The sequence below is a fragment of the Notolabrus celidotus genome, chromosome 6 (genome assembly GCF_009762535.1).
Source record: "Notolabrus celidotus isolate fNotCel1 chromosome 6, fNotCel1.pri, whole genome shotgun sequence".
NCBI lineage: Eukaryota > Metazoa > Chordata > Actinopteri > Labriformes > Labridae > Notolabrus > Notolabrus celidotus.
In genome coordinates this window covers 38,140,291-38,210,955 of record NC_048277.1, presented here as the reverse complement: position 1 = coordinate 38,210,955, position 70,665 = coordinate 38,140,291, and the positions used below count along the sequence as shown (strand labels likewise).

Below are 70,665 nucleotides of genomic sequence, written 5' to 3'. Positions count from 1 at the left end.
CGGACGTGCTGGACTCCAGTGGCAACAGCTTCTACGACTCGTCTCATCACTATCACCTCTCTCTCTTACTCCCCTCTATCTGTCTTTCCAGACCCAACTCAGTCGAGGCATGATGGCTGTCTAACATGAGTCTGGTCCTGCTGGAGGTTTCTGCCTGTTAAAAGGAAGTTTTTCCTCTCCACTGTAACTAGCTAAATACTGCGATGTGCAATGCTCATGATGGATTAAGGTGGGGTCAGACTGAGTCTTACCCTGTCTTGGTGTTGGGTCTCTGTTCATAATTTGACATAGAGTGGTCTAGACCTGCTCTGTTTGTAAAAGCGTCTTGAGATAACGTTTGTTGTGATTTGGCGCTATACAAATAAAGATTGATTGATTGATTGATGATCCTTAAAAGCATTAAAAGTTCTGTGAGAATCGACTAAAAGCCTCCCTGAATAAGTGGGTTTTTAATGTAGACTTAAAAACATCTGCAGATTCTGCAGAGCGCAGGGATATCGGCAGAGCGTTCCAGAGCCTGGGGGCCACAGCCTGGAGAGCTCTGTCACAGCGAGTGCTGAGGTGTGGACGTGGACAAGTTAAAATCACAACCAAAAGGGGGCCGGACATGCAGTTCCTCAAGCGTCCACTAGAGGCTGGCTGCAGAAACACCGGAAACCACATACACACCCATTCAAAGAAGACGATCTTTAAAATAAACATGTTTACAGCCTGGTTCAAAAAACAGTTTAGGTCTGAGGAGCTCATTTCTGTATCAGCACACACCGTACAAGGTGAATTTGAATAACTTAAGTCCGAAAAAAACGTACGAGTTTTGCCCATATAAGGGCGTGGCTGACTTGACTGACAGGCCCTCCTCTTTACCTCGCACTAGCTCCACAGACGTTAGGTTGAGTTCAGCGTTTCCAATATGGCACCCGCCGACAATCGGCTTCAGAAACAGACGGGTGATGTCACGGAGACTACGGCTGTTTCCGAAATCGCCTACTATACTAGCAGTACGTACTGATATGTCCAAAATTCAGTATGTAGTAAGTAGTATGTGAACAAGAGCAAAATCTGCAGTATGCCAAAACTCCCCGGATGTCTACTGATTCGGGAAAATATCTCAGTGTGCATCGGACCAGTCTGCCTCGCGTACTGTTCCCATAATGCACAGCGCTCGTTCTGCTTTTTCTTTTTCCTCATTTTTTGACGGGAGGAAATCCGTTTTTGGGTGCTGTGAAAGTTATCAAATTACATATAAACCACTTCCTAACTTTTTAAATCATAAATGGATGCTAAATAAGCTTTTTATTTATCGGCTTCGCCGTTGTTTACTTCCGCTTTCCGAAACCGGAAATCCAGCGAAGTCTGGCTCAGCATGCTGCATGACAGATCGGACAGAACAGTCATACTACATACTAAATTCAAATGCAGTATGTAGTAGGCAATACCTACTGCCTACTACATTAGTAAGTAGTATGTAGCAGGCCGTTTCGGAAACAGCCTACGTCCAATTTCTCACACAGGATTTAGAGACAACATGGGATTTAGGTGGTTACAGTGTACACCAGAACACAGTTCCTTTCTTATACTCTCTTTACTAAAAGCTGTTGTTATGCATATAAAACTCACATAAAAGCAGCATTAGAGGCATTTTGTATCCTGATATATCAGTATGTAGAATCTTTATCATGATACCATATTTATCATCAGTCATGTATTTTGTGTTGTGTCATATCATGAGTCACCTGCTGATTTCCAACCCCTATTGTGATTGCCAATATCGAAGCTGGGGTTGGTAGTCTGGGAAAACTAGCATGAATTTGAATGTAGCATCTCCTCATGACTCCGTCTAACCCCTCGGAGCTCCTCCAAAGCGACGCCCCCGCGACCATATGATGGTGACTGATTCAAAACCGGTCCTCACCAAAACATTCTCATAGTGAAAGTTAAAAACACAAACAAACATGGCTGCTGTTAGCACTCACAACTGTCATGCTAGCATTATCCAGTTGTCATGGTGACACGATATCAGGAGAAAAGTTATAACACATATATAACACTGTAACAGCTCTACTGTTTGTTAAACCTGTTCAGTGTAGATGTTCTTAATTCCTACAGTGTTGACGGTCAGTGAAGGCATCAGGAGAGGTGTAGAGTGTGTGAGCGGGAGAGAGGAGAGACAAGAGGAGAAGTTCTTCATTCATTCAAACATTGATTGTTGCTTTGTTGGACGGACGCTACAGTACATCTACATTTCTGTAGGACTTACTGAATGTCATTCATTCTTCTGCTTGTCAGAGCCCCCGTGGTGAGAGCATTTTAGACTCTGATCCGGACTACAGTCCTGAGCAAAGACCCTCATGGGGTCAGAGGGGACAGGTCCGAGGTGGAGCGAGAGGGGCGGTCAGTAGAGTCAGGGGAAGCAGAGGCAGGAGACGGGGAGTGAACGCCGGGGAAATGTACGCTCTGCAGGAGGCGGGCAGAACGGCAGGACGGGATCTGATTGGTTTAAAATTTTGGCACCCAAAAGCGGTGATTGGTTGGTGTTTTCCCAGGTTTACTCCGGCTGTAGATAGCAGCTTTTTTTACCTCTTCTTTAAGAACACATTATGTATTGATTACCATCAGGACATCAAGATCATTTTAACCAGGAGAACAAAAAGTGGATCTAAATCTGAACACCAACCCCAGATTTAACGGCTGCCCTTAAGGTCATTTTCTAATGATGGAGCCACCATTTCCAATATGGCGGCCACCATTGTTTGACTCCAAAGACCCTCTTCTGGGGACTTCACTGAGGCTTAGTCCATGCTTTATACAGTCTGTGGTTTCTTTGGTACCTTAAAACCAGCTTTGATATCATCCTGTGTGCTTTGTATTTGTTATTTAACAAACAGAATGAACTCCAGATCAAAATGTTAAACAGCTTTTTAAACGTGTCTGACATGTTTTCATGTAAACGCTTGGACTTGATGTGAAGCTGAATCTTGTCAACATTCATCAGAGTAATAAATCTCCTGGTTAACTCTTACCCAGAGATCACCTCGGACCAGCCGACCAGTCGGAGTGTCAATAAGCACTTAGCGGGTCGGACTATAGGCGTGAAGGCCGCGAGGTAAAGCTGGTGACAGATCTGTGTGAAGTGCAGACAGCGGAGAAGATGGACTCACGCGGGGAATGTGGCGCTGCAGGGTGATGCTGGGGGGTCAGATTCTGTCAGAGAGACGGGCAGTTGTTTTCTACCGAGACGCCCGGCGTTTAACTCGAGCCTCAGGAATGTCCTGAACGGCCGGACCGGGGTTTTGGAAATGCGAGAGAAGCGTGTGGCCTTTCCTCACTATGTGCAGGCATTCATAACTATATGTGTATGTTTACATGGAGTTTGATTCACGGTCTTAATGTAGCAGAAAGTTTGTTTAGATCCATCCACCATCTGGTCCCGGTTCAAGCGTGGACGTGGCAGGAATGCCGCCACCTGCAGAGACGTTCTGCTTTTAGATTTATAGCCTGTCACCAGGGATTATCAGATACAGATATATCAGGATAACGCACACTTGTTATAATGTTCAAAACATTATTTTTTTGTTTTATTCAGTCTGGCTTCTATGTAGGGTTTAACAATTTTATTACCTACTTTTTAATATTATATTGATTTAAATGTTTTATTATTTTATTAATTTTAACTGTTTATTATATTTGTATTTATTTATTAATTATTTTAATTTATCTACTCAGTTGTATTGCTATTTTTAGCCTTAATATTAATTTTAACTCTAATCCTTACCCATTGCAAATTTATTTATTTTAACTATCTATATTCTTAATATTAATTTGGGTGTGCACTAGTCTCTATTTTAAAATCCATCTTTGTTTTTTTAATACGTCTTTACATTATTTTATTTCTGCTTTATTCTTGTTTTCAGCCGCAGTGAAGCACTTTGGGTTGAATTTGACTTGTATGAAAGGTGCTCTATAAATAAAGCTTGTTTGATTGATTGATGAGCAGAGCACTTTGCAGCATTTAGCAAGTGGCAAGGACAAACTTCTTCTAACAGGCAGAAACCTCCAGCAGGACCAGACTCATGTTAGACACACATCTGCTGAGACCGTGTTGGAGAGAGGGATAGAGGGAGATGAAGAGAGAGAGAGAGAGATGATAGTGGGGAGACGGATAGTAGTAGTTGTAGCAGCTGGAGTCTGGACCACGTCCACAGCAGCAGAGATCCAGAGGAACCTACGAGACAAGGGAGCTCAGGGACTCCAGAAAGGTCTAAGAAAAGAGAGAAGAGAGGGAGACCAGAAGAAAGAAAGAGAGGAGAAGAAATGGGAAAAGAAAAGGAGACATAAAGGATGAAGAAACATGAAGAGAACAAAGAGAGAAAGAAAGGAAGGATGGAAGAAGAAAAGAGAGAAGTGAAGAAAGAAAGAAAGAAGGAGGAAAGGAAGGAATGAAGAAATAAAGAACGAAAGAAGGAAAGAAAGAAAGAAAGAAAAAGGAATTACAGAAGGAATTAAAGGAAAAAAGGAATGAAAGAAACAAACAAACAAAGAAGGAAAGAAGGAAAGACGGAATGAAAGAAAGCAGAAAGGAATGAAAGGAAAAAGAAAGACAGAAAGAAGTAAAGAAAGAAAGAAAGAAAGAAAGAAGGAAAAAAAGAAAGAAGGAATGAAAGAAGGAAGGAATGAAAGAAAGAAAGAAAGAAAGAAAGGATGAATGAATAACAGACCCCAAAAAGGAATCTACAGCAGAGATCCAGAGGAACCTACGAGACAAGGGAGCTCAGGGACTCCAGAAAGGTCTAAGAAAAGAGAGAAGAGAGGGAGACCAGAAGAAAGAAAAAGAGGAGAAGAAATGGGGAAGGAAAGGACAGAAGGAAAGGACGGGATAAGAAAAGGAGACATAAAGGATGAAGAAACATGGAAAGAACAAAGAGAGAAAGAAGGAAGGAAGGAAGGAAGGAAGAAAAAGGAAAGAAAGAAAGAAAGAAAGAAAGAAAGAAAGAAAGAAAGAAAGAAAGAGTGAAAGAATGAAAGAAAGAAAGAAAGAAAGAAAGAGAAAAAAAGAAAAAAAGAAGGAAAGAAAGACCCCAAAAAGGAATCTACAGCAGAGATCCAGAGGAACCTACGAGACAAGGGAGCTCAGGGACTCCAGAAAGGTCTATGGTTAGTAACTTTAATTGGATCATCATTGCCATGTTTGTTGGGGTCATGAACTTTTGACCCTCTCACGGATGTATTGCTTCCATTCCAACGCTAAGGACACATGGACGTATGAGGGCTGTGATGATTACACAGTTTTAAACGTATGTAAGGGGAGCATGAATGAGCCCTGAAGTCGTCCCTGTGAGACTCTTGGTTGGTGGATGGGATGAATTTTGGGAGGCAGGACATTACATTGAAAGTGTTCTGTGAAAGCCACAAGCTGCGTCCCAGTTCAAGGGTAGCATCCTACGAAACCAGCGTAGAGGACTTCTTGTTCGCACCAGTGTCTCGTTAGAACTTCTCTCTGAAATGTCTAACTCATCATGTAACAAAGAGTTAGTGGATAAAAAGGTGATGAAGTCTCAGTGTTATCTTTACCAGTGTCACTCAGGACACATCAAAGAGTATTTCTCACATTGATCGTAATTAAAATTGTAACCCAATAAGCAACTTAGCGCCTTAGCACCGCAGCCTGATGCAGCACCTGCTTTATTTATAAGGTGTTAAAGGGTGTGACATTGAGAGCAGCTGATATTACTGATTGACAACCTCTCGTTTTAAAAAGGACCAACCATAAAGATGATGTTTGAGCCTTTCACTGGAACGTAAGCCTGGCAGCACATCAGTCAGGACGTTATCTCTCTGAAGTCTGAGCCCGTCTGAACATCAGGAGAGGATTCACAAGGCCAACAGGAAAACAAACAAGGTTCTTTAAGACATTTTTAAATGTTTAACGGAAAGTATGCACTACTGATGCTACGTGAACCAACTGGCGAAAGGTGCTGCTCACAGTCACTAACCATAGACCTTTCTGGAGTCCCTGAGCTCCCTTGTCTCGTAGGTTCCTCTGGATCTCTGATGCAGATTCCTTTTTCCTTTCCTTCCTTTCTTCCTTTCTTCCTTCCTTCCTTCCTTCCTTCCTTCTTTCTTTCATTCTTTCCTTCTTTCTTTCATTCTTTCCTTCCTTCCTTCCTTCCTTCCTTCCTTCCTTCCTTCCTTCCTTCTTTCTTTCATTTTTTCTTTCCTTCCTTCTTTCCTCCCTTCCTAACTTCCTTCTTTCTCTTTCCTTCCTTCCTTCCTTCCTTCTTTCTTTCATTCTTTCCTTCCTTCCTTCTTTCCTCCCTTCCTAACTTCCTTCTTTCTCTCTTTCCTTCCTTCCTTCCTTCTTTCATTCATTTCCTTCTTTCTTTCCTTCCTTCCTTCCTTCCTTCTTTCATTCATTTCCTTCTTTCCTTCCTTCTTTCTTTCATTCTTTCCTTCCTTCCTTCTTTCCTCCCTTCCTAACTTCCTTCTTTCTCTTTCCTTCCTTCCTTCCTTCTTTCTTTCTTTCATTCCTTCCTTCCTTCCTTCTTTCTTTCATTCTTTCCTTCCTTCCTTCTTTCCTCCCTTCCTAACTTCCTTCTTTCTCTTTCCTTTCTTCCTTCCTTCTCTCTTTGTTCTCTCCATGTTTCTTCATCCTTTATGTCTCCTTTCCTCATCCCGTCCTTTCCTTCTGTAATTCCTTCCCCATTTCTTCTCCTCTTTTTCTTTCTTCTGGTCTCCCTCTCTTCTCTCTTTTCTTAGACCTTTCTGGAGTCCCTGAGCTCCCTTGTCTCGTAGGTTCCTCTGGATCTCTGCTGCTGTGGACGTGGTCCAGACTCCAGCTGCTACAACTACTACTATCCGTCTCCCCACTATCATCTCTCTCTCTCTCTTCATCTCCCTCTATCCCTCTCTCCAACACGGTCTCAGCAGATGTGTGTCTAACATGAGTCTGGTCCAGCTGTGAACAGTTTCTCACAGCTCATAGATGTGATCCAAATGTGTGCATCATATTAACAGCAGAGTTTGAAATGTAAACCTCTCCCATGTTGTCTCCATTTCCTCTCTCCATCATGTTCAATGTGTTCAAATCCTCTTACTGCTCTGAAGACAGTCAGCCAGCTCCTCCTGCTTCATTCTCCTCAGGAAGTGCAGAGTGATCTTCAGAAAGGCCTCTCTGCTCCTCCTCTGCTCTTCATCCTCATCCTCCCTCTGACTCTCTAAGCATTCTGGGTAATCTGGACTCAGAGCTCTCTGGACCCTCTTCAGCTCGGTCTTTACAAAACTGATGATGTTCTCCTGGAGCAGCTGGAACAAAATAGAACATCAGATCATCTGTGACAGACAGAGAGCCTGCTGGTCTGCAGAGTCCAGCATGGAGACTGGATCACAATGCTGCTTCAGGATTTTGTCTGTGGATCCTGCCCTATTACCCCTCTAGAACACTACGCTCCCAGCATGCAGGCCTGCTCATCGTACCTGAAGTCTCTAAAAGTAGTATGGGAGGTAGAGCCTTCAGTTATCAGGCCCCTCTCCTTTGGAATCATCTACCAGTCAGGGTCCGGGAGGCAGACACCCTCTCTACTTTTAAGAGTAGGCTTCAAACTTTCCTTTTTGATAAAGCTTATAGTTAGAGCTGGATCAGGCTTGGACCAGGTCTTAGTTATGCTGCTATAGGCCTAGACTGACACACTGGGATCCTGTCTTTCCCTCTCTCTCCTCTCTCTGCCTGTCTCTTACTTTAACTCTTCCTGTCCCATTAAAGTTACTAACCATAGACCTTTCTGGAGTCCCTGAGCTCCCTTGTCTCGTAGGTTCCTCTGGATCTCTGCTGCTGTGGACGTGCCAGACTCCAGCTGCTACAACTACTACTATCCGTCTCCCCACTATCATCTCTCTCTCTCTCTCTTCATCTCCCTCTATCCCTCTCTCCAACACGGTCTCAGCAGATGTGTGTCTAACATGAGTCTGGTCCTGCTGGAGGTTTCTGCCTGTTAAAGGAAGTTTGTCCTTGCCACTGTAACTTGCTAAATGCTGCAAAGTGCTCTGCTCATGGTGGATTAAGATGAGATCAGACTGAGTCCTGTCTGGAAGATGGGACTGGATCTGATCCGGTCTTGATGTTGGGTCTTTGTTAATAATAGAACATAGAGTACGGTCTAGACCTGCTCTGTTTGGAATGAGTCTTGTGTTTCTGTGGAAAAAAGCCCATTTGGTCATGTTTTTGTCGTAGAAAAAAATCCCTGATTATTAACAAGTAATGCTAATGTTTAGCTAACATTTCCAAAGATCGATCAGGAGTCTCACTCGGTCAGACTGAGGAGCCTATCCGGGTGGGGTATGTACTCACGGTGCTCATTAGTGACCTCTGCTGGTGATCAGGTGACACTACAGGGTGATGCGTAATGACATCAGAGTATGTGACGCAGCAGCGATGAGATCTTGTGGCGAGGATGGCAGACGTCGCTGTCTTCTGGTCTGGGAGGGAAAAGTACAGAGGGAAGAAGATTAAAGGTGACATATCACGCTTTTTTCATCAACATATATTGGTCTAAGAGGTCCCCAAAACATGTCTTTAAAGTTTATGCTCAAAAAAACACTTTGAAATCAGATTTTGGTCTGCCTGAAAAGCCCTCTTCTTCAGTCCTCCTCAGAACAGTCTGTTTTCCCTCTGACCACGCCCCCTCAGGAAGTGGATGTGGCCTCGGCTGTCCAGCACGTTGATCTAATGTTTACATGTTGGCTGAATATACACGGCTGCTCAGAGATCACGTTACTTCAACCCTCTGAATCTGATCCAGAATCTGATCCTGATGGAGAGGCACCTGTAGCAGGCCCTTTCTGAAGGATTGGTCACAGATTTAGTGTTTCTTGTTGTTTTATTTATCAGCATGTCGACGTGTGTCTTGGTACACAGCTACGAACATGTAGCTATGTGGCTATGCTAACTAGCGCTAGCACTTTTCCATGAAAACTAAAAATCATCCACTAGATCTTCAAATCTGCAGACGTGGGGAGTAAAACCGACCTCTGCCAGAAAGGCAGCGGGACCTTTTATGAAGGATTGGTCACAGATTTAGTGTTTCTTGTTGTTTATTTGTCAGTATGTCGACGTGTGTCTTGGTACACAGCTACAGCTAGGACATGTAGCTATGTAGCTATGCTAACTAGCGCTAGCACTTATCCATGATAAATAAAAATCATCCACTAGATCTTCAAATCTGCAGACGTGGGGAGTCAAAGCGACCTTTGTGTTTATTAAGACAGCCTACAACTAGCATGCCTCCCTCCTAAGCTCCTTGTTAGCACACATGTGTGCAGGGAATGAAAAACGGAGGAGGGGTTGAGTTGTATTTTATACAGTCTATGGGCTGAACAAGCTCCGAGCTCTGACTTCCTGTTACAGACCGGATGGCGTTGTGACGTATGAAAAACACTGAAAACTGAAACGGCTGGTTTCAGCACACATTTACAGAAAGGTGGAGAAATCAGAACAGGGGCAGAATGGATTTTTTTCATTCTCGGGGGGTTTGTAGACAGGGACACAGATTTCAGGTAAAGAACCATTAGAAAGTCAATTTTGCATGATATGTCACCTTTAAGTCACAGAGGAGAGATAAAACTGACGCCAGTGTGGACAGGAAAGACAACCTGTCAGGTGTCACGGTGGGTTGATCACAAGGATGTGGACGGTCACGCCAAAGAAGGCCACACCCTCTAAGTCAACCAGAACATTTTTAAGATGTTTATTGTATAAAACCTTCATTAACTATCTAAAAGGACCAAACAGAGACCGTAGGCAGGATCAGCCAGCGGTGTCTTCGTACATGCGTGATACATTAACAGTCTGGATGCTGAGGGGTGAACGCCTCCTGCTCTGAATGCAGCTAGGAGGGACTCACTGCAGCATCCACTGCTCCACACTTAGTAGACTAAGAATGACACATGCTTTCATGTCAGTCTCCAATTAACACCAGAAAGAGTCGCTTGATTTGTCGCTTGTTGCTTCTTTGAAAAAGAGCCACTAGAGGGGTCTGAAAACTCGCTAAATTTGAAGGAAACTTGCACTTCAAGAGATCTTCTTTTTCTCTCTTTAGAGTTAATAAGTCAAAGATTTCTTACTTGGGAGGGCGCTGGTGGCCTTGCGGTCTAAGTGCCCCATGTATAGAGGCTATAGTCCTTGTTGCAGGGGTCGCCGGTTCGACTCCCGGCCGGTCGACCATTTCCTGCATGTCTTCCCCGACTCTCTACTCCCCACATTTCCTGTCTCTCTTCAGCTGTCCTATCAATAAAGGCAAAAAAGCCCCAAAAATACAACTTAAAAAAAAAAGATTTCTTACTTGCATGTCCTGAGGAGTTTGTCTTTATGTTCAGTAAAGCAGATTGGAGATGTTCCTTTCAGATGCTTGCAGGTGTTTGTGTTTTTTTTTCACAGCTTATCACATAAAATGTAAACTTCTGCAGCTCTGCAGCTCATCCCTAAATCTGTCCGGAGTCTGAAGTGAAGAAGCAGCTGTTATCTGAGGATATGATCCGGCCGTCAGCAGAGGTCAAATATAACCTGCGGTAACTCGGAGGAATGAGATACCAAACACAAAACATTGTTGAGGCTGTGTGCGTGGACTCAGACTCAGATACGGTGCTGAAGTCAAAACTCAGCAGTGCATAACATTTGGAAGTTTCAACTACAGGATGCACCCGGACACCTGAGTCATGTCAAACTGAACTGAGTCCAGAGGAGAGGCCAATCAGATCAGGACAATCAAAGTTGCGTAATATTGTGTAGTTAAGGTCCCGAGGGGGCGTGAAACACAAGCCTGAAGGCCACATGTCTGACGGTCTTGTTTTATATTCGTTTGGCACTACAGTGCATGATACGTGAGCGCTGGCTCAGCAGATTACTGCACTACTCTCATTTATAGGAGTCAGAGCTGGTTCTGGTTCCAGCAGGTCAGAGAGTTTCTCACAAAGTCCATCACACAGACGAATCTTACTTCTGTCACAGACTGAGATTTTTACAGGACTTCCAGGTCAGCATGTTTAACCTTTGAAGGACTGCTTAGCTAGCAGTCCGCAGCTCGAGTACTGACTAAAACTAGGAAGAGGGAGTACATCTCTCCAGTGTTAGCTTCTCTTCACTGACTCCCAATAAAATGTAGAATAGAATTTAAAATCCTTCTTTTAACCTACAAAGCTCTTAAAAATCAGACACCCTCATATCTTAAAGAGCTCATAGTGCCCTGTTACCCCTCTAGAACTCTACGCTCCCAACATGCAGGCCTGCTCATCGTACCTAAAGTCTCTAAAAGTAGTATGGGAGGTAGAACCTTCAGTTATCAGGCCCCTCTCCTTTGGAATCATCTACCAGTCAGGGTCCGGGAGGCAGACACCCTCTCTACTTTTAAGAGTAGGCTTCAAACTTTCCTTTTTGATAAAGCTTATAGTTAGAGCTGGATCAGGCTTGGACCAGCTTTTGTCATGCTGCTATAGGCCTAGACTGCCGGGGGAACTGGCGCACTGACACACTGGGATCCTAGCTCACCCCCTTCCCCCCAACCCCCTCATCACTTACTTTAACTCTGCCTGTCCCATTAAGGTTACTAACCATAGACCTTTCTGGAGTCCCTGAGCTCCCTTGTCTCGTAGATTCCTCTGAGCTGCCGTAGACGTCCTCCTGCTGCGGACGATCTGGACTCCAGCTGATACGGACGTGCTGGACTCCAGCGGCAACAGCTTCTACGACTCGTCTCATCACTATCACCTCTCTCTCTTACTCCCCTCTATCTGTCTTTCCAGACCCAACTCGGTCGAGGCATGATGGCTGTCTAACATGAGTCTGGTCCTGCTGGAGGTTTCTGCCTGTTAAAGGAAGTTTGTCCTCTCCACTGTAACTAGCTAAATACTGCGATGTGCAATGCTCATGATGGATTAAGGTGGGGTAGTCTAGACCTGCTCTGTTTGTAAAAGAGTCTTGAGATAACGTTTGTTGTGATTTGGCGCGATACAAATAAAGATTGATTGATTGATGTGTGGTCCAACAAGGTCCTAAGTACTTCATTTTTTCATCTTAGAAACATTGCAAAAGTCAGACCTTTTTTAACGCAGAAAGATGCCGAAATTTTAATTCATGCTTTTATCACAAGCAGCATCGACTACTGCAACTCCCTTTTTACAGGCCTGCCCAAAAAGTCTCTCAAGAAACTCATTTATAGGAGTCAGAGCTGGTTCTGGTTCCAGCAGGTCAGAGAGTTTCTCACAAAGTCCAACTTTTCTTTCCACCCTTACTTATTTAATTAATTTAATTTAATTTGATTTATTTGTAAAGGGACCATGTACAATATTTAACATAAATGTCACCATTTGATGCATTGTACCAGAGTTAGCTTAAAGCTAATTTACATCTGCAGTCCCTTGGCAGGTCACAATTAAAACATCATATTGATAAAACGCTCGCTCGAACGCACACACACACACACACACACACACACACACACACACACACACACACACACACACACAATACTGTATATCAAGTTAAAAGTATCAAATCAGTGGTTACAGTGTTGAGTGTCCTTTAGCAGACTTTTCAGTTTGGTTTTGAAGCTGCTGAGAGATTCACATTATTAATTTTACTGTGTTGATTTTCTTTTATTTTTAAAGGCACTATGAGGAGTTTTTAACTGGCTGAGAAACAGACTGAACCTGATGCTGATGCCTCTTTATGACCCTCAAAAGCAAACAAGACCATCCACAACAACACCGATACCTTCTCTGTTGTCATTTGTAATGCCTGAAACTGTTCTGAGGGGGTCGGTGTCAGAACAGATGATTGATATCTCGCTCTAGGAACACTCTTTTTTGGCTGCTTTCATTGCAAATAATCACATTGTGTGATAAATCTGAATGTTATCAGACAACAGGATGAGGTTATTGTCTGAAGACACTAATTTTGCATTTACAGGACAAGAGATAAGAGGTATCACTTTGTCCACAAGGGGGCGCTAGAATCAACACAAACCAAAAGTTCCTTATAGGAGCTTTAAGTATTTTTTTTATAATCATGCCTTTTATAATTTTAACCATTGCTGTTGTTTTCTGTCTGTCTGTTATTCTGTGAAGCACTTTGGGCTTCATGTTTCTATGTATGAAAGGTGCTTTATAAATAAAGTTGAGTTGAGTTGAAGTATCTGACAGGAAATAAGTAACTAACGTAAAACAAGTCAAGGAGAAACCTATGTTGCCCCAGACTTCCAAGGAAATTGGATTGAGACCCCTTTCCAATTTAGCGACATGCATGGATAAGTTTTGTGACCCTTAGGCTAGCAGAGCAAAGGGGACAACAATGAATAACTAGAGGTTAAGATAAGTTTGGACTCTCTAGTAGGCTATGACATTGGCCCAAAGACCTATAAAAGGTGCTGGTCAACAGCATTCTGGGAGTCAGCAGATTTGCAGAGCTGTCTTCCAGGCATTCCGTGGTGCTTGTCCGATACTGGTATTGTTTTCTTGTAATAAATGCATTACTAAAAACAGAGCAAGCCAGTGTCATGAAGATTCCTTCTACATCTACACATCACGGGCGGTCAAGATACAACAGAGTCCAACATGTTATTGAACAAACTCACCTCTGCAGAAAACCCCAACAAGGTCCGGCTTCATGTGATCTCTGAGGGAAGTAAAAGAAACAATTAGATAAGTGATGTTTAGACACCTACATTTAAAATCAAAATAATAAAGCGCATTAACTCACCGTGTTTGGTTGAACTGGAACAAGGTTGTGAACTCCAACAGTAAACATTTATAACCACAAGAACTACAAAGAATGTGACAAACGTAGTTCTCCTGGGCTGAAAATCTACATGAAGGTAAAGGACGCTTTGAAACCAGGAAATCTGACCAGTTTTCAAGTATTTGCTCTGAAACAATCCCCCTTCTCTGACGCTAATGCTAACAAATACAGAAAATGTTTGCTAACTGTTAATTTCAGTCGATGGTTTCAGCTTTAATGTGTTACAAACCCATGAGACAAAACCCAAACCAGCATCAGTTTTCATGCTTCAATGAGGGGACTCGCACATCTCAAACACTAATGCTTAGATTGTGGCTGAGATTGAATTTACGTTAGCATGATTTTACGTTAGCCTAAAAGATGTAATGTTGGTGTTAGCAGCTGAAGTATGAGCTGTAAGGAATGAGAGATGCTGAAGTTTCTTTTAAAACAATTAGCAGGGTGTTATTGTCTCTCTTGTACGTCACCACTTAACAATTCTCTTCTGTTGTCTTCAAATCTTCTCTAATCTGAACAGAATTCATAAAATTTAATACAGATTGAAGCATTAAATGTGTCTGGATTAGTGTTAATAAAATCAACACTATGAAGAGGATGAACATGAAGCTCTGGTGTTTAATGTGACAGCAACATTAAAGATCATCACATGTTTGAACAGTTTAGAAAAGATGACATGATGTGGATTAGTACGGACTGAAGACTGATTTATACTTCTGCAAAAACAAAGCTGCATTATAAGTTTTGCATGCTTAAGCTTTCCAGGCTGTTTCGTTAGCTTGTGAGGCTAACGAAACATTTGCACTGTTCTGGTTTTTCTCCCTCTTTAAACTTAATATTTAATATGGAACATTTGAAACACATGGAGGCAGACAATCTGGATCAGAGGAGTGAGAATGGCACCAATTTATTTTTGAAGTGAATTTGAACGACAGTCAAACTTTGAAATCTAGTTCTGAAATCTGGTTAAAAGACCGTCATTATTTCCTTCATGTCAGTGCAGCTGCACACTTCTGATTGTTGTAACTCTGAGTCTGTATGTTCATGGAAAACTGGTTTAAATTGAATCCTTCAAAGCAGAGATGTTTTATAAAACATCCACTAAAGTTCGTGTACCTTTCTCTCCTGCTGTAAAGGTCAAGAGTGTAATATTCAAACTAAGATAAATCAAATATTAACTGTTTTTAATTAATTTTTACTTGTTTACTAAAGAGATGTGTAGTCTTTTTATATTTTAAGCTCAATAAATTAATTTATTATTATTTAATTTATTATTTATAAGCTGAATTTCATAAATAACCAAACTTGAAGTTTACCTGAGATTGAAACTTAATGAAACAAAATGGCCCCAAAAATAATTCAATTTTCAATTTTTCTTTTTGAATTACCAATTATGGTTAAAACTTATAAAATTGTTGGTTTTTAATGTAATTTTATTTTCCTATTTTTTAGAGATTTTAAGGTTAACATCTGCAAAAGTATAATTTGAATTAATCAAATAAAACAAAAATGGCCCCAAAAAATATATTTTAAAGAATTCTTTTTATATAACCAAACATGTTTAAAATTTCTAAAATTGTTGGTTTACATGTGTTTTTATGTAACTTTATTTTCTTATTTTTTAAAGATTTTAAGGTTAACATCTGCAAAAGTAAATTTTCAAAAAAAGTACAAACAGTATAATTTGAATTAATCAAATACACCAAAAATTGCCCCAAAAAATATTAAAATATTTCTTTTCATATTACCAAGGATGGTAAAAATGTATAAAATTGTTGGTTTTCATGTAATTTTATAGATTTTTTTTGGTAAACATCCACCAAAGTGAATTTTCAAAAAAGTACCAAATATACTTTGAATTAATCAAATAAAACCCATGTGAGTTTGTACTGCTTTAATGAATAAATGTACAGGCTTTCTGTTTTTAAGTGAAGCACATTAATCAACAGTGATAATTTTAACTGGAGCTGTTCAGTGAAATGATGATTCTCTCGGCCACATCGTGAGAAAAGCAATATTTTAAAGCAGAAGAACACGTCAGCCTCTGCAAACCCAAAGCACTCGTATACTAACATCACACGTTACAGTAACATCACAGAACATGGAGATAAAGCAGAAAGCAGATTATTTTAAACTGAGGAGTTTCATTCCAAATCAAGAAAACTGAAGAACTGTCCAAATCAGCTCGCACTCAAAACACATTCAACTGCTTCTACTTTCAAATTCCTGTGACAATAAAAACCATTAATCCCTTACTGTACCTTTAAATAAGCTCAACAACAAACAAGCGCCCGTCTTAAATTATGTGTAAGATATTCAGTATTTGAAGGGTTTGCAGTAATTTGGAATCAAGCTCTTCAGTTTCAAAGACATCAATCCTGAACTCTGTCCTGAAAACCAATCGGCAGACGGATCACATTTAACCATCGAACATCTTCTTCCTGTCAGACTTGTCTTCAATGTTCTTACGCCAGTCTCCCACGTCACGCAGCTGCTTGTCCTGTGAACACAGACGATATTCAACTCAGAGGACGAACATGTCAAATCAAAAACATTTACAAAGGACGACTGAAAGGGTGACGCTGATTTCAGTTCTTAACTGCAACATAAATCTTTCAGGATTCAACCTCAGTGAGAATTTTTCAGTCCACAGCAGGTTTTACTTCTCTGCGAGGACCTGCTGTGTCGGCGTCATGTGTGACGCAGCACGTCAACAAATTCGTGAAGATCATGACGGACATAGAGCCGTACAGAGTCCAGGGCTCTGGATGGACTGAACTATCTAAAGTATATTGGTCTAAGACGTCCCCAAAACATGTCTTTAAAGTTTAAGCTCATAAAAACACTTTGAAATCAGATTCTGGTCTGCCTGTAAACCCCTCTTTTTCAGCCCTGCTCAGAACAGGCTGCTTTCTGTGTCTGTGCCTTTAAATGAGAATAAGCTCTCTGACCACGCCCCCTCAGGAAGTGGGTGTGGCCTCGGCTCTCCGGCACGTTGATCTAATGTTTACATGTTGGCTGAATATACACGGCTGCTCACAGACCCGCGTTACTTCAACCCTCTGAATCTGATCCAGAATCTGATCCTGACGGAGAGGCGCCTGCAGCAGGACCTTTCTGAACCATTGGTCACAGATTTAGTGTTTCTTGTTGTTTTATTTGTCAGCATGTCGACGTGTGTCTTGGTACACAGCTACGAACATGTAGCTATGTGGCTATGCTAACTAGCGCTAGCACTTATCCATGAAAACTAAAAATCATCCACTAGATCTTCAAATCTGCAGACGTGGGGAGTCAAAGCGACCTTTGTGTTTATTAAGACAGCCTACAACTAGCATGCCTCCCTCCTAAGCTCCTTGTTAGCACACATGTGTGCAGGGAATGAAAAACGGAGGAGGGGTTGAGTTGTATTTTATACAGTCTATGGGCTGAACAAGCTCCGAGCTCTGACTTCCTGTTACAGACCGGATGGCGTTGTGACGTATGAAAAACACTGAAAACTGAAACGGCTGGTTTCAGCACACATTTACAGAAAGGTGGAGAAATCTGAACAGGGGCAGAATGGAGTCTTTGACTTTTCAGGGGGTTTGTAGACAGGGACACAGATTTCAGGGAGAGAACCATTAAAAAGAACATTCTGCATGATATGTCACCTTTAAGCGTCACTAAAGATGATGAAGACACAAGGGAGGAAGAGCGTGCGTTATGATCCGGTCTAACTTTGTGTTTCCTTACAGAGCTCACAGATTACAGCGTCATATTAAAGTTCCTTAAAGAGCAAGTTGGCCTTTATTTATAGGACAGCTGAAGAGAGACAGGAAGTGTGGGGAGTAGGGTATTCAAGGGATCTAAAATAATTTTTGGAACAACGGATTTTAGAGGGGCTGCACAGTGGTGCAGTGGGTAGTTGCCTCACAGCTAGAACGTTCCTGGTTCAAATCCCCGGTCGGGCAGGTACCTTTCTGTGTGGAGTTTGCATGTTCTCCCTGTGCATGCGTGGGTTCTCTCCGGGTACTCCAGCTTCCTCCCACAGTCCAAAAACATGCTCACCAGGTTAATTGGTCACTCTCAATTGCCCGTAGGTGTGAGTGTGTGCGTGAATGGTTGTCTGTCTCTCTGTGTTAGCCCTGTGATAGGTTGGCGACCTGTCCAGGGTGTACCCTGCCTTCCGCCCAAAGCCAGCTGGGATAGGCTCCAGCCCCCCGTGATCCCTGACGGGATAAGCGGTCAAGATAATGGATGGGATGGATGGATTTTAGAGGAGACGTGAAAATCACTCTTAGTAAGGTTGCGAATTTGAGACGAATCTTGTGACTGAAGCCGAAGACATGAAAATTAACGTAGGAAGCAGTTTGGCGATCTTCTATTAGACGTCTGTGTCGTGGAATTTTCATAGTCTTATATATATGTATGTAAGAATGTTTAACTATTGTATTCTTTCAGTCTAAATGTCATGTTCAGAGTAACTTGTTTCCTATGTCGTCTGTGACGGGCGAGATCGTGTCAGGGTAGTAGTCAAGGTCTCTCCCCCTGCTCCTGTCTTTATCTATGTGTTATGGCCGACTTACTGTCTCCAGACTAGAGCACAGGTCTTCTTCCCACTTGTTGTGTTCCTATTTTCCAAACATGGTTATCTAACTTTAGTGTCGTCTTCAGAGGGAATAAATACCATGCCAAGGGTTTTGTCTGTCAGAACTGACTTGGCATTGCACTGCACTCTCCTGCCTGTGTACTGTTATGTTATTTCTCCTTGATCAAGTTCTACATAAACTATTTCAACGTAAGCCGTCCGAGTCTCCTGAGTCTTCTGTATCCAGTGTCCAGTTTGTTGCTGAATTCCATCACAGTCTGTTAATCCTCTTCATCTTCCTTCCTTTCCTTTCAGCGTACGATAACCTTGCCCGTTAGCAGACCCACATCCAAAGATAATCATGGTGGAACACGTAGAGTCCACTCACCTCCTCTTTGACCTCCTTCTTGACCTGCTTCAGGTTGGCCCTCAGGTCCATGTTGACCGTGTGTTTGGAGCCCAGCAGAGCCTTCAGCATGGCGTCGGCGGACATACGCACCTTCTTCAGTCTCGGTCTCTTGAACTTTCCCCTCAGGTCCACGATCTTTATGTTGAGGTCTCGGACCTGCAGAGGGGTCAGGATGGAGGAAAAGTGGTGCATGCAGCATTTAGCTCCTTTATAAGAGAGGGGACGTTATTAAAAGAGGGTCCTTTCTACTTTAAACACAGAAGACTAAACATAAGGAGTTAAAGAAACAGAGTCAATGAATCCACAGCTCTGTGGCAATAAAAGACTTCCAGGCGAGACTTCTCTTTTAAACCATTTTGATGCAGAATCTGTGACCTGAAGAAGGGTCTCACCTCACTCAGGACCAAGTTCAGCTTGAACTCTATGCAGTATCTCTCCTCCTCACTGAGGTCGATCTGTTCGTGAAGTTTCATGCAGAGTTCCTGAAGAGAAAACAGAACGTAAGTGTTTAAGAGTTATTTTAATACGTAAAATAAAATAAAGTGACGGACAAATTCCACCAGATCCGTGTCCGAATCCGTCACAGCTCTGGATCTGATCGGTTTCTATTCTAATCAATCTGTTAACTTCCACTGGATCCAGCTCCGTTAGAGTCTCTGATCCAGCAGGTCAGAGTCCTCCGGATCAGATACTCAAGACTTCTATTTGTGCCGGATGCCGGAGCACGACGCATCAATCTCAACAGAGCAGATGGAGCGGGACAGGAAGTCAGGTTTCACCAAAACAAAATGAAAACATCCGGTTAATTTTCAGAATAAAACACTCTGTGTTATCACCAGATCGTATTTCACTTAACTACAACAACAAACCAAAGTCATGATGAGCGGAGCCAGGCCTGGAGTCAACAGGTCAGAGGTTTTCAGAGGACCAGAAAGACAACATGGATGAGGAGAGAAGGAGGAGGAGGGAAAACCTCGGTCACATGACTCCAGCTGTCCGGAGGTCCTTCGAGAGCACAGAGCTGGATCGTAGGTGTCTTACCTTTAGACCAGTCCTTTAAACAACATATGACTGGATGTTTAAACAACATGGAACTAAGTCGCTCTGGAGTGGAGTTTGGCGCCCCCTGTGGGTGACGTATCTTGCATGGCACTCCTTCAAGAACAAGGGTTCCAAAACTGGAAAGTCCATTTCCTGAGACTGTTCCTCAAAGCTTCATGCAAGAACGAACAGACCAATCCAAAAACCTGCATATTACTTTGTCAGAGGTTTTCAGAGGACCATGAAGACAGCATGGATGAAGAGAGGAGGAGGACTCCAGCTGTCCGGAGGTCTGCTCTGGTGGGTGTTGACGAACAAGAGAGCACGAAGCCAGACTGCAGCAGATCGGAGACAGACCGGCACTGGATCTGGTGGAAGTCCTGTGTTACTCTTTACAGTGAAGCTGAGACCCACCAGATTCAGGTGAAAGGGCACTCCTCAACCAACCTCCTAAAGATGTCATGTGACTGGATGTTTATACAACATGGAAATAAGTCGCTCTATGGTGGAGTCTGGCGCCCCCTGTGGGTGAAGTATCTTGCATGGAGCTCCTTCAAGAACAAGGGTTCCAAAACTGTTAAGTCCAGTTCCTGAGACTGTTCCTCAAAGCTTCATGCAAGAACGAACAGACCAATCCAAAAACCTTCATATTACTTTGTCAGAGGTTTTCAGAGGACCATGAAGACAACATGGATGAGGAGGACTCCAGCTGTCCGACGGTCCTGCTCTGGTGGGTGTTGACGAATGAGAGAGCACAGAGCCGGACTGCAGCGGATCGGAGACAGACCGGCACTGGATCTGGTGGAAGTCCTGTGTTACTCTTTACAGTGAAGCTGAGACCCACCAGATTCAGGTGAAAGGGCACTCCTCAACCAACCTCCACAAGATGTCATGTGACTGGATGTTTAAACAACATGGAACTAAGTCGCTCTGGAGTGGAGTGTGGCGCCCCCTGTGGGTGACGTATCTTGCATGGCACTCCTTCAAGAACAAGGGTTCCAAAACTGTTAAGTCCAGTTCCTGAGACTGTTCCTCAAAGCTTCATGCAAGAGCGAACAGGCCAATCCAAAAACCTGCATATTACTTTGTCAGAGGTTTTCAGAGGACCATGAAGACAACATGGATGAGGAGAGGAGGAGGAGGACTCCAGCTGTCCGGAGGTCTGCTCTGGTGGGTGTTGACGAACGAGAGAGCACGAAGCCAGACTGCTGTGGATCGGAGACAGACCGGCACTGGATCTGGTGGAAGTCCTGTGTTACTCTTTACAGTGAAGCTGAGACCCACCAGATTCAGGTGAAAGGGCACTCCTCAACCAACCTCCTAAAGATGTCATGTGACTGGATGTTTATACAACATGGAACTAAGTCGCTCTATGGTGGAGTCTGGCGCCCCCTGTGGGTGAAGTATCTTGCATGGCACTCCTTCAAGAACAAGGGTTCCAAAACTGTTAAGTCCATGGCCCCCAAAATAACAGTTCCTGAGACTGTTCCTCAAAGCTTCATGCAAGAGTGAACAGGCCAATCCAAAAACCTGCATATTACTTTGTCAGAGGTTTTCAGAGGACCATGAAGACAACATGGATGAGGAGAGGAGGAGGAGGACTCCAGCTGTCCGACGGTCCTGCTCTGGTGGGTGTTGACGAATGAGAGAGCACGAAGCCAGACTGCTGCGGATCGGAGACAGACCGGCACCGGATCTGGTGGAAGTCCTGTGTTACTCTTTACAGTGAAGCTGAGACCCACCAGATTCAGGTGAAAGGGCACTCCTCAACCAACCTCCACAAGATGTCATGTGACTGGATGTTTATCCAACATGGAACTAAGTCGCTCTATGGTGGAGTCTGGCGCCCCCTGTGGGTGATGTATCTTGCATGGCACTCCTTCAAGAACAAGGGTTCCAAAACTGTTAAGTCCAGTTCCTGAGACTGTTCCTCAAAGCTTCATGCAAGAGCGAACAGACCAATCCAAAAACCTGCATATTACTTTGTCAAAGGTTTTCAGAGGACCATGAAGACAACATGGATGAAGAGAGGAGGAGGAGGACTCCAGCTGTCTGACGGTCCTGCTCTGGTGGGTGTTGACGAACGAGAGAGCACAGAGCCGGGCCGCAGACGATCAGAGACGGACCGGACAATGTAAATGTAACTTATCCAAGACCAACCCGGGGACAGACTCACCTCCAGCTCGCCTTTGGAGTACGGCAGCTCCAGAGGAGGAATCTTGTCGGCCAGGAACTTCTCCCTCTCACCGGACTTCACGCCTGATTCTGCATCCAGCAGGTTGCCGGCCACCACCAGCATACAGCTCTGTGGATTTCACATATCATCAGTTTCAGCCGATTGGAAAGTGGACTAAGGACTTAAAGGCACCCGGTCCTTACCTTCAACTGGTGCTTACGCCTGGCTGACAGTCTCTTCCTGCAGACATGAACATAAAACATAGATCAGACTGAAAATCAACCACTGGAGCAGATTTAAGATACTGATTGATTTCAAGCTGTACTCACTCGTCAGCCATCTTGGCAGGAGGATCTTTATCTGATTATAAAAGAAAGAAAAGAACATTTGTACCACATTTAGGTTCACTCATGAAGATCATTTGGCACAGATTCTCTTCCTCATGGTCTCAAATGATGTTTCTCTCATTTGGAGCTTCGTAGTTTTACACAAATCACACATGATTCTTTCATGGAGAGCAAAAACAAGACTGAAAGATGACAAGGTACCTCCTCCAGTAACACTTCTGGTTTCCTGTATAATGGAAGGATGGGGAATAAGACATGTCCCAATCTTTCCATCCACAGCACTGTCAACAACCCTCCCCCCGTGCAGTACCACCTTTTTGTTTTCCCTGGTTTCTGCCTCATGTTTGAAGTCGGGTCTCCTCCCTCCAGCAGGAGAAACTCACCTGTCTCACGTTTCATATCTGGCGCACGTTAATTCTATCTTGAGACATCATGTTAATTCCAGGAAACTGAACTTTGTAACCGAGGCCGCGTTAATACCTTAAAGACCCAAACACTATTTTTAGCAGCCAACAGTGCTCCAACACTGTAGTGAAGTTTAATATCTCAACAGCTACCGGAGAGATCCACATGAAATCAGGTTTTACAACCCGCAGAGGAGATCCTTCAAACGGACTCTTATAATCCTGGTCTTCAAGCGCCACCTACTGGTCATTCATTAAACTTGTACAACTCTTCACTTGATTCCTCGTCCCCTTTCAATCTGAGGACTTCATCCTTTAACCCTCCTGTTATGTTGCGGGTCAAATTGACCCGTTTTAAAGTTAAAAAAACAAAGGGAATTTTTAAAGGTATTATTTCGCTACGAAACTTCATTAGCTTAATTAGCTTAAACAACATATACAATGAAAATGGCTCATTTCACACATTTACATTGCACATCTGTGAGAATTAAAGAACACCAATGCACTACATATTGATCTAAATGGTTATTAATGGAGTTTATAATGACATTAAAAGAATGTTTATTGGGAGTTTTTTGGGTTTGGACACTTCTGGATCACTAAATATGCCCCGGGTCAAGCTGATCCAGGAACATTATTACTGTCCCTAAGAAACCAGCATAACAGGAGGGTTAAACCATAGACTGTAAATAAAAATGGACAGTGTTGCTCCGCCTCTTCCCGTTGTACGGTTCTGAAGCCAAAAAATCCCTCTCCTGGGCGCCGCCATTGTGCAGCCAGAGCCTGTGAAGCCACTGTAATAAGCTCCGCCCTACAGCGTGACGTCACAAGACGCTGTGAATCCTTTGTAGTTTCCCTCTACGGCGGCTGTGAATCAAAGGAAACAGGAAGTAAAACCCCGTTTTTTAAACTCTAATAACTAACGAAAAAGAAACTGTTCAGAAAAAAGAGGCCTTGAACACAAAACAGTCAAATACTAACTACATATCACCACAGCATACGGATGGGAGAAACATTCGTCAAAGTTTGACTGCTCCCCCATTCAAATGAATGGAGGAGACAGATATTTTGACCTATACTGCAGCCAGCCACCAGGGGGCAGACACACTGCTGAAAGCCTCACCACCAGGGCCGTATCCGGCACGCTTGGGTTAAACCCTGAGCTGAACTTGGATTCTCATGCTAACATGCTACATTAGCATATCAACATGCTATTTGTTTATCAGATCACACATGCTAAATGTAGCATGGTTATACAATAAGACACATTTAAATGCGGGTTATGTGAGCAAATGTTAATATGTACGTTACATGCTAAACAATTAGCATTACAGCAAGCTAACTGCTAGAAATGTACTCAGATGCTAGTATGTAAGGGTGGCTATCAACAGGTCAAAATATGTAGCCGTCTTTACTTTGATCCTGATGCTAAATGTGGTGCTTGCCTAACATGCTAATGCTAAATGCAATGTTAATTAAGGGAAATTAGGGTTATGTGTTATATGCTAAAGCAGGGGTGTCAAACATACGGCCAGAGGTTCCAATCCGGCCCCCGAGATTACTTCACAAAGTGATACATTTGTAACTGCTATTTCAAATTTGTCCTCTAGGGGGCGAAAGAATACTTGCAGTTTACATTATCTGGTTGAATTTCAGAGACTTTTTAGAGCACTTCAAGATCCAATCAACACTAAAGTTTATACTGTATGTAGAAGCGGTGGATCCACTATTTTCGAAAGGAGACTCATATTGTTCATGTGCTTACCATGCATGTGGGTGCGTCATAGGTGTGCTCCCTCACTACTGGGAAACCTGTGTGTTTGGTGTGTTCGAAGCAGGTTTCAGTCCTCACAGGATATCATATTCGGCCCCACTATGAGACTCATCATGGTGAAAATACAACAGCTGTTTATGTAGAAAGATAGTTCATTTAATGTGAAAATCTTTAGAATGTACTTTTACTTTTTAGCGCTAAAACGAAGGAGAAAATTTGGAGTGTTCCTTATTTATAGGTTATTATGTTTTGATTTTACTGGTCCGGATCACTTGAAATCAACTTGGGCTGTATGTGGCCCCTGAACTGAAATGAGTTTGACGTCCCTGTGCTAAAGGATAACATTAGAGCCAGTGAAATGCATCACATATTCATAAGATTGTAGCAGTTTGGCTAACAAGACCTGGTTGGAGCTTGTTCCCCATCTGTATTAAAGGTGACATATCATGCAAAATTGACTTTTTAATGGTTCTCTACCTGAAATCTGTGTCCCTGTCTACAAACCCCCCGAGAATGAAAAGACTCCATTCTGCCCCTGTTCTGATTTCTCCACCTTTCTGTAAATGTGTGCTGAAACCAGCCGTTTCAGACTTCAGTGTTTTTGTTACGTAACAACAATATCCGGTCTGTAACAGGAAGTCAGAGCTCGGAGCTTGTTCAGCCCATAGACTGTATAAAATACAACTCAACCCCTCCTCCGTTTTTCATTCCCTGCACACATGTGTGCTAACAAGGAGCTTAGGAGGGAGGCATGCTAGTTGTAGGCTGTCTTAATAAACACAAAGGTCGGTTTGACTCCCCACGTCTGCAGATTTGAAGGTCTAGTGGATGATTTTGATTTATCATGGATAAGTGCTAGCGCTAGTTAGCATAGCCACACAGGTACATGTTCGTAGCTGTGTACCAAGACACACGTCGACATACTGATAAATAAAACAACAAGAAACACTAAATCTGTGACCAATGGTTCAGAAAGGTCCTGCTGCAGGCGCCTCTCCGTCAGGATCAGATTCAGAGGGTTGAAGTAACGTGATCTCTGAGCAGCCGTATATATTCAGCCAACATGTAAACATTAGATCAACGTGCTGGAGAGCTGAGGCTGAGGGGGCGTGGTCAGAGAGAAAACAGCCTGTTCTGAGGAGGAATGAAGAAGAGGGTTTTTCAGGCAGACCAAAATCTGATTTCAAAGTGTTTTTTTGAGCATAAACTTTAAAGACATGTTTTGGGGACCTCTTAGACCAATATATGTTGATGAAAAAAGCGTGATATGTCACCTTTAAGAGCAACTGTTAAATTAAGTTGATAACACCAGCAGGAAAACATGCTAATTATTGTTAACAGCTAGCTTAGCCAAGCTAGTTAGTTTCCATTACACAAGTATGAACATAAGATCTGACAATGAAGAACATTCATAAGTTTTCTGAGCTGCAATAGAAGAACAATGAACAACGAACAATGTATGAAAAATATATGTAAGAATTTCGTGTACGAATCCTCCAGTCTAAATAAAGCTAGCAATAGAAAATGTCTACAAATGTTACTTCTGTTGTCACAAATTCAAAGTCGCTTCCAATCAAAGACACTGGGATCCAAAGGGTTCATCTTCTTCAGACTATATTTAATATTTTATATGTATCTGAATATAATTAAAGGAGTCAGCAGCGACAACTATTTCTTTATAATAAGTCGCTTCACACAAGAATGAAGCTGCTTAATCAAGTAAAATACCACATTGTTCCTCAGTTCATCACTGAGTAACTATCTGTGTGATATCATCCCTCTGAACTCAGTAAAGAGACCCCTTTAGTTCCCTGCTGGGGCACTTTGAGGTTCCAGAGGTACTCAGGGGGGGGGCCAGACAGTCGCTGCTGCCCGAGCGGTGTGTCATGTTTAGGCTCTGTGACCAACAGTGGATTAAGACTCTATTCCTGGAGCCACAGCTGTTCCTAACGTCTTCATTATGGAGGGAAAGAATGACAGCGGGCTTGTCTTGAAAGAAAAGATGTCTAAACAGCTCCAGGAACAAATGGCCCGGCGTACGTAAACCAATAACACGCCGGCGGGGCGGGCTGAGGGGGGGCGTGGGGGATCTCTAAGGCTTGCGGTGTATTTTCGTACACGAGAAACCCTGAGGACATAACAACAGGTTGCTCTGGAGATGGGGGGTTAAATTTGGACCTGATTTCTGTCTCAAGTAAGGGTGTGTGTGTGTGTGTGTGTGTGTGAGCAGGGGATTGTCTCTGGGCTGGAAGGGAGGGGTTCGAAGTAATCCAACACCACAGAACATCCCTCGGACGAACAAGACGTGAGAGCATATTGTGAAAATAACTGACCTCAGATGCTCGTTGAGTTCATCTGCTTCACGGGGGAGAAATGTACAGAAAGGAAGGAACACGCCAATGAAAGTGAAGTGTGTGTAATTAAGAAAATTAAAGGCAAAGTTTGGGTTTTTTCGGACACCATAGAAATAGAAAACAAAGCCTTAAAAATCCCCCAAAAATCAGTTTTTTGTACTTCACATGAAAGATTCACAGGAGATTGAACTCCCAGACGAGCTCCTAGATTTAAAAAGTAAGGGTTAAAATAAGAGAGAACAAAGACTATAGTTCAACACAAAGACTGGACCTTTAATTTGAAACTCAAACTTGAGAAACCAATTTGTATATTTATGCGATCGACTGACGATGTTCACGAAAATGATGCTACGAATAAAAATTCAGAAACCTACATTTACAGAAATTAAAAGTAAAAGGAAGATGTTCCTCCTTTAGCATCTTTCTCTTTCCTCAAAGATGAAATGAAGTTCAGTTTTTGCACAAACATCTGAGTTCTTGAAAACAGTCTAAATTTGGTGGGCAGGGATTAAGACCACGTGTACCGTGATGACAGAGACCGGCGCTGGCAGCCGCTACAGATTAGACCAGGTTTTCCTCCGAACGCCCGGGGCGCTGACAGGAGGATCAACACAGGCGGATCAGTTTTCAAGTACAAGCCTTGTAGTGGTGTTGGCTTTCAGGGCGCCACATCGTCAGATCGTACATCATCGGTTTGCACACGTCAGATTAATTTAACGTTAGAAATACCGAGGAAAAGAAACAAAAACAAAATGTTAAATTGTACACTTCTGGATATTTCATTACTTTAAAGACATTACACTAAATGAATATCCAGTAAAATGTGCTGCACTTTCTAACTTTGACATTCCAATGAAACTTTGGACGCCAAAAGCAGCCAGCCTCACTCTGCAGCTCCTCCAAACATCAACACCAAACTTTAAACTTTAAACATGTTCCTTTTTAAAATCACATTATCAATATGTCTTATAACAAACAAAGTAATCTAACATTTTCACAAACAAGAAGAAGAAGCTTTCAGGCAAAGAGTTGTACAAACACAAGACAAAAGGTAAGCCATGCTGTGAGAGCTGAACAGAACAACAGGCAGAGATGGAGGTCTTACTTTACCAGAGCAGAAACTTCAGCTTCAGTCAGAGTCCCAGAGACGCAGACGGAGCCCCAGACGGACCCAGTGTTAAGAAGGTATATATATTGCAATCTCTGATAGCCCTCTAAATCCTCCACTTTCTCTTTATGGAAGTGGATTAGTGGTCAAACCAATGAGCTGGCAAGGTCATGAAATACAGTACAGTGTCATCTGCCCCCTTCCTCGGCTGGCCTCATTATAAATAACCCGCCCTTTAAGATTGTTATCTGTGTTATCAGGAGGCATCGAGCTTCAGGCGGACAGAATGCAGGGAAGTGATTAAACCACAGAGGCATTCTGCAATCAGGAGTTAATACAGGCTTTTTATAGACGGGAATAAAGGAGAGGGGAAGAGGGGGAAACTCTCTGACATGCTCTCTAGGAAGGGTTCTAAATTATTTCATTTTTTATAATACAATCCACTTTATTTATATAGAACATTTAAAAAACAATCAAGTTACATTATTTAATTTTTCATTTCTCCTTTACTTCTATGAACATGTATTCTTATACTTGTTTGTCTATGTGTGTTGTTGTTTGTATGTTTATTCTCTGGAGGGGACATGTTGGTTTATTTTAATTGTGTTATGTATTTCTGTCATAATGTCTGAATGTAATTATTCAGCTGGAAAAAGAAAAAAAAAAGCAATATTTTTCACTTTGTGCTGTTGATGAGAAAAATTAATTAAAGCTAAGTAAAAAAAAAAACAATCAAGTTTAGTAAAGTGCTGCACAGTGAGGTAAAATAAGTTGAAACACACAGAGCATAAAACGCTGTCAGAAAATACAATACAATAAAATCAAATAATCATAATAAAAACATGAAACACTTCTAAAAAATAGTTTTAAAAAACACAAAAAAGTTGAATAAATAATAAAAAGTGAATAAAAATAAAAATGAGTATATTTTTGAGAACATATGGAAGCCTTTCATTAACTATGTTAAGAATTTAGATTTAATAGATAATCAAGTGAATGACTAAACTAAGTAGACAATGCAGTTTCAAAGCATGTTGAATCTTTCTTTTTTTCACTAGGTGCTTTTCAAAGTCTGTATTTAATGTATTTATATACTCCAATTTGTATAGATTACCATATATTGTAACAGGAGAAGTGTTCTTGTATTATTATTATTATTATTATTACTAATTTGTTTTGTTTGTCTGTTTGTTTTTTCTTGGGGGGGGGTTGTTTTTTGTTTTTTGTTTTTGTTTTGTTTTTTTGTTTTTTTGTTATGTCTTGGGGTTTATTTTTTTTTACTTGTTGGTGATGTGTAAACGCAGCAGTTGTATGTCTTGAGTATAAAAAGCTGTAATTCATGCTGCTGAAAACTAAATAAAAACATTGTGGTGGAAAAAAAAAAAAGTAAATAAAATAAAAACTGTCAGAAAATAAAACAGAATAAAATAAAATAATCATAATAAAAACACAAAAAACTCTTTTAAAAAATAGTTTTAAAAAAACATAAAATAGTATAATAAATTATAAAAAGTAAATAAAATAAAAACTGTGTCAGAAAATAAAATAGAATAAAATAAATTAAAATAATCATAATAAAACACTTTAAAAAATAGCTTAAAAAACACACAAAAAAGTTAAATAAATTATAAAAAGTAAATAAAATAAAAACTGTCAGAAAATAAAATAGAATAAAATCAAATAATCATAATAAAAACACAAAAAACACCTTAAAAAATAGTTAAAAAACACAAAATAGTTAATTAAATTATAAAAAGTAAATCAAATAAAAACGCTGTAATAAAATAAAATAGAATAAAATAAAATAATCATAATAAAAACACAAAAAAGACTTTTAAAAATAGTTAAAAAACACAAAATACTTAAATAAAATCATAAAAAGTAAATAAAATAAAAACTGTCAGAAAATAAAATAGAATAAAATAAAATAATCATAATAAAAACACAAAAAAACACTTTTAAAAAATTGTTTTAAAAAACACAAAAAAGTTAAATAAATTATAAAAAGTAAATAAAACAAAAACTGTCAGAAAATAAAATAGAATAAAATAAAATAATCATAATAAAAACACAAAAAACACTTTTAAAAAATAGTTTAAAAAAAACGTAAAAAAGTATAATAAATTATAAAAAGTAAATAAAATAAAAACTTTTAGAAAATAAAATAGAATAAAATAAATTAAAATAATCATAATAAAACACTTTAAAAAATAGTTAAAAAAACACAAAAAAGTAAAATAAATAATAAAAAGTAAATAAAATAAAAACACTGTAAGAGAAAATAAAAATCCAATAAAAGAACAGACTGAGACCACACAACTCTGACGCTGGGTTAAAAGCCAAGGAGGAAAAATATGTTTTAAGGCGGGATTCAAAAGTCGGTTATATTGGTGACATTCTAATATTTGGGGGTAGCTCGTTCCAAAGTTTGGGGGTCACTGCCGAGAAGGCAAGGCCACCCCTGTTTTTTTCAGCCTGGTCTTAGGAACCACAAGATACTTCTACTTTTGGTTCTGGTTTTTATCCTTGCTTCTATATTGTGAATTTATTTTCATGAATAGTTGTTTTTCGTTTTTCTTAAGTTATGTTTTTATTTAGTCATAGCTCTTTGACTTTGGAAAAACCTCCCTAAGGAGATAAGGCTCACAGAGTCAGTGACATCTTTTAAATCTCTTCTTAAAACCCATTTTTACAGACTTCCTTTTATGTGACTTCAACCTTCTAACTGCTTTTACTTCTATTTTATTATTAATTTTAGTTTTTAACCAACTAATTCATTGTCTCAAATTTAATTTGATTATTTATTGTTTTAATTTATTATTATTATTTTTCCTTTATTATTTTAATGTTCCTAATTCATCCTTTTCACTTTTTCTAATTTTCCCGATTGGATTTTGTCCTTTTACTCTGAAAACCTCTTTTATTGTCCTTTTAATGCTTTTATTTACTTCTCCATTTTTATTCATTTTTATTTAATTATTTATTTTTTATCTATTTACCCTGAAAAACCTCTCGACCTCTGCTATTTGAACTACGCTTTGTTTGTCAAAGCACTTCGTAAACATTTGTTTTTAAAGGTGTTATATAAATAAAGTTATAATTATTATTATTATAATTATTATAAGAAGTTTCTGAGCAGTAGACCTCAAAGACCTAAAACTGTCTTTTTGTTCATTTTCAGACCATCAGAGTGAAATTATGAGGCGGTTAAAGTGTTGAAGACTAAACTACAAACACATCAAATCAAAGTCTAGATAAAACAAAAAAATTATAAGAAAATAATTCTTCAAATTCCAGTTTCTCTACACTGAGGGGGCGTGGCTTCATGTCAACATTAGTTAACAGTGAGCGTAAAGAAGTCAGCTGAGGTGAGCCTGTTGTTTCCTGAAGCTATGAAAGCCTCATCGTAAATCCTGCCTATTAATAACACAGTGTGAAAAGGATGAAGTAAAGTGAACAGGTGCTTACGCAAATTTGAACCCTTGACAGGGTGAGCAAGAACCTGAGACTCTCATTGACGAATATATAGAGCAACATTTTGCCGCCAATTTAGGATGCTAATCAGAACTCATTGTTTGCCACAGTGTCAACAGACAGTCCGCTGATTGGTTTGATATCAATCAAATCCCAACAAACGTTTTCCTCAGACTCTTTCCAAACAGAAACAAAGACTAACAAAGACCCAACATCAAGACCGGATCGGATCCAGTCCCCTCTCACAGACAGGACTCGGTCTGATCTCATCCTAATCCACCATGAGCAGAGCACTTTGCAGCATTTAGCAAGTTAAGTGGCAAGGACAAACTTCCTTTAACAGGCAGAAACCTCCAGCAGGACCAGACTCATGTTAGACACACATCTGCTGAGACTGGAATCCGTAGTTAAAGGGGACATATCACGCTTTTTTCATCAACATATATTGGTCTAAGAGGTCCCCAAAACATGTCTTTAAAGTTTATGCTCAAAAAAACACTTTGAAATCAGATTCTGGTCTGCCTGTAAAACCCTCTTCTTCAGTCCTCCTCAAAACACTCTGTTTTCCCTCTGACCACGCCCCCTCAGGAAGTGGGTGTGCCTCGGCTCTCCAGCACGTTGATCTAATGTTTACATGTTGTCTGAATATACACGGCTGCTCAGAGATCACGTTACTTCAACCCTCTGAATCTGATCCAGAATCTGATCCTGATGGAGAGGCGCCTGCAGCAGGACCTTTCTGAACCATTGGTCACAGATTTAGTGTTTCTTGTTGTTTTATTTGTCAGTATGTAGACGTGTGTCTTGGTACACAGCTACGAACATGTAGCTATGTGGCTATGCTAACTAGCGCTAGCACTTATCCATGGTAAATAAAAATCATCCACTAGATCTTCAAATCTGCAGACGTGGGGAGTCAAAGCGACCTTTGTGTTTATTAAGACAGCCTACAACTAGCATGCCTCCCTCCTAAGCTCCTTGTTAGCACACATGTGTGCAGGGAATGAAAAACGGAGGAGGGGTTGAGTTGTATTTTATACAGTCTATGGGCTGAACAAGCTCCGAGCTCTGACTTCCTGTTACAGACCGGATGGCGTTGTGACGTATGAAAAACACTGCAAACTGAAACGGCTGGTTTCAGCACACATTTACAGAAAGGTGGAGAAATCAGAACAGGGGCAGAATGGAGTCTTTTCATTCTCGGGGGGTTTGTAGACAGGGACACAGATTTCAGGTAAAGAACCATTAAAAAGTCCATTTTGCATGATATGTCACCTTTAAGTCTTTTAAAACCATTTAAAGCTCCTATAAGGAATTTTAGCCAGATATAAAACAGACTGCTTTTATAGTTCATTAAGAGGCATTAGGAAAAGTATCATTTAAGGTCATCAGCATATGAATATATATTTATTTTGAATGCCTTAAATTGCTTCTTTCTTTTTTTAATGCATTTTTTTGGCTTTTTTTTTAAAGCTAATGGTAGAGGCGTGGAGTTGAGCCCACGACCCGCTGAGAAGAGGACAGTCTCGGTATATGGGGCGTGCGCTTAGACCGCTAGGCCAGCGATGCCCCTGAAACTGGTACTAGGTGGTGTCAACAGCAGTTGACGATCTTTTTTCGGACTGTCCGGCACCAAAACATCAAGGAAAACCTGCATTAGTGCTATAAAAGTGAACTAAGAAGTCTTTACTTTATAATTGGATGAAACCACCTTACCTCAGTGACCTTAGAGGACGTGTTTCTGATGTTTCAAGGCTTCAAAAAGCACTTCATGGAAATGAAGAGGTCCTTCACCACAGGGGGTAAATCCACGGTCCTGGTTCTGTGAAAAAAACAAGAATTAAAAAGCCGGTTTGAGTTTAATACGAAGCTTTAGATGTCTGAGAAGTGGAAATCAAGTTTACAGTTATATTATGAAGTATGTTATAAAGACTGTACTCACCTCAGATGTGTCTCAAATGTTGTTTGAGCTAAAGACACTTCACAGAGTTAAACACCACAAATGCTAAATGATTGAGAGTCCTATTTCTCTTCCACTCACGTTAAAACGCCCTCCTGCTCTCCATCAACGATGTGTTTAAAGACAGCACCTCCTGCCTACAGTGTAAAGAGTCAGTCTGTTTGAAACCACGGGAGGCTTTACACATCATAAACCAGCAATAACTCAGAAACCAGAGTCTCTCTGTAGCTCAGCGCGGGATCATGTTCACTGCTTTTTAAAATTCCCTCGAGCTAAAGAGGCGCCGAGCGTTCCTTTCTGTCCCAACGATGTTAGATGTGATCAATTTTTTAAAAATCATGCAGATTAAAAAAAAGATTTTAAGGGTTTGAAAAGATTCTTGTTGGAAATAATGAATCAAAACAAATTAGAATAAAAGCAGAGTAATAAAACCATGTTTCAGCCACCAGAGGGCGCCAAAAAGAGGCTCCATGTTAACGTCTGATTTAATAAATATTCAGAAACTAAAAGAAGCAGGACGGACACAATCCTCTCTGAGCAGCTGTTTATTGGTTGGAGGATTCTACACTTTACACCATAATTCAAAATGTTTCCTGATTGAAGCGGTCAGTGAGAACAGGGACTGAGTCACTGCAACATGTTGAATCAGACTGATTTAAGCCTCGGCCTCAAACATCTTCTTCCTGCCGTCCATTCCCGATTTGTCTTCAATGTTTTTACGCCAGTCCCCGACGTCACGCAGCTCCTTATCCTGAAACAGGAGAGGGTCAGAATGTGAGACTGTCTCTGAAGGTCTTTATTCAGTCCGTCACAGTCTCCTAAAGCTTATAGTTAGAGCTGGATCAGGCTTGGACCAGGTCTTAGTTCTGCTGCTATAGGCTTAGACTGACACACTGGGATCCTGTCTTTCCCTCTCTCTCCTCTCTCTGCCTTTCTCTCACTTTAACTCTTCCTGTCCCATTAAAGTTACTAACCATAGACCTTTCTGGAGTCCCTGAGCTCCCTTGTCTCGTAGGTTCCTCTGGATCTCTGCTTTTTGGGTCTGTCATTCTTTCCTTCTTTCCTTCTTTCTTTCTTTCCTTCTTTCTTTCTTTTTTTCCTTTTTCCTTTCCTTCTTTCCTTCTTTCCTTCTTTCTTTCTTTTTTTCCTTCTTTCTCTCATTCCTTCTTTCCTTCCTTCCTTTCCTGCCTTCCTTCCTGCCTTCCTTTTTCTTTCTTTCCTTCTTTCTTTCTTTCTTTCTTTCTTTCTTTCTTTCCTTCTTTCTTTCTTTCCTTCTTTCTTTCCTTCTTCCTTTCTTTTACTCCCTTTTTCCTTTCCTTCCTTCTTTCTTTCCTTCTTTCTTTCTTTTACTCCCCGTTTCCTTTCCTTCCTTCCTTCTCTCTTTCCTTCTTTCTTTCTTTTACTCCCCGTTTCCTTTCCTTCCTTCCTTCTCTCTTTCCTTCTTTCTTTCTTTTACTCCCTTTTCCTTTCCTTCCTTTTTCTTTATTTCCTTCTTTCTTTCTTTTACTCCCCTTTTCCTTTCCTTCCTTCTTTCCTTCCTTCCTTCTTTCTTTCTTTCTTTCTTTCTTTAATTCCTTCTTTCTTTCTCTCCTTTCCTTTGCTTCTTTCTTTCTTTCTTTCTTTCTTTTACTCCCCTTTTCCTTTCCTTCCTTCTTTCCTTCCTTCCTTCTTTCTTTCTTTCTTTCTTTCTTTAATTCCTTCTTTCTTTCTCTCCTTTCCTTTGCTTCTTTCTTTCTTTGTTCTTTCCATGTTTCTTCATCCTTGATGTCTCCTTTTCTTATCCCCTCCTTTCCTTCTGTCATTCCTTCACCATTTCCTCTCCTCTTTTTCTTTCTTCTGGTCTCCCTCTCTTCCCTCTTTTCTTAGACCTTTCTGGAGTCCCTGAGCTCCCTTGTCTCGTAGGTTCCTCTGGATCTCTGCTGCTGTGGACGTGGTCCAGACTCCAGCTGCTACAACTACTACTATCCGTCTCCCCACTATCATCTCTCTCTCTCTCTTCATCTCCCTCTATCCCTCTCTCCAACACGGTCTCAGCAGATGTGTGTCTAACATGAGTCTGGTCCTGCTGGAGGTCTCTGCCTGTTAAAGGAAGTTTGTCCTTGCCACTGTAACTTGCTAAATGCTGCAAAGTGCTCTGCTCATGGTGGATTAAGATGAGATCAGACTGAGTCCTGTCTGGAAGATGGGACTGGATCTGATCCGGTCTTGATGTTGGGTCTTTGTTGATAATAGAACATAGAGGACGGTCTAGACCTGCTCTGTTTGGAAAGACTTTTTGGGACTTGGTGCTTCATAAATAAAGATTGATTGATCCTCACCTCCTCTTTGACCTCCTTCTTGACCTGCTTCAGGTTGGCCCTCAGGTCCAGGTTGACCGTGTGTTTGGAGCCCAGCAGAGCCTTCAGCATGGCGTCAGCTGACATACGTACTTTCCTCAAGACGGGCTTCTTGAACTTGCCCATCAGGTCCTGGACTTTGATCCTCAGGTCATCAATCTGGAAATGTGTCATGGTATAGAAATGTTAAACTGAGTCTGGATTTACTTTGAGCAGCTTCAGGACTAACTGAGGTCTGTCTGTTCCTGTCGTCTACCTCTTTGTTGGTTTTAGAGACTTTCATCTCCAGGTTGTACCGCTCCTCGTCGATCACGTCGATCTTGTGGTGGATCTCCCTCGCCAGCTCCTGAAGAACAGAAGATCCGTTCAGACATCAAACACAGAACAGAAGCATCAGTGGATGTTGTAGTGGTGTATTACAGTAACAGGTACCTGCAGCTCCTGCATGTTCCTGGGCATAGAAATGGCAGGACAGTTCTCGTCCATGTACCTCCTCCTCTCCTGCTCTTGCTCCCTCTCTTCATCCTCCAGGATACCTTTGGCGATGGAGAGCATCAAACTCTGCCAGGAAGAAATCAAACACTGATGTAAAATGAGAAGATTTGTTCCTACATCAGCAGCGACATCTAAATCTCTAATATTTGAATCAACATTGTACAAAATTAAAGATCTTTTACCTTCAGCTGATGCTTACGACTCGAGGAGATCTTTCTCCTGAGGAATCAGAGAAACACACATTTATTTACATTTCATCACCCGGCTTTCTCACTGATCGTCCAGTTGTGTAAGATGCTTGATTCTGATTGGTCAGAAGCCCTTGACAATGGTTATTAACTTTCGCTAACAAACTGATCACACGTCATGTCAAATCAGAAAACGAGAGAAAGTTTAACATTTAAGAAAGACATTTTGTTCTCACAGTTATTTCACTTAATTGCGCTTTATTGTGCGCTTTGATGTCAGCTGGGTCTTTATTTCATTTCAAAGGAAAGTGTCACTGTGTCCACTTTTTAATTTTTTTTATTATATGTCCTGAAGTTGTGACTGTCTCAGATGGGAACAAATATGGACAGGGAAAAACTGTTTTATGTTATTTTAAAAGAAGAAAAAGACCTCAAGTTCTGAAAAGTTGCTGTTAAGGAAGTTACTTTTTTATGCACTTTCAGATGTGACCAAAACAAAATATGGAGTTCCTAATCTGCACTATGTTTTTGTTTTTGCTCATATGCACCTTAACATGTGCTTAACATGTGCAATACAACCTGTCAAAATGTGTTGAAGTTATGTGTTTAAAATGTAAAATTTAAAGAGGCAGTATTTCAGCATAGGTTTAGTTTAAGTGCTGCTCTTTTATTGTGTTTCTGCCCTTTTGGCAATACATTAATGAACATCCAGTGTGTTTGTTATCTTATCTTTTTGTTTTTCTTTTTAAATGGTTAACTTTGCTCACTGTCTGCTAAAAATGTCCAGCCCAGCTCATGTCCTTAGTATGAAAATCCATCCTGACAAAATATTTAATTGAATAGCCCTGACCTAGACTGTAATGTGAGGTAAAAACTTTAGGTTAGCCATCTCTCCAAAGAAAGTTAAACCCTGAGCGGTGGTGATGATAGCAGCAGGATTAGTTTCTTTTTTAAAGGTGTGTGAACCGCAGAGCTCAGAGAAGAAGGAGAGCTGAATGAGGACAGGTTCATGTTCAATCCACCACAACAGGCAGAGAAGAATCCATCACCATGGAACGATCACTGACGTAGGATTAATAACCGTTTATATAAATCACTTTAAATCAATAAAATCATCTTTAATCAATATTTTTACCAACGTGTTTGTATCTTAAGTTAGTAGCCAGGTAATAAGTGGGATTATGTATGATTATCAGGTAGTAATGGGAAAGAGAACACCTTCAGGGTGAGACAATACTCCTCTGATAACTACCTGCTAACCATACATTCGGTCTCAGCAGATGGCTGTCTAACATGAGTCTGGTCCTGCTGGAGGTTTCTGACTGTTAAAGGAAGTTTGTCCTCTCCGCTTTGACTTGCTAAATACTGTGAGGTGCAATGCTCATGGTGGATTAAGGTGGGGTCAGACTGAGTCTTACCCTGTCTTGGTGTTGGGTCTCTGTTCATAATTTGACATAGAGTGGTCTAGACCTGCTCTGTTTGTAAAAGAGTCTTGAGATAATGTTTGTTGTGATTTGGCGCTATACAAATAAAGATTGATTGACTGACATTACCCCTCTGGATTAAAATGTGAACCTTTAATTCACAGATTCTACAATACGCTTACAAAAGAGTTGATTTTGGAAAAGTCTTTGAGGTAAAATGAAAAACTAAACATTTATTTTTACCAGGAAAAATCAACTTTGATTCCATTTTTTTATGCATATGAAAAACATGAGGGCAGAATGACTCACTCTGACATCTTGGCGGTGTTTGTTGAGCTTCACAGCCTGCAGAAAAAAAACATGATGTTCAGGTTATAACACACACATGGAGGTAATATCAGTAAGGAAAGTATCTCAGAAACAGATACAAGTGAAACTTAAAGCTGGGGTTGGTAGTCACGGAAAACTAGCATGAATTTGAATGTAGCATTTCCTCAGGACTCTGTTTTGCACTACGTCAACTCATGTCTCACTCAGCGGTGAGAAAACACCAAAACATTCTCATGGTGAATGTTAAAAACACAAAGAAACAGGAAATGTACGCTCTGCAGGAGGCGGGCAGAACGGGAGGACGGGGTCTGATTGGTTTAACATTTTGGGACCCAAAAACAGTGATTGGTTGGTGTTTTCCCAGGTTTACTCCGGCTGTAGATAGCAGCTTTTTTTACCTCTTTTTTAAGAACACATTATGAATTGATTACCATCAGGACATAAAGATCATTTTAACCAGGAGAACAAAAAGTGGATCTAAGTCTGACTAACAACCCCAGCTTTAAAGAAGGTGAATTTTGGGTCAGGTTGATGATGGAGGTCTGGGATGATGACTCCACTCAGACGAAACGTGACACCGTCAGCGAGCATCAACTGTTTGTCTGAAGGAAAACCTTCTGGTCTAAACTTGGACAAGAATCTTGGGTCCATTTGTCCCTGTGGGCTCCCTGTCATGAAAGCTCTGTCTTCTGGAAGATTATCAGGACACACTTGATACCGTCTCTGTTGGTACTTAACATGTCTGAAGTGACAGAGACATAGTTCATCCTCTCTGGAAATAGAGAGCGAGCAAAACAATCCACATCAACGATCAGTTCATCCAAACGAGGAACAGAGACCTAACGGCTGTCGGATCCCAAAACACCTGAAATATGTGAGCCATGATTTCCCCTCTGGGACAAAGGGATGGAAATAATTAAAGATGACATAGTTTGTCTTTTTAAATAAATTAAAAAACACCTTCTGAAAATTAGTATGGGAAAAAAAAAACTAAATCAATTAAAAAAAGTTAATATCACAACAAAAACTCTGGGAATTATGTATTTCTAATTATTTATAATGTCATTTATTGAAGCCAACTTAAAGGCACTATGAGGAGTTTTTCATCACCTGAGAAACAGACTGAAACCGACACTGATGCCTCTTTATGACCTTCAAAAGCAAACAAAACCATAAACAACAACACTGATACCTTCTCTGTTGTCAGTTTTAATGCCTTAAACCACTAAGAGGGGGGTAGGTGTCAGACCACATGATTGACATTTGGCTTTAGAAACAGCCTTCATGGCAAATAATCATTGAGTGATACATCTGGCTGTTAAAAGACAGCAGGGTGAGGTTTTTGTTGAAAACATTACTTTTGCATGTACAGAACAAGAGATAAGAGGTATCACTTTGTCCACAAGGGGGCGCCTAAATTATATAAATCAAAAGTTCCTCATAGCAGCTTTAAAATATTTTAAAAAATCAATTGGATGCTTTTAAATAAACTTAATTGTTGAAATGTGGGATTTGAGTATTTTTTTTTTGGCATTTTAAAAACATTTTAATGGTCTTACATGTTCACTTTAAGAAAAATAAATAATAAATATAGGTTTTTATGATTTTCATATTTATCCAAAAACCTGTAATTGTATAATTAATAGAAGGTTTATTTCTCTTCTGGTCCCATCAAGCTAAACAACCTCATTAAATCTATATTACCAAGTTAAATCACAGTATCATCAGCGTATAAAGGGATTGACGAGTTGTATAAAAAATCAATTGGATGCTTTTAAATAAACTTAATTGTTGAAATGTGGGATTAAAGTATTTTTTTGGGGCATTTTTTAATGGTCTTACATGTTTACTTTACTTGTTGTTTTATTTGTCAGTATGTAGACGTGTGTCTTGGTACACAGCTACGACATGTAGCTATGTAGCTATGCTAACTAGCGCTAGCACTTATCCATGATAAATAAAACTCATCCACTAGATCTTCAAATCTGCAGACGTGGGGAGTCAAAGCGACCTTTGTGTTTATTAAGACAGCCTACAACTAGCATGCCTCCCTCCTAAGCTCCTTGTTAGCACACATGTGTGCAGGGAATGAAAAACGGAGGAGGGGTTGAGTTGTATTTTATACAGTCTATGGGCTGAACAAGCTCCGAGCTCTGACTTCCTGTTACAGACCGGATGGCGTTGTGACGTATGAAAAACACTGAAAAGTGAAACGGCTGGTTTCAGCACACATTTACAGAAAGGTGGAGAAATCAGAACAGGGGCAGAATGGAGTCTTTTTCATTCTCAGGGGGTTTGTAGACAGGGACACAGATTTCAGGGAGAGAACCATTAAAAAGTCAATTTTGCATGATATGTCACCTTTAAGAAATATTGATAATAAAAATAGGTTTCTATCATTTTTATATTTATCCAAAAACCTGCAATTGTATAATTAATAGAAGGTTTATTCCTTTTCTGGTCCCATCAAGCTAAACAACCTCATTAAATCTATATTACCAAGTTAAATCACAACATCATCAGCGTATAAAGGGATTGACGAGTTGTATAAAATTGCAGGAATTGACAATAAAGGCTTTTTCCACAGTAAAGAGAGTTATTAGGCTGTTAAAAGAGTGCAGGGTGTGATTTCACACATGTACAGGACTAACTCAGTAAATAAGAGGTATCACTTTGTCCACAAGGGGAGCCAAAATCAACACGGACAGAGAGTTCCTCACAGGAGCTTTAAGTAACTTTAAAAAAGAAACTTAATTTGAAATAATAATAAATAAGATTATATGTTTTTTTTTATTTTTTAACATCACAATTGTTGGGTTGTCTTTCTGTTTGTTTGTTTTAGTCTGTAAAGTCAGTAAAGTTTTAGTCCTTTATGCTTTTTCAGGAAAAAAAAAGATAAATAAATAACTGTCTGTGTTAGCCTCTATACCTGTTGTTGAATTAAATGTATGACTCATATATATATTTTTAACTTTATCACATATATAAACATGTGTTCAAATGCATGGATAAAACACTTCATTGAACTACGTTTACATGTTAAAGCAGAGAATCATCAGCGTAAAGAAGTGATGCACAAGTTATAAAGAAGTTAAAATGAGGACACTGGCATTAAAATGATCGAAAATAGGATTTCAGAACTCTAAAAAAAAATGATAAATGAGTCAACATAATGTATCTTTGAATTCAAAAACATAAACAACTCATTAAATCTACGTGATAAGAAGAGAAAGCAGAGAACCATCAGCGTAAAGAAGTGATGTCAGTTGCAAGAAAACTTAGAAAGACTTAAACAACATTTTAATAAAATAAATAAATATATATTTCAGCCTGGCATTGAGCAGTTATTTGACTCTACAGGAGGAGATTCTGATGGAAACTAAACTAGAGAATAAAAAATCCTGAGATGATGAAACCCTGATGTTAATTTACTGTGAAATGATGGAACCTTTAACATTTATACATTTTAAGCTAGCACCTTGAACCACTGTGGAATTATGAAACAAAATCCAGACACCTGAATTAAAATAATCAAAGAGCTGACATGTACAACTTTTCAAAGATTACTCAGAAAAACTACTTTGTTGATTTGATTCTATGCTAATATTAAAAAATAGGGCTTAAATGCTAATTTGTGAGCTAACAAAGCCACGAACACGAGATGAAAAATCTGGTTAGAGCTCCTCAAACATCTTCAGCTCGGCTAAAATCAAACATCAACACTTCTTCGGTAGAAATTAAGTTATCAGTCGTGTGATTTTTCGTGACACGTGACTTTTGGTTTGAACACTGCGTTTAAGTTGCGTGTGTTTGACTGTTAGCTAGCAAGCTAATTCACATGTGTGGTCCCAGGGAAGGAAAATCCAACAACATGGAATAATCTATAAATCAGCAAACAATGCAAACACTTCACAAACAGTCCATCAGATAAAAACAACATCAATTAAAGGATGTTATATTCTCTTTAAGGCTTTCGTGCACGAAGGTTTCATCTGGAAGTCGAACTGAAAGCACAGATTGTTCGAGGTCACGTTTCCAGCAAACGTTAACGTACGAAACATTCTCTCAGACAGACTGGACTCTGAAAACTGAGAGGCTATCACTTTCACACTCAAGAGTCCATTTACACCAACGCATCTCATCACGCTTCACCCCAAAAACTGAACCATTTTAACATCCAGCAGCTCCTCAGTCATCAGCATCATCAGAACTCCCATCATCCTGCAGGAACACGCTCAGATACACCCGTCTGTTTCACCAGCGTGCAAACAGGATATCAAAACAATACGTCTTTATAAACGTGCAACCAAGAAGACAAAGTGATTGTCTTCTTTTGCAGATCATCAGCCGAGCAGACGAAGATTTCTTACCTTTAATTCGAAGACTCAAAGCGGACAGAGCGACAGTTTAAGGAAGCTGCTCAGTTTTGGTGTAATTACTTGGTTTATATTGCATTCCCCAAAGGAAGAGGAAACTCCATCTTCTCTTTATGGAAGTTGATTTTCTAACACACCAATGGGCTCACCAGCTCCTGAAACACAATCTCTGACCCCCCCTTCACCCCCAAAAAACCTCCTCCCTGCCTCCTCATTATTAATAACCTGCTTCCTCTGGATTGTTCTGCAGATTGCATTATTCCTCCACATCCTTCAAAACGAATCTTCTCGTGAAGCTGGAGATTAAATCACCACTAAAGAAAAGAAGCAAATCAGTAAGATGTAAAGATTCAGAGATTACTGTGTGGATAAAAAGCCGGGCTGTGGAGGGAAAGTGGGGATGTGATGAAAGTTGAGGGCGCAGCAGGTGGATGGGCAGAAGAAGCCCGAGTGGAGTTTCATGAAAGACATTTAAGACACACTCAGAGGATGATATGAAGCAGCTGGTAGGAGAAGCTGCTCAGAGAGAGGGGAACGCTCCCAACAAAGACCTCACAGGATCATAACTTTGATTACTAAAGAGTGAGAATGTGGAAGAAATCAGACACTGTCAGATATTTAAAGAGTACAGAACAGAACTGGGATGTTTACTTTTAAACGCCTTCATGAATATATGTTGGAGGATCTTTCCTCAATTCCTTTGTTTTCCTGCAGCTGCTTTTACGAGCACAATTTTCACTCTTTAAACACTTAAAAAAGTTCCTAAACATTTTAAATATAATATTTTTTGTGATTCCCTGAGATTACAACTCCAATTATTATTCTTCAGTAGTAAATGTCATGACAAATTTTCAAATTAACTCTTAATATGACAAAAAAAAAAGTACAAATAAATTCAAAAGATTCGTGCAAAACATTAAAAACATCCAAAATTAATACTAGTGTCCTGGTTTGGTTAGGGTTAGAAAAAAAAATATATATATATATATATATAAATGTCCATTCTTTATTAGAATTATTTTTTTAAAACACCAACAAAAAACAACAACTCTAAATTCAAACACTACTGAATTAAAACATTTTTTTTAAATTAATGTCAAAACTAAAACCCTAAGAAATATTCATTTCTAATTGTTTATACTGTAATATATTTATTATTATTATTTATGATGCTATATATTTATTATAATTTTCTTTTTATAATTATTTATACTGTAATATATTTATTATAATTATTTATTTTTAATTATTTATACTACTATATATGTATTATAATGATCTATGTATAATTATATATAATGTAAAATATTTATTATATATTATTTATTTTTAATTATTTATGATGCTATATATTTATTATAATTTTCTTTTTATAATTATTTATACTGTAATATATTTATTATAATTATTAATACTGTAATATATATATTATAATTATTTATTTTTAATTATTTATAGTACTATATATGTATTATAATGATCTATGTATAATAATATATAATGTAAAATATTTATTATATATCATTTTTTTTAAATTATTTATGATGCTATATATTTATTATAATTATCTATTTATAATTATTTATTTTGTAATATATTTATTATAATTATTAATACTGTAATTAATATATTATAATTATTTATTTTTTAATTATTTATACTACTATATATGTATTATAATGATCTATGTATAATTATATATAATGTAAAATATTTATTATATATTATTTATTTTTAATTATTTATGATGCTATATATTTATTATAATGATCTATTTATAATTATTTATTTTGTAAAATATTTGTTATATATTATTTATTTTATTGGGGAATTGGAACTTAAAATATATTTTTAAAATCAGTTTGATGTTTTTTAAATGGACTTAAATGTCTTCATTGTAGAAATGATTAAATGTGTGATTGGAGTAAATTTGAGACAGAAGCATTAAAAGTATTTGTTCTTGTGTTCCTCTCTGAGAGGGGTGAGCTAAAGGAACCATCGGGGGGGGTCAGTGATGGCTGCTGCTGACGGACGAACTGCAGCATGTGAAACCACGAACACGCAAACCGTCCACAAACACCAGGGAGTCCCTAAAGTAGAGATAACTGTTACTATTTAACATTTTCACACAGATATTAAAGAGTGAATAAATAAGTTAGCACTGTTAGGTAAAGATGTAGAGGATGCATGTTCTGTTGGTATGTTTCCACGTTCTTGTTGTTGGTGTTTGTGTCTCCTGGAGGCAGACACTTCTCTGTAAGGAGAATGTGCAGCAGTGTATTAATTGTTTTCACAGCCAGCACAAGTCTAAATCCATCAGTCGCTTTCAGAAGAGATGTGCTGAGAGGGCTTTACCGAAATAGAAAGAATGAGCGTCACCTAATGAAGCTGAAGGGAAATTATAGTGATGACAGAGCCGCTGCAGAACTCCACCGCTCCATGAAACAGCTGGGTTCACACACACATGGCAGGAGGCTGCTTTTAGACGGGGCACGGTCCAAGCCGTTCCTAACTATCACAGAACACACACACATGGCACCTTTTCTATTTCCATGGGAACTTAAACATCATGAAGGGGGGTTAGTTCTATTTAATCTAAAGATGGGCCTTCAACCATGTGGAGGTAGACCGGGAGCTACCACCAAGGTTTCCTGAGTATGTCCTATAAATGACCAGCCTATAGCAGTCTTTATCACTCCTAAAAGCAGCCTTAACCAGCCTATAGCAGCCCTAATCATACTTTACCAGCCTATAGCAGCTGTTATCAGTCCTAATAGCAGCCTTTATCCGTCTATAGCAACCTTTACAAGCCTACAGCAGCCTACAACAGCCTTACATGCCTATAGCAGCCTTTATCAGTCCTAATAGCAAACCTTAACCAGCCCATATAAGCCATACAAGCCTATAGCAGCAGTTATCAGTCCCATTTGCAGCCTTTACCAGCCTATCGGAGCCCTTCTAGCCTATAGCAGCCTTTATCAGTCCTAATAGCGAACTTTCACCAGCCTATAGCAGCCTTACCAGCCTAGATCAGCCTATATCAGTCCTAATAGCTGGCTTTATCAGCTTAAAGCAGCCTTAATCAGCCTATAGCAGCCTTTACCATCCTATAGCAGCCTTTATCATTCCTAATAGCAGCCTTAATCATACTTTACCAGTCTACAGCTGCCTATAGCAGCCTATAACAGCCTTGACCAGCCTATAGAAGCATATAGCAGCTGTTATCAGTCCTTGTAGCAGCCTTAACCAGCCTATAGCAGCCCTAATCATATTTTACCAGTCTACAGCAGCCTATAACAGCCTTAACCAGCCTATAGCAGCCCTAATCATACTTTACCAGTCTACAGCAGCCTATAACAGCCTTGACCAGCCTATAGCAGCCCTAATCATACTTTACCAGTCTACAGCAGCCTATAACAGCCTTGACCAGCCTATAGCAGCCCTAATCATACTTTACCAGTCTACAGCAGCCTATAACAGCCTTGACCAGCCTATAGCAGCTGTTATCAGTCCTAATAGCAGCCTTTATCCATCTGTACAAGCCTACAGCAGCCTTAAAAGCCTATAGCAGCCTTTATCAGTACTAGCAAACCTTAACCGACCCATATAAGCCATACTAGCCTATAGCAGCTGTTATCAGTCCCATTACCAGCCTATAGGAGCCCGACTAGCCTATAGCAGCCTTATCAGTCCTAAAAGCAGCCTTCATTAGCCTATAGCAGCCTATACCAGCCTTTTAAATGAAAGCATCCTATAGCAGCTGTTATCAGTCCCATTAACAGCCTTTATCAGTCCTAATAGTAGCCTTTGTAAATCCTAAAAGCAGCCCTTATCTGCCTATAGCAGCCTAACCAGCCTATAACAGCCTTTATCAGTTCTAGTAGCAAACCTTTACCAGCCTATAGCAGCTGTTATCAGTACTATTAACAGCCTTTACCAGCCAATAGCAGCCCTACTAGCCTATAGCAGCTTATATCTGCCCTAATAGCAGCCTTTAACAGTCCAGAAAGCAGGCTTTATCAGTCTTATTAGCAGCCTTTACCCTCATATAGCCTTACCAGCCTATGGCAGCCTTAATCCGTCCTAATAGCAAGCCTATAGCAGTTGTTATAGCAGCCTATAGTAGCCTTACCAGCCTGTAGCAGTCTTTATCAGTCATGGTTAATGATTCTAAAATGTCCTGAAATAACTTTTGTCATGAGTTGTTTCTCTATGAATAAAAATAATGATGTTAAGCACTTCATCAATATCATAAGAAGAGATTAAACAAAGATGAATGTCACTGTTAAAATAACACAAACTCCTTGTCAACAACATGAATCCTTTTAAAATATTTTAATGGTACAAATTATGTCTGACTTAAGAAACATGACATGAAAAACACATCGCTTCACATTTCTGAGTATCATATGCATTGAGAACATTCTGGGCCACTGAGAAATCACCTGAGAGAACGAGTAAGAAAATTATTCAGTTTGATATGACCACTTTCACTGGAAACAACGAAGGGTTGACTAAATATGCTGATACTTTGACTTCTTCAGTGTAATATATGTCAATCAAAACATACGTAGTGAAATATATCCTCCAAGTTTCACCACCTTTCATATCGGCAGAACACAAAGTACTGTACAAGAACAACCAGCAAATATATTACAGCGAGTTCAACTTTACATCAATGTTTTCTTAAGTTTGCCCCAAAAAAATAAAAACATCCAAAAAATATTTAACATTTTACAACATACTGAGTGAAGTCCAAGTCCATACAAAGTGTGCAAATGTCACCATACGGTCACAGAACAACTCCAAATGAAGGCACCATACTTTTAGCTTCACTCCTATCCAACCACTCACATGACGGCTGAGCTGTGCTGCCGGGCAGGGGGGGGCGTTAGCATCAAGGTGCTAACGACTGTCCGGTACGAATTAATCTCACTGAAGCCGCCGATGGGGAAAAGAATATGCAATTAAAAAAAGGGGTTTAAAAATTAAAGGTGTAGAAGCTTGCCGGATGTGTTGAAAGGTCTGTAAATTAAAGTTTGTGTTGGCTTTGGCGCCCCCTGTGGTCACAGGTGCACATTACAGATACTTAATGAGGGCTGATTTGGTTTGAACTAACAAGCTCCAGGAGGATTTTTCATGACTATTCATTTATGTGAATTTTCAAACCGTTGTCATGATTCTTGGAGACGTTGTGCTCTGCAATAAACTGCAGAATTTACTGGTTATTGATTTAATCACTTTTATCAATATGACTTAATATTCTCTTATCTGTTTTTGAAGATACCCTAGCTTTGATGGTGGAATATTTATTTATTCTATTTTATATTTTTCTATTTATTTCTGTCTTAAAGCTGGGGTTGGTAGTCTCAGAAAACTAGCATGAATTTGAATGTAGCATTTCCTCAGGACTCCGTCTAACCCCTCCCCTCCTCCCTCAGAGCTCCTCCAAAGCGACGCCCCCACGACCGTATGATGGTGACTGATTCAAAACCGGTCCTCACCAAAACATTCTCATAGTGAAAGTTAACACAAACAAACAAACATGGCTGCTGTTAGCACTCACAACTGTCATGCTAGCATTATCCAGTTGTCCTGGTGACACGATATCAGGAGGAAAGTTATAACACATATATAACACTGTAACAGCTCTACTGTTTGTTAAACCTGTTCAGTGTAGATGCTCTTAATTCCTACAGTGTTGACAGTCAGTGAAGGCATCAGGAGAGGTGTAGAGTGTGTGAGCGGGAGAGAGGAGAGACAAGAGGAGAAGTTCTTCATTCATTCAAACATTGCTTGTTGTTTTGTTGGACGGACGCTACAGTACATCTACATTTCTGTAGGACTTACTAAATGTCATTCATTCTTCTGCTTGTCAGAGCCCCCGTGGTGAGAGCTTTTTAGACTCTGATCCGGACTACAGTCCTGAGCAAAGCCCCTCATGGGGTCAGAGGGGACAGGCCCGAGGTGGAGCGAGAGGGGCAGTCAGTAGAGTCAGGGGAAGCAGAGGCAGGAGACGGGGAGTGAACGCCGGGGAAATGTACGCTCTGCAGGAGGCGGGCAGAACGGCAGGACGGGATCTGATTGGTTTAACATTTTGGCACCAAAAACGGTGATTGGTTGGTGTTTTCCCAGGTTTACTCCGGCTGTAGATAGCAGCTTTTTTTTACCTCTTTTTTAAGAACACATTATGTATTGATTACCATCAGGACATAAAGATCATTTTAACCAGGAGAACAAAGAGTGGATCTAAATCTGAACACCAACCCCAGATTTAATCTGAATGTTTGACCAACAATTATATAAAGTAAGTGTAAAGAGAACTGTTATTGTTTTGTTTCTTTTGTTAAAATGGGAAAAATCTATAAAAATCTTTAAAAAAAAAAAGTAGAATTTAACATTATCCCTCCTAGTATTTAGTTAAATTTGAAAAGTAGGTTTTTGTTCAAGAACTTTGTTTATTCTTTGAAGCATTTAATAGTTTATTTGGTGTTTCGGTTTCAGCCAAGAATTTTCATTTCGGTGCATCCCTAATTCCTACCAACAGCAGCTTTAACTAGTCGATTAGTCTGACTTCCTGCGTTAACACAGCTTCAAGTTTTAAATGATGATTAGATTTTGTTGATTTAATCTTCTAAACTTTATTAACGTGTTGAAAGGCGTGTAAACCTTGAACGTCACTTTGATGCTGTGATTCTGAAGGAAAGTAAACATGGTGACCGCAGCACTCATATCTGATTATCACTCCTCCATGTGACATGTGATCAGTCATAATTTAAAAAAACAAAAACAATTAAAACAGCATTAAAATAAAAACAACACGTTGCATTTTGAACAACCCTGTGAGTAGTGCAAAAATCCTCTCTTTGCAGTGTAAACCCTGAATGGCAGCTCAGTGGCACGGACACACTAATACTGAAAATCCACAGACGCACTTCACCCAGCTTCACTGCATACACCGAGGTTCAAGTTCACAGAGTCCCGGTCCCAGCACCACCGAAGAAGAAGAGTCAGATCTGAACTGTGGCTGAGAACGGGACTGCAGTCTTCCTCACAGAGGACACGTTGGGGCTGTTCATCCTCCATCAAGTATGACCTCAAAAAAAAAAAAAAACAACACAAAGAAAAAGAGAAGCCTGAAAAGGTCACGAAGCAGAGAAGCAGATTCTGTGAAAGGAAAAGAATCCAGATCCAGAACACGACTTTCTCCGGTCCTCCGGGTGACGAGCAGCAGAGTTGTAGCTTCGTCAGGGTTCAAAAAACGACGCCTTTTTAATACCCAACAACTACAACATCCAACAACCAAACCAGCAAATATAGATTTTTAGGAAGAAAAACAAAGCTCCAACAGAAGGTGGTGAGTTACTCCCGTCAGTCAGATCGAGTCAAAGCCTCACGGGGGGAAGACGGCACTTCAAACCTGGCATCGGAAATATCTGAGACGCAGCTTTCGTGATCGCTCCTGATGGGATTCAAACGGTCTGATAGTCAGTCCCTCCAGGATTTTTTTTTTTGCTTTTTTCCCCCAATAACATCTCAGGGGCAAGTAAATACGCTAAATTAAAGTTGTTTTTAGAAAACATTCTTGATGTGACCACTGGGACTGTTTTTTGATTCTCTTGATTCACAGAAAAATGCCATGAAAGGGCTGTGTTTCACATTTACGACGGTCCCTGAATGCACCTCGTAGTGACGGGCACTTGACAGGCAGTTCACGGCACTCTGAAATTAATCTGCATCTTTGACTACAAGGAGTTGATCAAAACTTACTGAATGTGTCTGATGTTTCACCAAACTGGATTAAATCAAGCTGTAGACGCAGAGCTTTTTACGGTAATGGCGGCAACGATGTCAAACCTCAAATAGTAGTACCTTAAATCAGTGATTTTCAACCACTGTGCCGTGGCACACTAGTGTGCCGTGACAGATCGTCAGGTGTGCCGTGGGACATAATCAAATTTCACTTAGTTATTCCAAAAAAGTATTATTCATATCCTGCAAATAATTTGCCATGTAGTGCGTCTGTGTCTGCAGTGTAGTGACTGGCAGAGTAATTCAGTCCTCGTCCATGTACTGACCTGCGCTCCCCACCCACTGGGTGGCAATGAAGCACACCTTGTTAATTTAAGACAATAGAATTAATGATGCGTGCGAGAGGTGTATGTGACAAGACGTAGACGTACAAAAGCAATGGATAAATATTCAAAAAGGAAAAATGAAACTCCAAACTTGGCCCTGTACAAAATTCTAACCTGGATGAAGAGAGTAATATGGGTGGTTGAAAAGGCAACTTTTCTGAGAAAAACTACATCGGTGACTGCGAGAGCTCTCAAAGCTAGCTACTTAGTAGCTGAACTCTTAGCCAAATTAAGAAAGCCACACACTGTGGCAGGGACAATAATACTACCTGCAAAAGCTATTGTAAATAAGATGCTTTGCCCTGACACAGTGAAAGAAGTTGCCGAAGTCCCTCTCTCAGATAAATAGATTCATATATTGAGAGACTAAATGTGTCATTTTGTAAAACTTTTGGTTGGTGGTGTGACTCAGGATTTTTTTAATGTATGAAATGTGCCTTGGCTAAAAAAAGGTTGAAAAAGACTGCCTTAAATAGTAAACAGACGCCCCGTGGATGTGTCTGTGTCACTAACACACACCGGGGGTAAAATCCTCAATGAAGATGAGACAGATGCATGGAGGTGAGGAGAGCTGGTTCATAAAGCACACCTGCTGCAGGTAGAGACCAAGCTAACACTGAGCCCCTCAATCTATAAATAACAACGTTGTCATGGTCACTTGTCCTGCCTGCTGTCCTCTCTTCACCCGTTCTCTGTGCGTGTTTTGCTGTTCAAAAGTGCCGATCAAGTGAGGACTTACGTTTAAGGAAGTGAAATTGATGACAAAACCGATGACGTACAGGGGCTGAGGTTGAGGTAATTGGTCAAATTTGCGGTGATTGTATAAAATTGCAAGGCCGTGAAAAAATCGCGCTGATTGGTTGAATTTGCGTTGATGGTTGCGATCGCGAAATCGCAACTTCCTGGAGGGACTGGATAGTCTGGCTCCTGAAAGCTCTGCTATGAAAGGAACGTGGTGTAAAGAGGGATTTAGAGAACTTTATAAATGTGTAGTGTTAGCTAGTTTAAGGGTTCAAAGGGTTTTCCTCAACACCGAGGTCTTTCTGTGTTGAATACTCGATTCTGATTAACAGTCACGCCAGCGCCAACCTGCTCCGTTAGGATTTCACCTCTTCCTGTTGACACTTGTATCATTAGACCGATTCCCAGCAGAGAGAAGGAGCAAGAGAACCACGTAACGAGTAAGAGATGAGTGAAAGAAGGGGGAACTGGCACACTGACACACTGGGATCCTAGCTCACCTTCTTCCCCCCAACCCCTTCATCACTTACTTTAACTCTCCCTGTCCCATTAAAGTTACTAACCATAGACCTTTCTGGAGTCCCTGAGCTCCATTGTCTCGTAGATTCCTCTGAGCTGCCGTAGACGTCCTCCTGCTGTGGACGATCTGGACTCCAGCTGATACGGACGTGCTGGACTCCAGCGGCAACAGCTTCTACGACTCGTCTCATCACTATCACCTCTCTCTCTTACTCCCCTCTATCTGTCTTTCCAGACCCAACTCAGTCGAGGCATGATGACTGTCTAACATGAGTCTGGTCCTGCTGGAGGTTTCTGCCTGTTAAAGGAAGTTTGTCCTCTCCACTGTAACTAGCTAAATACTGCGATGTGTAATGCTCATGGTGGATTAAGGTGGGGTCAGACTGAGTCTTACCCTGTCTTGGTGTTGGGTCTCTGTTCATAATTTGACATAGTGTGGTCTAGACCTCCTCTGTTTGTAAAAGCGTCTTGAGATAACGTTTGTTGTGATTTGGCGCTATACAAATAAAGATTGATTGATTGATTGAGATTGAAAGAAACGTCGTACAAATTGAAGAAAACACACGAAACCACAAAGCGGTGCGAGCTTTGGTAGAGTTTCAGGACCGGCAACGCGATCAGAAGAGTTACGTCTGCGTCCAAAAATGAAAAAACAGACAAACGGTGCATGAAAATGTTACATTGCCCGTGTAAGTATCAGTGCAGCAGCATGATTTGACGACTTGAACGTGAACGAAAGAGTTAAATTTAAGGATATTTCAACCTGCAACACGGCCGACATGGAGGCGCTACCATGTGTCTTACGCCTTGTTTGTACTTCTGCACCGAACTGACGCCTTAGCCTACGCCGTATGCCTGTAAGACTCCATTCCACCAGATCCGTCACAGCACCGGATCTGATAGGTTTCTATTCTAGTCAATGTGTTAACTTCCACTGGAGCCGCTCCGTTAGGGTCTCTGATCCAGCAGGTCTGAGTCCTCCGGATCAGATACACAAGACTTATATTTGTTGCCGGATGCCGGAGCACGACGCATCAATCTCAACAGAGCAGATGGAGCGGGACAGGAAGTCAGGTTTCACCAAAACAAAAGGAAAACATCCGGTTAATTTTCAGAATAAAAGACTCTGTGTTATCACCAGATCGTATTTCACTTAACTACAACAACAAAGCAAAGTCATGATGAGCGGAGCCAGGACCTGGAGTCAACAGGTCAGAGGTTTTCAGAGGACCAGAAAGACAACATGGATGAGGAGAGGAGGAGGAGGAGAATCCTTGATTCAGGGATTACAGAAGAGAAACCTCGGTCACATGACTCCAGCTTGTCCGGCGGTCCTGCTCTGTGAGAGCTTGGAGACGGACCGGACACAGATCTGGCTAGCTTCTACAGCCTGTTAGCTTTGATGTGAAGTAAAGTCCTACAGGGACTGCCCGTCTCAGACTCTATAGGTTAAGTGTGAGACGTCAGGGAAATTAAAAGTCGTCAACTTTAAGCGGACACTCGTGTTTTTCTCTTTCTGCCTTCTCATGCCGTCAGGATCTTTGCTGATGACATACATCTCTACTTTTGAGGCCAGAGGGGAAGAATAATTGAGGCTGACATTAGAAAGCAAGTGTTCAATAAACCAAGCTGCTCACAAAGATGCATTTCAGATCCAGGTTTGAACCGGGCCCCCGGCTGAAGTAAGTTCCCACCCTGTGTTGGACTGACATCAATAATCTCCTGAGTTCTCCAGTTAAGAAAGAAAAAAAAGAACACACCACTGAAACGTCATGGCACAGAACTGAAGCAGGATATATCAACTATACAGCCAACACGACTACACTGTTATACCGAGAAGCTGTATACATCACACTGAGATCTATTGCGTGTCCTGTTTGGTGAGAGAGGGACGGGCGTTAAGAGCCGGGTCACATTTACAGGTCTGAAGAGGAAAAAACATCAAATGTGGAACTTTTCACGACCACTGAACTGAGGCGGGGGGAGGATAGTATCCAGGCGAGGAGTCCACAGGTAAAGAGTTCAGCTGCCTTTGGTTGTCTTTAGGAGTATATCCAGTACAACAGAAGGGGGCGGGGCAGCAGCAAAGCCTCATGGGAAGTTAAATCAGGTCCACGCCACTTTGCGAGAGATGGCCTGTTTGAAGCACTCGGGGTCCACGTTGCCTCCGGGCCGCAGCGCCCTCTCCAGGCTCACCAGGACGTTCTGGTGGCACTCCCTGATGTTGACCGGGTACTTGGCTCTCAGCAGCTCGTAGGCGGCGATGAGCCTCATGTTCTGTTTCACCATCAGGTACTGGATGATGCACGTCGGCGCCAGAGAGAAGCCGTCTCGGCAGTGGACCAGGACGCGCTTCCTCTTCCCCGTGGAGGCGTCGATGCACTCGTTGATGTCCTCGAAGCAGCGCTGCTTCAGGGCCGGCCCCTCGCCCAGAGCGTCCGGGACGTCCTCGATGTCCACTTTGAGGCGGGACCAGCTGTGGCGGGCGCCGCGAGAGCAGGTGCAAGGGATGAGGCTGAGGCTGGGGCCCGGTTCTCCCGGCACGCTGCTCATGTCGATGATGCTGTCGATGTTGTTGCGGCAGAGCGTGCGTCCGTTGTACGCGGCGTTCAGGTTGCCGACAAAGATGTAGTCCGTCACTTTGGAGATGACCGGCTCGGAGTACTGGAAGTGTTCGGGGCCGCTGGGTTTGGGCTCCGGCGTGTCAGGCCCTCTGGCGCCAGCCGGACCCGTGGCGGCTCTCCGGCTGTAGTTCCTCAGCTTCTTGGAGCCCGAGCGTGACGGAGGGTTGGAGTCGGACTCGGAGCTGCTGTTCCAGGGCGGAGAGAAAAGAGAGAAGCGGCTCGAGGACTTGCTCTTGTTGAGGATCTCTACTGGACTGGACAAACCGGAGCTGGAGGCCGTGGTGGAGGCGGAGGCGCAGAACAGGGACGCTCGTTCCAGAGAACCGGTGCTGCTGGCGGCTCCAGCACTGTGGGCCTGCTCCATCTGCAACACACACACACACACACACAGAGGACATGAGACTACAGCAGGTCTACTGCAGTCCTGATGGTCTAACAGTCGTCCCAACATACCTGAGCTTTGAGGTTGTTCTTCCACTCCTGCGTCTCCAGAGCCTTGAAGCGTCCGCTGCTGTCGGAGGAGATCGACATGCAGAGGGGCCGGTGGGTTCTCATGGGGAGCTGGGGGGTGAGGGCCACGGGGACGGGCCGTGCATCGGCGTGCTCGCTTCTACTCATCATCAGATTTGGACAGGAGCCTGGATCCAACAGGAGGACATGGATTATCTTTACAGTGGAAAAACTAGACCTCTGCTGTTTCACAAGATACATGTCACAGTTTAAGGATTTCAAAGGATGCACTGTTAGAAAAACCTGGTTCCTATGACTTGTCCTACATGTTTACAGACGGGCCTTGTGTCCCTCTGCTCAGGACCAGCAGGTATGGACTAAAGTATTCTACTCAAGTGAAACAACCAGCATGTAAATCTACAAAAAACAAGAGTGCCAATCGCCAGTAAAACTTTGCAAGATCCAGAAAAGGAGAAAGAAGGGTCCGTCTCCGATCCGTCACAGCACCAGATCTGATAGGTTTCTATTCTAGTCAATGTGTTAACTTCCTCTGGATCCGCTCCGTTGCGTTCCAGACCAGAAAGACAACATGGATGAGGAGAGGAGGAGGAGGAGAATCCTTGATTCAGTGATTACCACGGGGGAAACCTCGGTCACATGACTCCAGCTGTCCGGCGGTCCTGCTCCGTGCTGAGTTCTGAAAACACAACTGGTGCGTGTTGACGGACGATAGAGCACGGAGCCGGACCGCAGCGGACTGGACTCGGATCTGGGGATGTAAGTTTTTAGCTAGCTTCTATAGCCTGTTAGCTAGCTTGTTAGAAATGAAGCCTTAAGTCTTACAGTGACTGCCGGTCTCAATGTTTAAAGCCTAATTAGAATGTGAGAGCACGGAGACGGACTGCAGAGGATCAGAGACAGACCGGACATGGATCTGGTGGAAGTCTGCAGGAGGGGTTAGCAGAGACTATCAAATAGTATTTTGGCTTGAAATGCTCATCCCAAGTGGTGAGTTTCTTGACACTATATGTAGTTATTACATATTTATGCAGCACTATTAGTCAGTAGCATACTTCACAATGTGACCGCTCTGTGGTTGGCCTAGAACTGGACAGTCTGGAGTCGCTGAGAGGAGGTTGATGGACAAACTGTGAGCCATCCTGGAGAACCCCTCTCCCCCTCTGCTGTGGGGGGGAGAGGTGGCTCCACCACGGCAAGACTGAACGCTTCAGGCGCTCCTTTGTGCCCACTGCCATCAGACTGCACCATGACCATGCTGACCACTGAAACTTAAACTGTATGCGGTAGGTAGGGGACGGGGAGCCAATGAAGATGTTGGAGGACGGGGGTGACGTGGTCACGGGAGCGGGTGCAGGTGAGGAGGCGTGCAGCAGAGTTCTGAATGTATTGCCGTTTATGGAGGACTTTGGATGATGTGCCGTACAGGATGCTGTTACAGTAATCTAAAGGGGATGTGATGAATGCGTGGATAAGGGTTTCTGTGGCAGAGAAGCCTCCATTACTGTTCCCTCTGCCTCAGAACTATCATTTTAATCATTGCTTTAACATTTATTTATCTTATTAAGTTATTTATTTATATCTTGTATTCATCTGATCTTGTTAACGCCATCTTATTTTTAACTTTTCTTTCCACTCTTTCTTATTTGATTAATTTTACTGCGTTGATTTTATTTATATTGCTGTTGTTTTCTGTCTCTCTGTTATTCTGTGAAGCACTTTGGACTGCATGTTACAATGTTACAATGTTACAATGTCATTTAGCAGATGCTTTTATCCAAAGAGACGTACATATGAGAACAAGAACAACACAAGCAAAGATCTAGACCAGAGGAAACAAGATCAGTAAGAGGAACAAAGTGCTTCAAGTCCATTTGGGTGCAGGTACTGCCAAGCAGTGTAAAGGCAATGCACAAAGTAAATAAGGAACATCTACAATGAAGCAACCAAACCATTTAAGACCTTCCATTTTCATCATAAACTCAGGAAAAACTGAAGTGATTGTTATCGGCCCCAAACACCTCAGAGAGACATTTTCTAATAATATAAGTACCTTAGACGGCATTAGTCTGGCATCCAGCACCTCGGCTAGGAATCTAGGAGTCCTATTTGATCAAGATTTATCCTTCAATTCCCAAATTCAGCAAATCTCAAGGTCAGCCTATTTTCACTTGCGCAATATTTCTAAAATTAGACACTTCCTGTCTCAGAGCGACGCAGAAATACTAGTCCATGAATTTGTTCCCTCCAGGTTAGACTACTGTAACTCCCTCTTATCAGGCCGCCCCAATAAGTCTCTAAAGATTCTTCAGCTAGTTCAAAACGCTGCAGCTCGAGTATTGACTAAAACTAGGAAGAGGGAGCACATCTCTCCAGTGCTAGCTTCTCTACACTGACTCCCAATAAAATGTAGAATAGAATTTAAAATCCTTCTTTTAACCTACAAAGCCCTTAAAAATCAGACACCCTCGTATCTTAAAGAGCTCATAGTGCCCTGTTACCCCTCTAGAACTCTACGCTCCCAACATGCAGGCTTGCTAGTTGTACCTAAAATCTCTAAAAGTAGTGTGGGAGGTAGAGCCTTCAGTTATCAGGCCCCTCTCCTTTGGAATCATCTACCAGTCAGGGTCCGGGAGGCAGACACCCTCTCCACTTTTAAGAGTAGACTTCAAACTTTCCTTTTTGATAAAGCTTATAGTTAAGCTGGATCAGGCTTGGACCAGGTCTTAGTTATGCTGCTATAGGCCTAGACTGCCGGGGGAACTGGCACACTGACACACTGGGATCCTAGCTCACCCTCTTCCCCCCAACCCCTTCATCATCTTACTTTAACTCTGCCTGTCCCATTAAAGTTACTAACCATAGACCTTTCTGGAGTCCCTGAGCTCCCTTGTTTCGTAGATTCCTCTGAGCTGCTGTAGACGTCCTCCTGCTGCGGATGATCTGGACTCCAGCTGATACAAACGTGCTGGACTCCAGCGGCAACAGCTTCTACGACTCGTCTCATCACTATCACCTCTCTCTCTTACTCCCCTCTATCTGTCTTTCCAGACCCAACTCGGTCGAGGCATGATGGCTGTCTAACATGAGTCTGGTCCTGCTGGAGGTTTCTGCCTGTTAAAGGAAGTTTTTCCTCTCCACTGTAACTAGCTAAATACTGCGATGTGCAATGCTCATGATGGATTAAGGTGGGGTCAGACTGAGTCTTACCCTGTCTTGGTGTTGGGTCTCTGTTCATAATTTGACATAGAGTGGTCTAGACCTCCTATGTTTGTAAAAGCGTCTTGAGATAACGTTTGTTGTGATTTGGCGCTATACAAATAAAGGTTGATTGATTGATTGATTGATCATCAACAATTAACATCACCACAATAATGACCAAAGTACCAAGTGCTGGGTCACTCCAGACCTGAACACAGAGTCCCAGAGTAGAGCAGGACAGTGTGAGTCAACTGTAGCTGGAAGACATGATCTGCCCCTGGGGACAACAGTGGAGAACAGTCTAGCTAAGTGCATAGTGCTTCCTAAAGAGCTGGGTCTTTAGCTGTCTTTGGAAAGTAGAGAGGGACTCTGCATATGGAATGGAGTTGGAGAATTCATTCCACCATTTAGGGACAACAGAAGAGAAGAGTCCAGCTAGTGATTTTGAGGCCTTGTGTGCTGGAAGAACTAGGCGCCTTTCTGAGGCTGAGAAGGGCAGTAGACCTGGATGAGGGGTTCCAGGTAAACTGGAGCGGTTTTGGTTCCTGCTTTGAGAGTTTTGTATCTGATGCAAGCTGCAACTGGAAAGTGACATGAGCTGTCTTAGTGTATATGTATGAAAGGTGATATAGAAATAAAGTTGAGAACTCATGTATCAGGGCTCCGACCTGCCGGATCAGAGACAACGGAGTGGATCCAGTGGAAGTTAACACATTGACTAGAATAGAAACAGATCCGGTGCTGTGACGGATCAGAGATGGATCTTTGTACACATGTTTCCAACACTTTCATTTAACATTTTAGTGACTTGTGAAATGTTAAACTGTGTTTGGAGGGTTTTACATACCTGCACATTCTGAGCGGGCGATGGACTGAATCTGGAGGGTGTTCTGGGTTTTCAACAGGCTATGGAGAGTTTTCACTAGACCTGCAGGAGAGAGGTGACCTTGCAGTAAACTCACATCCAGAGAGGAGATCTGGGAGAAAGGGGAATTTAACTCAAACACAGCACCCTGCTTACCGTTTCTTCCATTGTGCTTGCAGGACACCTTGTTATCCAGCGGTCTGTGGGGCCTCGGGTCTTTGTTCCAGTCCTCCTCGGCCTCCATGATCCTCCTCCTGCTGACAGAGGCACAGAAACCGGCTCAGGCGGCCCCTCATCTTTGGCGAACCGAGCGACGCTTCAGCTCCATCGGACAGACATCACTGCGGCGGCGGCGGCGGCGCGGGGCGAAAGCGAACTGACGCGCTCCCATTCATTGTGTGTTGCGAGCGGCAGATTCGCAACGCTGCTAATAAAGCCTGCAGTGCCACTTTCTACCGACTTATCCCCTTCACTGAGTCCCAGTCTGGGGTCTCATGGACCCATTAACATCCTTTAAAATGAACCAACCTTATGGGAAGCTGCTGGGGTGGAAAACATCCGTTATAACGTCACAGCTGAGCCAGGCGAACTGACGCGTTAGGTCCGCAGCTAGCTGCTATGTTAGCTAACTCAAGCAGCTACCTGTGTGTGAGGCTGAAGCTGCCTGTTAGCTCAGCCTCGATGCTTCATGTAAACCCTCATTAAACTAAATCATCTATAAGTCCAAACATGACGTCAGGGGAAGGTTAGCAGTAGAAAACGCTCAGGCGGTAAGGAGCTAACCGCTGCTAGCTCGCGTCTCTCTCCGCGCTGCCCACAGCTCGTCACGCTTTAGCATCAACTGCTGCCGCGCGTCGTGCTCCAACCCGGGCTAACGTGGGTGATGAGCAGCCCGAGTGTGTCCATGAATACAGAGATACAGAGACCAGACAGCTGCTTGGCTTCAGCTCTCCAGCCACAGCTTCAGCAGTCCAGCGACATCATCACACCGCGCGGAGCCCAACGCGGCGTGAGCGGCGTTAGCGGCGATGCGTTAATTCCGCCCTGAACGCAGCCTCACAGGTTAATGTGAAACACTCAGGACAGCCTCTGCCTGTCACAGAGGCAGTGAAGTGGATTCGTCCAACCAGATTAGTTTTTGTTTAATGTTAAAGCGCGTGATGAAGGCAAAGGAGAGCAGGATTTGTTCACACCTGAACAGAAAAACTACCTGGAAGACTAAACTCAGAGCGAAGTGTAACCTCCACCTCCAGCGTTGGCGGATGGAGAACAGGATGCAGTACCTTGTGTGGCCACTTGAGGCCTGCCCTGAAAAGGACTCAGTCTCCATAAACAACCCTGTTAAAATCACAAACTTTACAGCAGAATGAAACATTTCATTAATCTTCTTTTAGAGGACATTTTTTATTTTAAAATAAATTAACCTATAAAACATAAAGCTGGATGTCAGGGTTCTTTAAGTGTATGTGATGTGATGTCACATGGCGTCAATATCTTGATACTTTAGAGATTGATATGACCATATTTGGAACACTAGTTAGTTTCTCATTGAATTCAATTTAAACCGACAGTTATTTACTATATTCAGAACATAAAAAATTATATTTCCTTTAAAAATATGTTTTTGCGTGCTAATAATGGTACGATTTATTTGTCTTTTATAATATGCTAATGTTTAACAAGTGTAGATAATGAAAATACAATTTTAACTCAAACATTGATTAAACTGCTGCTACTTTCACTGTAGTTGGCTAGTAGCTTTACTTCCATTCTTATGCATATTACAGTATATTATCTTTGTAAATTACATTATGTTATATTACATTATTATTGTTTACTACAACTTACAGTCATATCGTATTATATAACCATATTTATTATTATTATTTATTTATTATAAACCCTGTCATAACTAGGGTTGCAAAGGGGTGGAAAATTTCCGGAAAGTTTCCGGTAAATTTCCATGGGAAGTTAAGCTGGGGAATTTTGAAAATATTCCAAATTGGAAATTATGGGAATTGAGGGTAATTTAATGGAAAGGTATCATATCCACGCACAAATATTTGTTTTGTTCTAAGCAGACATCCATCCAAAATAATACAATTTAAACAGATTTATTTGTAAGTAGAACTTTATCAAGTGTTAAATATTTTATTGAAAAATCAATTATTTCATTGAAGAACAAAAACATGAATGTTGAGTTAAATATTACTCATCCCCCAGACTCAACCCATTCAAAAATTAACAACAATGCAATCCCAAAAAAGTCCCATTCAAAATGTTAAATTAAAAGAGCCGCTCTCCCTCCAAACAAGTACCATTCAAAATGTTAAATTAAAAGAGCCCCTCTCCCTCCAAAAAAGTACCATTCAAAATGTTAAATTAAAAGAGCCGCTCTCCCTCCAACAAAGTCCCATTCAAAATGTTAAATTAAAAGAGCCGCTCTCCCTCCAAACAAGCACCATTCAAAATGTTAAATTAAAAGAGCCCCTCTCCCTCCAAACAGGTACCATTCAAAATGTTAAATTAAAAGAGCCGCTCTCCCTCCAACAAAGTCCCATTCAAAATGTTAAATTAAAAGAGCCCCTCTCCCTCCAACAAAGTCCCATTCAAAATGTTAAATTAAAAGAGCCCGTCTCCCTCCAACAAAGTCCCATTCAAAATGTTAAATTAAAAGAGCCCCTCTCCCTCCAACAAAGTCCCATTCAAAATGTTAAATTAAAAGAGCCCCTCTCCCTCCAACAAAGTCCCATTCAAAATGTTAAATTAAAAGAGCCCCTCTCCCTCCAAAAGAGTACCATTCAAAATGTTAAATTAAAAGAGCCCCTCTCCCTCCAACAAAGTCCCATTCAAAATGTTAAATTAAAAGAGCCCCTCTCCCTCCAACAAAGTCCCATTCAAAATGTTAAATTAAAAGAGCCGCTCTCCCTCCAACAAAGTCCCATTCAAAATGTTAAATTAAAAGAGCCGCTCTCCCTCCAACAAAGTCCCATTCAAAATGTTAAATTAAAAGAGCCCCTCTACCTCCAACAAAGTCCCATTCAAAATGTTAAATTAAAAGAGCCCCTCTCCATCCACAAAAGTCCCATTCAAAATGTTAAATTAAAAGAGCCCCTCTCCCTCCAACAAAGTCCCATTCAAAATGTTAAATTAAAAGAGCCCCTCTCCCTCCAACAAAGTCCCATTCAAAATGTTAAATTAAAAGAGCCCCTCTCCTTCCAACAAAGTACCATTCAAAATGTTAAATTAAAAGAGCCGCTCTCCCTCCAAACAAGTACCATTCAAAATGTTAAATTAAAAGAGCCCCTCTCCCTCCAACAAAGTCCCATTCAAAATGTTAAATTAAAAGAGCCGCTCTCCCTCCAACAAAGTCCCATTCAAAATGTTAAATTAAAAGAGCCGCTCTCCCTCCAACAAAGTCCCATTCAAAATGTTAAATTAAAAGAGCCCCTCTCCCTCCAACAAAGTCCCATTCAAAATGTTAAATTAAAAGAGCCCCTCTCCCTCCAACAGAGTCCCATTCAAAATGTTAAATTAAAAGAGCCCCTCTCCCTCCAACAGAGTCCCATTCAAAATGTTAAATTAAAAGAGCCGCTCTCCCTCCAACAAAGTTCCATTCAAAATGTTAAATTAAAAGAGCCCCTCTCCCTCCATAAAAGTCCCATTCAAAATGTTAAATAAAAAGTGCCCGTCTCCCTCCAACAAAGTCCCATTCAAAATGTTAAATTAAAAGAGCCCCTCTCCCTCAATAAAAGTCCCATTCAAAATGTTAAATTAAAAGAGCCGCTCTCCCTCCAACAAAGTCCCATTCAAAATGTTAAATTAAAAGAGCCGCTCTCCCTCCAACAAAGTCCCATTCAAAATGTTAAATTAAAAGTGCCCGTCTCCCTCCAAAAAAGTACCATTAAAAATGTTAAATTAAAAGAGCCCCTCTCCCTTCAACAAAGTCCCATTCAAAATGTTAAATTAAGAGCCGCTCTCCCTCTAAACAAGTACCATTCAAAATGTTAAATTAAAAGAGCCGCTCTCCCTCCAACAAAGTCCCATTCAAAATGTTAAATTAAAAGAGCCCCTCTCCCTTCAACAAAGTCCCATTCAAAATGTTAAATTAAGAGCCGCTCTCCCTCTAAACAAGTACCATTCAAAATGTTAAATTAAAAGAGCCCCTCTCCCTCCAACAAAGTCCCATTCAAAATGTTAAATTAAAAGAGCCCCTCTCCCTCCAACAAAGTTCCATTCAAAATGTTAAATTAAAAGAGCCACTCTTCCTCCAAAAAAGTACCATTCAAAATGTTAAATTAAAAGTGCCTGTCTCCCTCCAACAAAGTTCCATTCAAAATGTTAAATTAAAAGAGCCCCTCTCCCTCCAACAAAGTCCCATTCAAAATGTTAAATTAAAAGAGCCCCTCTCCCTCCAACAAAGTCCCATTCAAAATGTTAAATTAAAAGAGCCCCTCTCCCTCCAAAAGAGTACCATTGAAAATGTTAAATTAAAAGAGCCGCTCTCCCTCCAACAAAGTCCCATTCAAAATGTTAAATCAAAAGAGCCCCTCTCCCTCCAACAAAGTCCCATTCAAAATGTTAAATTAAAAGAGCCCCTCTCCCTCCAACAAAGTCCCATTCAAAATGTTAAATTAAAAGAGCCCCTCTCCTTCCAACAAAGTCCCCTTCAAAATGTTAAATTAAAAGAGCCCCTCTCCCTCCAACAAAGTCCCATTCAAAATGTTAAATTAAAAGAGCCCCTCTCCCTCCAACAAAGTCCCATTCAAAATGTTAAATTAAAAGAGCCCCTCTCCCTCCAACAAAGTCCCATTCAAAATGTTAAATTAAAAGAGCCCCTCTCCCTCCAACAAAGTCCCATTCAAAATGTTAAATTAAAAGAGCCCCTCTCCCTCCAACAAAGTCCCATTCAAAATGTTAAATTAAAAGAGCCACTCTCCCTCCAACAAAGTCCCATTTAAAATGTTAAATTAAAAGAGCCCCTCTCCCTCCAAAAGAGTACCATTCAAAATGTTAAATTAAAAGAGCCGCTCTCCCTCCAACAAAGTCCCATTCAAAATGTTAAATCAAAAGAGCCCCTCTCCCTCCAACAAAGTCCCATTCAAAATGTTAAATTAAAAGAGCCCCTCTCCCTCCAAAAAAGTACCATTCAAAATGTTAAATTAAAAGTGCCCGTCTCCCTCCAACAAAGTCCCATTCAAAATGTTAAATTAAAAGTGCCCGTCTCCCTCCAAAATAGTACCATTCAAAATGTTAAATTAAAAGAGCCCCTCTCCATCCAAAAAAGTACCATTCAAAATGTTAAATTAAAAGTGCCCGTCTCCCTCCAAAAGAGTACCATTCAAAATGTTAAATTAAAAGAGCCGCTCTCCCTCCAACAAAGTCCCATTCAAAATGTTAAATTAAAAGAGCCCCTCTCCCTCCAAAAAAGTCCCATTCAAAATGTTAAATTAAAAGAGCCCCTCTCCCTCCAACAAAATACAATTCAAAATGTTAAATTAAAAGTGCCCCTCTCCCTCCAACAAAGTCCCATTCAAAATGTTAAATTAAAAGAGCCCCTCTCCATCCAAAAAAGTACCATTCAAAATGTTAAATTAAAAGTGCCCGTCTCCCTCCAAAAAAGTACCATTAAAAATGTTAAATTAAAAGAGCCCCTCTCCCTCCAACAAAGTACCATTCAAAATGTTAAATTAAAAGTGCCCGTCTCCCTCCAAAAAAGTACCATTAAAATGTTAAATTAAAAGAGCCCCTCTCCATCCAAAAAAGTACCATTCAAAATGTTAAATTAAAAGAGCCCCTCTCCCTCCAAACACGTACCATTCAAAATGTTAAATTAAAAGAGCCCCTCTCCCTCCAACAAAGTCCCATTCAAAATGTTAAATTAAAAGTGCCCCTCTCCCTCCAAACACGTACCATTCAAAATGTTAAATTAAAAGAGCCCCTCTCCCTCCAACAAAGTCCCATTCAAAATGTTAAATTAAAAGAGCCCCTCTCCCTCCAACAAAGTCCCATTCAAAATGTTAAATTAAAAGAGCCGCTCTCCCTCCAACAAAGTCCCATTCAAAATGTTAAATTAAAAGAGCCCCTCTCCCTCCAACAAAGTCCCATTCAAAATGTTAAATTAAAAGAGCCGCTCTCCCTCCAACAAAGTCCCATTCAAAATGTTAAATTAAAAGAGCCGCTCTCCCTCCAACAAAGTCCCATTCAAAATGTTAAATTAAAAGAGCCCCTCTCCCTCAATAAAAGTACCATTCAAAATGTTAAATTAAAAGTGCATGTAGGGGGCGTGGTCTCAATAGCCCTGCAGTAAGCAGTGTGCTATGTGCATGTGATTGAGGAATAGCATATATACATTCAACTGTGCTTGAATGAAATCTGGTTGTTTTAGTCAGGATTATGCTAAAATATATTTTCCCCAACTATATTGAAGTTCCCTATTAAGAGCCAACCTTCAATTTAGTAAATTCCTGGTTTTTTGCAACCCCAGTCATAACCAAACCCTAATCACACCATGTCAACCTTTTAATTCTGCCTGTAATTACTACTATTTAAACATTTTGTAACATTTGTACATATCTTAAATTTGTAAATTTGTATTCTATCTTTATTCATCTTTTTTATTTTTAATTATTTTATTTTATTTAAAGAAACTTATTCTCGATTGTACTTATGTCTGGGTTGCTGTCAAGCGTGCCGGATACGGCCCTGGTGGTGAGGCTTTCAGCAGTGTGTCTGCCCCCTGGTGGCTGGCTGCAGTATAGGTCAAAAAATCCGTCTCCCCCATTCAAATGAATGGGGGAGCAGTCAAACTTTAATAAAAATAAATACAGGTGGTACGAATGTTTCTCCCGTCCGTATGCTGTGGTGATATGTAGTTAGTATTTGACTGTTTTGTGTTCAAGGCCTCTTTTTTCTGAAAAGTTTCTTTTTCGTTAATTATTAGAGTTTAAAAAACGTGGTTTTACTTCCTGTTTGATTCACAGCCGCCGTGGAGGGAAACTTCAAAGGATTCACAGCGTCTTGTGATGTCACGCTGTAGGGCGGAGCTTATTACAAAGGCATCACAGGCTCTGGCTGCACAATGGCGGCGCCCAGGAGCGGGATTTTTTGGCTTCAGAACCGTACAACGGGAAGAGGCGGAGCAACGCTGTCCATTTTTATATACAGTCTATGGTTGCTGTAACAACCGAATTTCCCCCCCCCGGGGGTCAATAAAGTAATATCTTATCTGTACTTAACATTTTCTGGTGATTTTAGACTGAAATCTTTTTGAGTTAGCCAAGAAGTTTGTTTTTTTAATTCGCTGTTTAGTTCGGCCAATGTTTTTTTTTTAAGTATGTTTTTAGGACAGCTGAAAACACGCAGCATATCGAGATCAGGAGTCGAACCTGCGACCGCCGTGACGAGGACTTTAGCCTCTGTACACGGGGCGCACACTCAGACCCTGCTGTGTTACTTAAATAAACATCTGTACAATACTCAGATCTAAGTAGTTAAGGTGACACTCCTGAGGAAGTCAGTGCCCCAGTTTGGCCACCCTGGTGACACATTTTGGCTCCGCCCCTTCACACAGCACTCAGTACAGATCAGATATAATTCAATCTTAATAAATGTGTTCCCTGCATATTCAGCATCTATTTATGATACGTGATAATTTTAATTATGAGGACTCGACTCAGACTTTAACACTGAGACTCGACAGGGATTATGTACTTTAACTTGAAGTGAAATATTAAAGATTATTTCCTCAAAGTCCACGTCGTGAAACATCCAGAAAACATTTGATCAGCTGTTGAAATATTCAAAACAGAGACACACAATCCAAGAACATGAGGTGATGATGGGTTATAATGAGGCCCTACTTAAATCTGTGAGATAAGATGATCAGCTCTGTTAAATAAATACGATCAAGAGGATAATTTCAATGCATTCAGTTCAGTTTTAACCGTATCTTCTCTGTTTGTTTTTCTATGTTGCTTTAAATCAACAACAAAGAATCAAAATGTTGATAAATGAGTATTATCAGAATAAAAAGGAGCTCAAAATGACCGTTGCCTGATAATGAAGTTACACAATCACATAAAAACAGCTCACCACTCTCAGAATGTCAGCACACAGATATCACAGATCTCCAGTTTCAGTGCACTCACCTGTGTGTGTCCGTGTGATCAGCAGGTCGTGGTTGTCGGGCTGTTTCTCGCGGTGTGTGTGTGTGTGTGTGTGTGTGTCTGCCGCTCCGTCTGACAACAATCATCTGGTCTCTGATCAGGCGCCTGTGTTTTTCTTCTTCTTGTGTTTAATTGGATGGCTGCGTCTCTCTCCAGGTCTCCTGGTAACCCACCGACCTGCTGATGTCACCGCTCTCTGTAATGAAGTGTGAGTGGATCTGCTGGCTGCCTTTGTGGATAAGCAGGCGGGGAAATGCAGAGCGGAGAAGACGGACAAAGACAGCCCGGTCACGTCTGCCAGGATGTGATCTGAGGGGATCTCAACACCGTACCATGAGCATGGTACCTCTTAGATCAGTGGATCCTTTATGAGCTGGATGCTGGGCTCAGTCAGCAGGGCTCAGGGTCCGGCTGTTCTGAAGGTCTCATCTAGATCAGGGGGATTCAGACTCCAGTTGAAACCCAGATTTAAAATGATTTAAAATTGCAAAATGTTGGGGCGCTGGTGGCCTAGCGGTCTAAGCGCCCCACATACAGAGGCCACAGTTGCAGGGGTCGCCGGCTCGATTCCTGGACAGTCAACCATTTCCTGCAAGTCCTCCCCCACTCTCTACTCCCCACATTTCCTGTCTCTCTCAAAGGCCAAAAATATAACTTAAAAAAAAAATTGCAAAATGTGTCTGTTGTTTTAATGTTTTAAATACAGTTTAAATAAAACCATGCAGAGATTTCCATCTTTACTTTGTTGCCATGTGACCCCCGGGGTAATGATGCTGCTTCTAGACTTCATGCAGGTTTTTGGATTGGCCTGTTTGTTCTTGCATGTAGCTGTGAGGAACAGTCTCAGGAACTGTTATTTTGAGAGTCCCAGACAATAAAGTTTAGAAACCCTTGCTTTAGAAGGAGCTCCATGCCACATACTTCAACCACAGGGGGCGCCAAACTCCACTCCATAGCGACTAATTTCCATGTTGTTTAAACATCAATTTACATATTGTTGAAAGGACGAGTCTAAAGGTAAGAAAACTGCCGAGACCAGGCAGCTGGAGTCATGTGACCGAGGTTTTCCCTCAAGGATTCTCCTCCTCCTCCTCCTCCTCATCCATGTTGTCTTTCTGGTCCTCTGAAAACCTCTGACCTGTTGACTCCAGGCCTGGCTGCTTGAGGCAGCATTTCTGAAATGGTGCCCGCCAAAACCTCTTCAGAATCCAATGGGTGACGCCACAGAGACCATGAGGGGCACTTTGTTTGACAGGTGGATTCTGCTGGACTCCCACACAGACAATTCAGTCACACTTTGAGGAAATAAGACATTTGTGGCCACGAGATAATTCAATCTGAACTAAAACTAAGACTGAAGTCGATCCCAGCTGTCATTGGACGAGACGTGAGGTGCTTCCTTGGACAGGTCTCAACATCAGACTTCCACCAGATCTGTGTCCGGTCCGGCTCCATGCTCTCTCATCCGTCAGCACCCACCGGTTGAGTTTTCAGGACCTCCGGACAGCTGGAGTCATGGGACCGAGGTTTCCCCTTCTGTAATCCCTGAATCAAGGATTCTCCTCCTCCTCCTCTCCTCATCCATGTTGTCTTTCTGGTCCTCTGAAAACCTCTGACCTGTTGACTCCAGGCCTGGCTGCTTGAGGCAGCATTTCTGAAATGGTGCCCGCCAAAACCTCTTCAGAATCCAATGGGTGACGCCACAGAGACCATGAGGGGCACTTTGTTTGACAGGTGGATTCTGCTGGACTCCCACACAGACAATTCAGTCACACTTTGAGGAAATAAGACATTTGTGGCCACGAGATAATTCAATCTGAACTAAAACTAAGACTGAAGTCGATCCCAGCTGTCATTGGACGAGACGTGAGGTGCTTCCTTGGACAGGTCTCAACATCAGACTTCCACCAGATCTGTGTCCGGTCCGGCTCCATGCTCTCTCATCCGTCAGCACCCACCGGTTGAGTTTTCAGGACCTCCGGACAGCTGGAGTCATGGGACCGAGGTTTCCCCTTCTGTAATCCCTGAATCAAGGATTCTCCTCCTCCTCCTCTCCTCATCCATGTTGTCTTTCTGGTCCTCTGAAAACCTCTGACCTGTTGACTCCAGGCCTGGCTCCGCTCATCATGACTTTGGTTTGTTGTTGTAGTTAAGTGAAATACGATCTGGTGATAACACAGAGTGTTTTATTCTGAAAATGAACCGGATGTTTTCATTTTGTTTTGGTGAAACCTGACTTCCTGTCCCGCTCCATCTGCTCTGTTGAGATCGATGCGTCGTGCTCCGGCATCCGGCACAAATAGAAGTCTTGTGTATCTGATCCGGAGGACTCAGACCTGCTGGATCAGAGACGCAGCCGGAACGCAACGGAGCAGATCCAGAGGAAGTTAACACACTGACTAGAATAGAAACCTATCAGATCCGGTGCTGTGACGGATCAGAGACGGATCCATTTTCTCCTGTTCTGGATCTTGCAAAGCCTCACCTGTTATTCTGACACCTGGCACTCTTACTTCCTCATGTTATCTGGAATGTTCTGATGTTATTATGGAAGCTTTCCATAGATTTACATGCTGATGTCAGACACAGATCTGGTGGTATTTGGCCATAACACCAGCAGAGTTAGCACCACCCTCCAGGTTAGCGTCCTCATGCCTGTGCTGGTTCCTGATTGCTCTGGTGGAGTGGTTCTATGTCAGTTTAACCAGACACAGCCTACATACAACTTTATCTCCATTTACTAGATCAGGGGTGTCCAAACTTTTTTCAAAGAGGGCCACATATGATGTTGTCAGAATACCTCAGGGCCAGTGGCTCCTACTGAGACTTAGGAATCATCAAAGTTATATATGAAATCTTGATCTAATAACAATTATTTTACATTTTTTTCTCAATAAATCAGTAACTAGGTCGTCCTCAGTTCTTGTAGCAACGTAAACATTAGCAAACTTTATCTTCTTCTGGAGAAAGAGGTTTTTCATCAGGGTCGGGCAATATGGGAAAAATATTGTCTCATTTTTTTCCTATGGCAGGATCACGATCTGGATTTAATCACACTTCTATTTCATGTTGTTTTTAAGACTTTTCTGACCAGCAGACAACAATTTAAGAACTAAATAATTCTTGTTCTGCATTCTGAACTATTTTTAAGCACCAAATTTTGCCTTTTCTGCACAATTTCATAATTTTGATCTTATCTTGTGTCCTCTTTTGTGTCTTCTGAACTTTTATTGACATTCTCACATCATGATAAAAACATTCATTTGAAAACCTGTCAACTTTAAGAGTTCTTGTGTTTCTTCTTTATTGCTTTCTTGCAGAATTCCCATCGCCTTGGCTTTTATACAAATAGTCCATATGGAGCTTTCTGAGACGTTTCTGGATTGACTCTAGTTTTG

At 41.3% G+C, this 70,665-nt stretch overlaps 4 protein-coding genes across 11 annotated transcripts in view; all 4 read right to left on the bottom strand.

Annotated features, from left to right (window-relative positions):
* LOC117815095 (troponin I, fast skeletal muscle-like) overlaps positions 1-8,445 on the bottom strand; it is a 29,890-nt gene extending 21,445 nt beyond the window's left edge. The window contains exon 1 of one of the 2 annotated variants that reach the window (XM_034686782.1): positions 8,342-8,445. The gene's annotated coding sequence lies outside the window, so the exon portion shown is untranslated. Of the gene's footprint in view, positions 1-5,762; positions 5,782-8,341 lie in introns of those variants that run through there. The other variant, XM_034686784.1, reaches the window with a different exon arrangement.
* A 7,211-nt stretch (positions 8,446-15,656) lies between these two features.
* LOC117813757 (troponin I, fast skeletal muscle-like) lies at positions 15,657-28,154 on the bottom strand. 4 transcript variants are annotated; one of them, XM_034684782.1, is made up of 7 exons: positions 27,963-28,154; positions 22,303-22,333; positions 22,177-22,213; positions 21,974-22,102; positions 19,149-19,238; positions 18,736-18,912; positions 15,657-16,277 (listed from the first exon to the last, which is right to left on the bottom strand). In XM_034684782.1, exons 2-7 carry the CDS (start codon positions 22,311-22,313, stop codon positions 16,197-16,199), a joined length of 525 nt encoding a protein of 174 aa, XP_034540673.1. In that variant the 5' UTR covers positions 22,314-22,333; positions 27,963-28,154; the 3' UTR covers positions 15,657-16,196. The 4 variants fall into 4 exon arrangements, with proteins under 4 accessions (XP_034540673.1, XP_034540676.1, XP_034540674.1 ...); XM_034684785.1 differs by lacking the exon at positions 27,963-28,154 and adding an exon at positions 26,832-26,856; XM_034684783.1 differs by lacking the exon at positions 27,963-28,154 and adding an exon at positions 24,254-24,471.
* A 5,769-nt stretch (positions 28,155-33,923) lies between these two features.
* On the bottom strand, positions 33,924-42,930 carry LOC117813756 (troponin I, fast skeletal muscle-like). 3 transcript variants are annotated; one of them, XM_034684781.1, is made up of 7 exons: positions 42,905-42,930; positions 38,147-38,182; positions 36,408-36,444; positions 36,163-36,291; positions 35,987-36,076; positions 35,713-35,889; positions 33,924-34,145 (listed from the first exon to the last, which is right to left on the bottom strand). In XM_034684781.1, exons 2-7 carry the CDS (start codon positions 38,152-38,154, stop codon positions 34,050-34,052), a joined length of 537 nt encoding a protein of 178 aa, XP_034540672.1. In that variant the 5' UTR covers positions 38,155-38,182; positions 42,905-42,930; the 3' UTR covers positions 33,924-34,049. The 3 variants fall into 3 exon arrangements, with proteins under 3 accessions (XP_034540672.1, XP_034540670.1, XP_034540669.1); XM_034684779.1 differs by lacking the exon at positions 42,905-42,930 and adding an exon at positions 42,769-42,873; XM_034684778.1 differs by lacking the exon at positions 42,905-42,930 and adding an exon at positions 42,538-42,711.
* A 10,612-nt stretch (positions 42,931-53,542) lies between these two features.
* Positions 53,543-60,146, bottom strand: LOC117815034. 2 transcript variants are annotated; one of them, XM_034686664.1, is made up of 5 exons: positions 59,628-60,146; positions 59,256-59,356; positions 59,082-59,162; positions 55,019-55,203; positions 53,543-54,929 (listed from the first exon to the last, which is right to left on the bottom strand). In XM_034686664.1, exons 2-5 carry the CDS (start codon positions 59,341-59,343, stop codon positions 54,048-54,050), a joined length of 1,236 nt encoding a protein of 411 aa, XP_034542555.1. In that variant the 5' UTR covers positions 59,344-59,356; positions 59,628-60,146; the 3' UTR covers positions 53,543-54,047. The 2 variants fall into 2 exon arrangements, with proteins under 2 accessions (XP_034542555.1, XP_034542553.1); XM_034686662.1 differs by having other exon boundaries at positions 59,256-60,145.
* Between the last annotated feature and the right edge of the window lie 10,519 nt (positions 60,147-70,665).

What these genes read in the sequence shown, in the direction of transcription:
- LOC117813757 (XM_034684782.1), bottom strand. An exon ending in GGCGTAAGCACCAGTTGAAG is followed by an intron (nt 22,103 to 22,176) that starts GTAAGGACCGGG and finishes TGAAATCCACAG; the next exon opens with AGCTGTATGCTGGTGGTGGC. An exon ending in AGAAGGAGGTCAAAGAGGAG is followed by an intron (nt 16,278 to 18,735) that starts GTGAGTGGACTC and finishes CTGTGTTCACAG; the next exon opens with GACAAGCAGCTGCGTGACGT.
- LOC117813756 (XM_034684781.1), bottom strand. An exon ending in GTCGTAAGCATCAGCTGAAG is followed by an intron (nt 36,292 to 36,407) that starts GTAAAAGATCTT and finishes TCTTCCTGGCAG; the next exon opens with AGTTTGATGCTCTCCATCGC. An exon ending in GGAACATGCAGGAGCTGCAG is followed by an intron (nt 36,077 to 36,162) that starts GTACCTGTTACT and finishes TCTGTTCTTCAG; the next exon opens with GAGCTGGCGAGGGAGATCCA.
- LOC117815034 (XM_034686664.1), bottom strand. Translation starts at nt 59,343, where the DNA reads ATGGAGGCCGAGGAGGACTGGAACAAAGACCCGAGGCCCCACAGACCG. An exon ending in CGCCCGCTCAGAATGTGCAG is followed by an intron (nt 55,204 to 59,081) that starts GTATGTAAAACC and finishes TGTTGGATCCAG; the next exon opens with GCTCCTGTCCAAATCTGATG. An exon ending in AGAACAACCTCAAAGCTCAG is followed by an intron (nt 54,930 to 55,018) that starts GTATGTTGGGAC and finishes TGTGTGTTGCAG; the next exon opens with ATGGAGCAGGCCCACAGTGC.